The sequence below is a fragment of the Cynocephalus volans genome, chromosome 10 (assembly GCF_027409185.1).
Source record: "Cynocephalus volans isolate mCynVol1 chromosome 10, mCynVol1.pri, whole genome shotgun sequence".
Taxonomy (NCBI): Eukaryota; Metazoa; Chordata; class Mammalia; order Dermoptera; family Cynocephalidae; genus Cynocephalus; species Cynocephalus volans.
This window is the reverse complement of record NC_084469.1, coordinates 106,266,412-106,338,500: the sequence shown is the minus strand read 5'-3', so window position 1 is coordinate 106,338,500 and position 72,089 is coordinate 106,266,412. Positions and strand designations below refer to the sequence as shown.

Sequence of the window (72,089 nt, the reverse complement as noted above, 5' to 3'; positions counted from 1 at the left end):
TTTCTCCAGACATTCCCAAGTGTCCACTTGAGGCACAGTCACTCCTGGTTGAGAACCACAGACCTAGAGCGTGAGAACTCAAACATCTTGGTGAAACGCAAATTAAAATATCCCTTTCTAAGTTCCAATTCTGAGCACTATTTATGCAAATAAAGAATGAGTTTCTTAAAATTATGACCTGATGGACAGGAAATTGAAAATAATTTGGTGAGACAATCCATTCAAGATTCTAATGTCTGTCCATGGTGTATAAACAGATGTACACAGATATTTTGTAATTAAGTCATTACTCATGGTTTTACTGCAAATTGACAGTGTTCTTTTTCTTGTCAAAGAGGTAATCGCAATTTTCTTCATTTTTAATATTTATTTGTATATATTGGTGGGGTACAGTGTGCTCTTTCAGTATGTAATGTAAGTATTGTATATATATTGTATACAATACTTAAGTATATGTATTAGCTAGCCTTTCTATCCTAAAATGAATTAATGTCTTTTACATGCATATATTGTATAAATTCTCCCCAGGTATAGCCATTTTTTGAGGATATCAACAGCTATGTCCCCACCACAAGTCAATAATCTGAGGTCCAAGGATCTTAATATATTCAGGTCCCTCAATCTTGGATTCTGCAGAAAAATTTAACTATGTTTTGGGTGAAGGTGGTAAGGATATTAAATCTCTCAAAGGCAAGAGAGTTTACAGTGAAGGAATAATAAATACTGGTTTCATCGGGCTTCTAACCTGGTCTCTTGGGAGCAGAGAATCATCAGGAAATTTCTTTTCAGTTTAGACAATGTCCCACAGGGAAATCAGGCACCCAGGCAGGTGTTGGTGTAACAGTAGGGAAATGTGCCATATGAGCAGACTTAGGGAGCTGTCAGTATCTCCAGTGCTGCTGTCGCATAGAGTGTACAACATTGGGCTGCTGGGGATGTGTTTGTTCCTTTAGAGTCCTAAGGCTGGCTAGAGACTGATGCTTTACTCCTTACTGCTGTTTTGTTAGGGAACAGAGCTTCAGTTTTCATTATTCACCATTCAGGGAGGAATTCAGAGTCCCACATGGAGACCTTCCTCTTAGAGACCCCATACACGTGAGTCTGACAGCCCAGCAGTTATTCAAGAATCGCTTGACAGAAAAGGAAAGCTGAGAACATTTACCTGAGATTACGTGAGAGCAACAGTAGCACAACACAGAGCCGAGGGGGTGTTTTGTTTATTGATTTTTGCTGTGTTTACTAACTTATAATTAATTTATTTAATATGTTAAAAAAATAAATGTCTTTGAGGCTCCACAATGCATGGATCATTGTTGACAATTAAATGATGAAAATGGAAGCCCAGTTGGATGAGACTGAAGAAGGAATGGGAGGTATGAAGAGGTTGCAGTAAAATTAGAATATATAGGAGATGTTTTGCATTTAAGGGAGTAGAAAAGTTGAGGATTAGATGTGGAGGGATATGCAGTAAGTGAGGGCATTTTTTTAAAATGTTTAAGATGAGGTAATTTGAACATGCTTCTGTATTCATTAGAAACATCAGACCAGTGCATTGCTCGCAAATACTATCTTGCAAGAGGAGTTCATGAGACATACATTTCACTGTATCTCCTGTCATGTTGGGTACACACATGAAAAAATAATTTTGATTTGATGGGTGAAAAGGGGAACACTAACACTTTTTCTGTCCACCTGATTTATTTCAAAAAGTCTATCTTCAAGACCAGAAATTCTTCTGCTTTTTCTAACCTGCTGCTTAAGCTTTCCATTGTGTTGTTTATTTCATCAAGTGAATCTTTCAGTTCCATGAGTTCTGCTACATTCTTTTTTTAAGGTATTAATCTCTGAAAATTTCATTCTTCGTGTCCTGGATAGGTTTCCCCATTTCATCATGTTCTCTAATTGAGTCTTCTCTTATCTCTTTAACTTTTCTCCAGATAGCTGGTTCAAATTCCTTTTCAGACATTTAAAGTGTTTCCTGCTCTATGGGGTTTGGTACTTGAAAATTTCTGTATTCCTTTGGTGGTGACATATTTTCTTGTCTATATTTTTAGTATCTTTATGTGGATGTTTGGTCATCTGGTACAGCAGCTCTTTCTTCTATTACCTTGGAGTGGGCTTTGTGAAGAAAGACTTCCTCTTCTCTGTGTAGTCTCTGCTGGTGACTCTCTTTGTGTCAGTGCAGTTGAGTGTGCAGTGGGCATCTTGGAGGGTGGTCCTGGCTGCTAATTTGGTGGTGAGGCTTCCTTGCAGCAGCAGTAACCGTGGCAATGCCTGTGTTGGACCAGCTGTGCATTAACAGTGTTTGTGGTGCTTTCCAGGGCTTCTGGCTGGGCCCGCAGTCATGGGATGCTGACTTGGCTTCTGCTAGGGCAGTGGAATGGGCTGCTAAGGGCTTCGAGCCCTAGTTGTGCGGGAAACTCCTTGCCTGCTGCTTGGCCATGGCAAATTATAACTTTAGATATTGCTTCTTCCCTGCATTTTAGAAGACTTTCTGTTATTTTTAACAATTCAATTTCATATCAAATTAGTAAACCTTGGTTGATATCATTAAATTACTACCATTTCTAGAATTCTTTTAGATATTTGCTTTAGATTTTTTTTTTTTTTTTGGAAACTGGCAGTTACAGGGATCTGAACATTTGACCTTGGTGTTATCATACCCAGGATCTTACCAAGTGACTAAGTGAGCTAACCAGTCAGACTTTTTTTAGGGTGACAGCTGGCTGGTATAACAATCTGAACCCTTGACCTTGGTGTTATAACACTGCTCTCTAACCAACTGAGCTAACCAGCCATTCCTGTTTTAGACTTTTAATCAATTTTGTTTCATCACTGGTACTGAAAACACTCTACTTACACTAATTTCATTAACACTGTCATTTTGTATTCCGTAAGTTCTCAGGTTCTTTTAAAACTTCTCTTGCTATTTTGTGTACATGTACATATTCATACACCTTTTATACAAATATATGAATAGAATCCTTTCCCCATCATAAATATTCTTTATGTTTTAGTGCAGTCCTTTTTTGCTCCTTATCTTTCCCTTTCTTTATTATGCAGTAAGACCTTATGGACTTCCCCCCAATCAACTAGTATAATGCAGATTAATTATTTCAATGGCTGCATGATATCTCATGGTGTGGTCCAGTCATTTACATATTTGATGGCATTTATATTCTTTCTCATTAATTTGCTATTATATTGATGCTACAAAAATATGTTGTGATTGTTAAGTAAAAGCTAAGGTTCTTGACCAGGGGTTGTTTTGTTCCTCAGGAGCCATTGAGCATTATCTGGAACATTGTTGTCTGTCACACAGGGGAGGATACATTAGAGGCTGGGGATGCTGCTAAACATCCTACAGTTCACAAAACAGAACCACCACTAAGAATGATCTGACCCAGAATGTCAGTAGTGCCTAGATTGGGAAACCATGAGTTAAAGATTATTTGTATTTTTAAGCTATTTTTGTTTTTAAGCTTTATAGCTATTTTCATTTTGTTTCTTCAAGATGTGGTAACACTTTTCATTTCTGGCAGCAAAATTAAAGAGTATCCCTTTGCTACCCATTTAAAGTTCCAACCCAGTCTATGTGACATCTCTACTTTTGTCACAGACTGCTGAGTGTAAAAAAAAAAAAAGATTTTTTTTTTAACGTTTTAAAACTGGTACTGGATTTGAGCAAAGATTCTTATATTTGATCACCATTTTAATTTGCCTAATATGATGCTAGGTCCAGATATTATATGCTCATTTTCTGCAGTTATCAGCATTTCAAGTGATTATAAAGACTATTGTCCTGCAGTCCCTCCTTTTGGGGCTATTTCTATCCATGGACCTGGCTACATTTACTAGTGACCTGCTCATAATCATGACCATTGTCTCAGACTCCCACCTCCACAGAGAAAAGGGAGGTGGTTTTAAACAAGTCAGAGAGCATTTCTAGCTGCTGTTCACACTGACTCAGTGCAGGCCAGCTCCCAGTTTCTTTTTTATTTTCAGATCAATTTTTTAAAATAGTTGTCATCATCTGCTGATGTATGGAATATATTCTTTTGAATTCATATAAAGATTTACTATTTTATAGTATTTGTATTGAATCATTTTCTATACATATTTGTGGTGTGCAGAGTGATATTTCAATACATATGTATAATCTGTGTGAATCAAATCAAGGTAATTTGAATGTCCTATAATATTGCATTTTTTAACCCCCACTTTTGTTAGACTTTGTGTCTTTTTCTGAATCATGGGGCCAGTCTCTTTGCTTTTTTTTCTCCTGGAGTGTTCAACAGGTAAGATGTCTTGATGCTTTAAAGACATCACTTCTTGTTCTTTTGGATTTTTTTTTCTGATTTATTACTTATTATGGGCATCATGGGTATTTCACCAGGGTTGGAATGCGACCAGAACCTTGGAAGCTTCTTCATCAAAATCTCTCATGGTCCACCTGAGTATATCAGATCTTTTTTTCCTTATGCCCATTTTATTCATTTCTGTTTATTTTTGAGATTTATTTTTAATGTTTCTTTAAATATAGAACACCAATGGTCAAATCAAAGTGTGGCCACACGATTACATGCCTGTTGGAAGCTTCCCAACTGAAATTTGCTGCTCTGTCCACATTCTTGGAAGGCTACACTAACACAGGTCTAATAACATCATGAGAATGATGGTTTCTCAGTGTCTTCAAGTTGCAACAGCAGCGAGACCTCCTCATTTTTCAACATAACTAAACACCATCTCTCATCACTCTCTCTCTTGCTCCTTCTCCTCAGTGCACTGGCTTCCTTTTGAGCCTTGATTTTAGGAAACAAACAATGACCACAGGGTTTCTGCACTAGACATTTCCTCTGCAAGGTGAACACTTCCCCAGACATCCCCAAGGCTACCACCTTCTTTCTCTATGTCTCTGTTCAAATGTCACATTTTCTACCGGTCTTGCCTGGACTTCCATAAAATATAGCTCTCCGTATCCATGCTTTCCTCTTTACAGGCTTTCATTTTCTTCTAAGCAGTTATTACCACTTAAGGTGTATGTGATGATTTTTTTTATCAGCTCATATTCTTTCCTTATCATTGGATTGTAAGGACTGTAGTTTCTCAGCACCCTACAATCATTACCTAGACTGTACCTAAAACATGGTCAGCATTCAATTTATGTTACTGAAATGCAAGAAAAAAATTTGCTCATTAAAACTGCAGAATACATGACTTCTTGGGGAAAGGTTAAGAGTAGGATAGGAATTCCCAATCAGACATAGCATGGCAGGTAGGACAAATACACTCAAAGGGATGAGATCCATAAACGAAATATAATAATTAATTGATTGACTGCAAAATATATTGGAGCATTTCAAGTTTGTGAGTAATGTTCTTTAAATTGAAAATTGGTTATGGTATTTTTCTCTTCTCTGGTAGTCCACTCACCACATGGGACCTGGGAATGATACACGAATTTCAGAATTTCTTCTTCGGGGATTTTCAGAGACACCAGAACTGCAGTCCTTCATATTCTGGCTGTTCCTCTCCATGTACCTGATCACGGTGTTTGGAAACCTGCTCATCATCCTGGCCATCATCTCAGACTCCCACCTGCACACGCCCATGTACTTCTTCCTCTCCAACCTGTCCTTTGTGGACATCTGTTTCACCTCCACCACCGTCCCAAAGATGCTGCTGAATATACAGACACAGAGCAAAGCCATAACCTATGCGGGCTGCATCACCCAGATGTACTTTTTCTGTTTTTTTGCAGTGTTGGATGAGTTTCTCCTGGCAGTGATGGCATATGACCAGTTTGTGGCCATCTGTCACCCACTGCACTATATGGTCATCATGAACTTTCAGCTCTGTGTGTTGCTGGTACTGATTTGTGACATTATCACTGCCACGCAATCCTTGTTACATAGCTTAATGGTGTTGCGGCTGTCCTTCTGCACAGACTTGGAAATCCCCCACTTTTTCTGTGAAGTTAATCAGGTGGTCCACCAAGCCTGCTCTGACACTTTTCTTAATGATGTGGTGATATATTTTGCATCTGTGCTCCTGGGTGGTTTCCCCCTTGCTGGTATCCTTTACTCTTATTATAAGATAGTTTCCTCCATATGTGGAATCTCAGCAGCTCAGGGGAAGTACAAAGCTTTTTCCACCTGTGCATCTCACCTCTCGGTAGTCTCATTATTCTATGGTACAAGCCTAGGAGTGTATCTTAGTTCTGATGCTACACACAACTCATACTCAAGTGCTACAGCCTCAGTGATGTACACTGTGGTCACACCCATGCTCAACCCTTTCATCTACAGCCTGAGGAATAAAGAGATAAAGAGGGCTCTGAGGAGATTTCTTGGGAGTGAAACTAGAAAAAGGTCAATTGTCCGTGACTCAAAACCCCAGAATCAGAAATGACAAAAGGCTACTTAGATTGTGCAAATAGAATGTTTCTTTCTGCTATTTCCCAGAATTAGTGTGACTTTGATTTCAACTTCTGCAATTTAAGTAACTCAGTTTTGTAAGCTTACCGCTCTATCTGCCATCTTCTCAGTTTTCTCTATTGGTTCATTTTTGTATTTTCTCAAGTTGATTCTAACTCTGGAATCCCCATTTATTTCATGGAGCCACACAGATTATTTAAGAATAATTTCTTCTCAAATGGCATGTACAGTGCAATTTTTCTTTTCCTCTACTAAAGAAAATAGTCACTTATTGTACTCCTATGTAAAAAAAAAAAGAAAGAAAAAAGAAAACAAACTACGTTGACATCTAAGGTCATTTAGATAATTTTATAGTAGAGGAAAATCTGATACCAGATTTTCTGCTTGTGCCCTTTATTCCTTTGTAAATCACTACTTAAACTGCTCTTCCTGGTAATGTAAAGTTTAACACACCAGTTTGTTTCATAACTTTTTGGATTGTATTCTCTTCTTTAAGATTATGTTTCTTACTCAGTACAGTGATCACAGTGCCTACATAGTCACTGGCAAAAAAGAAAAGTCACAGATTACAACCCACATGTCTCTAAGTGGAGTCTACATGGAAAGACAAATTTGAATAAATGGTTTGTCTTAGATTGTCCTTAGAGTTAGAAATGAATGTAAATATGATAAAACAAATATTAAATTATACATTGTACTATTATGAAAAATATTACATTTTTATTCTGTGCACCCACTCAAAGTAAGAAAAGGGGTTTTTATGCATAAAGAGGATTATTCATTGCAGTGAAGAATGGGTTGGCTTGTTTTATATTTTATTATTGAATTATCTTCCAGTTTCCACTTGAAAACTTCCAGTGTTGCCTACACATATGAATCCTTTCATTGCCCTAAGTGCAACATCTCCTTTTCTAAACTTTGTCATAATTACTAAATGCATGATGTTAACAGTACCAATATCATATGCCATATATCATATTTATACTCAGGGTTCACTTTAATCCTCACAAGTGATCTTGAATTTCTGTTCAGTCAAGTGACTTGTGGTAGCTATTTTTCCTGTACAAACATCCATGTCTTTCCAATCTCCTGGTTGTCTGGAAAAGGAGTTCAATCTAGTCACTTTTTAATACAATTTTCTAAAATAAATTTGGGTAACAGAGTAATTATGACTGCTGTCTTCAGGTATCATAACGGAGACCAAACATACAACATAACAAGTTATTATAATTCCCTCATTCCTGCTCACTCTGGTTATTGTATCAGGTAGTTAATGTATATAATAAGCCATCCCGAAAGCAAATGGTTAAATATAATGTCCTTATTAATGAGTGTTATTGCATGGTGGAAAGTTTATCTAAGCTGTCCTAGTCTGCTCATAATTCTGTAGTCAGTTATGTGTTATCCTGGGAGGCTCTGTTGATCTTAGCTGGGCTTTCTCATCTATTGGGGTCTCATCTGGCTGTTGGCTGATCTTGTCTAGGACACCTGGCTTCTCTTCCATATTTCATTTACTTTTACAGCCAGATAGCCTGGATTTGTTCACTTGGCTGAGCAAGTGAAATGTCACATATTAACCCACAAAACAAGTCTTAAATTTAAGAAGATTGAAATTATATTAAGTAGCTTTTCTGATCACAGTGATGTAACTAGAAATCAATAGCAGGAGAAACCTCAAAAAATTTACAAATAGATGAAAATTAAACAATACACTGCTGAATAAATGATATGTCTATCAAAAAATTTTTAAATTTTTGAGACAGATGAAAATGAAAACATAATATACCAAAACCTTGGATACAGTAGAAGCAGTTGTAAAAGTAAAGTTTTCAGCAATTAACACCTACATCAAAAAAATAAAACAAAAGAAAGAAAGAGAAAGATCACAAATAAATAACCTAATTTGACGCCTCAAGAAACCAGAAAAACAAGAACAAACTAAGGCAAAAACTAGTATATGGAGGGAAACAATAAAGATAAGAGGAGAAATAAGTAAAATAGACACTAAAAAAACAGTAGAAGAGATCAAAAAATAAAGAGGTGGTATTTTGAAAAAATCAACAAAATGAACAAATGTGTATGCAGACTGACAAAGAAAAACAAAGACTCAAATAAAGAAAATCAGAGATTGAAAAAGCACACATTACAACACGTACCACAGACATACAAAGGATCATAAGAGCATGTTATGAACAATTGTACACCAATTGAATAAAATAGAATAAATTAATTGATTTCTGGACACACATACTAACTGGAATTTAATTACAAAGATATAGAGCATATGAACAGATCAACAACAAGTGAAGACATAGAATCAGGAATAAAATGTTTCTCATTAAGGAAAAGCTCAGGACCTGATGGTTTCACCACTGAATTGTATCAAACATATTTTTGAAAACTGAAAAATCCCCCTCAAACTCTCTCATAAAATTGAAAAATAGTGAATACTTCCAAATTCATTTTGCAAGGCCAGAACTATGCTGATACCAAAAATCAGACAAGAATCCCCCCCCCAAAAAAAAGAAAGAAAGTAAAAGAAAAAGAAAGAAAGAAAACTTCAGGCCAATATCCCCTATGAATAAAGATGCAAAAGTTGTCAACAAATTACTAGCAAACTGAGATACAATGAGGAGACCTCAAAGCTATGGATGTCGGTGAGGATGAACTAGAATGTTCCTCATGCCTCATGTCGCTCACTGTGGGCTTGACTGGTAAAGGCATTGTAGAGGCCAATACTTTTTGTCTTAAACCCATTCCAAAATGTCTGATATATAAAGTTGCATTTTTAAAATGCTTAATGATTCCTTGCAAATCGAGAATCGTGATTAATCTAGGGAAATCTGAAGAAATGAAGAGAGTGAAATAACATTTTTATCATCTTTGGATGTCAGAAACTGATAGTCACATTATCTCAGCCAATGAGATGAGATGATAAAATGGCATTATAACAGACACAGTCATGTAGTGGATTGTTGGGTAAGCAAAAGAAATAACCCACAAATAAATACAAATGCGCAGCAACAACAAGAAAACAAAACAAAACCAAAACCTCATTCACCATGATCACAGGGGATTCATTTATCCCAGAGATGCAAGGATGGTTCAACATATGTGAATTAATAAACACCCAAATAGCCACAGCAGTCCTGAGTAAAAAATGTAAAGACAGAATCCTAACACTACCTGACTCAAATTATACAACAAAGCTATAGTAAACAAAACACCATGGTACTGCTACAAAAACCGATATTTGGACAAATGGAGCAGAATCAAGAGCCCAGAAATCAACCCACAGACCTACAGCCAACTGATCTTTGATAAAGGCAACAAGAACATACACTGGGGAAAAAACTCTCTCTTCAATAAATAGTGCTGGGAATACTGCACAGCCATATGAATAACAATGAAACTAGACATGCACCTCTCACCATATACCAAATTCAACTCAGAATGGATTAAAGACTTTAAAATAAGACCTAAAACTACAAAACTCCAAAAGGAAAACATACGGGGAATACTTCAGGAAATATTACTGCACAAAGACTTTGTAAAAAGGACCTAAAAACCACAAAGAACAAAAGGAAAAATAAATAAATGTGATTATATCAAACTAAAAAGATTCTCACAGCAAAGGAAACAATCAATGGACTGAAAAGACAACCTACAGAGTGGGAGAAAATATTTGTAAACTATGCATCTGACCAGGGATATTCAGAATCTACAAGGAACTCAAACAACTGCATAGTAAAAAATAAATAGATAAATAAAATGAAACAACCTAATTAAAAAATGAGCAAAGGAGCTTAACACACATTTTTTGAAGGAAGGCATATAGATGGCCAACAAGTACTTGAAAACATGCTCAACATCACAGAAATACAAATCAAAACCACAGTGAAGTATCATCTCACCCAGTTACACTGGCCATCATCAAAAAAACTGAGAATAAACATGGGACTGTAGGTATCCCTTTGGCAAGGGAGCTAAAAACATCATGTACCTGATCACTGTGCTTGGAAACCTGCTTATTATCTTAGCCACAATCTCAGACTCCCACCTGCACATACCCATGTACTTCTTCCTCTCCGACCTGTCCTTTGCTGACATCTGTTTCACCTCCACCACTGTCCCAAAGATGCTGGTGAATATACAGACACACAACAAGAACATAACCTATGAAGGCTGCATAACACAGATGTACTTTTTCATACTCTTTATAGGGTTGGAAGGCTTTCTCCTTACTGTGATGGCCTATGACCAATTTGTGGCCATCTGTCACCCCCTGAACTACACGTTCATCATGAACCCTGGGTTTTGTGTGTTGCTGGTTCTGGTGTCCTGGATCATGAGCATCCTGCATTCCCTCTTACAGAGCTTAATGGTGCTGCAGCTTTCCTTCTGTACAGACTTGGAAATCCCCCACTTTTTCAGTGAGCTTAATCAGGTGGTCCATCATGCCTGTTCTGACACCTTTCTTAATGACCTGGTGATGTATTTTGCAGCAGGCCTTCTGGGCATTGGATCCCTCTGTGGGATCCTCTAGTCTTATTCTAAGATAGTCTCTGCCATACATGGAATCTCAACAGCTGAGGGGAAATATAAAGCATTTTCCACCAGTGCATCTCACCTCTCAGTTGTCTCCTTATTTTATGGAACAGGCCTAGGAGTGTACCTTAGTTCTGCTGCTTCACACAACTCTCACTCAGTTGCAACAGCCTCAGTGATGTACACTGTGGTCACACCCATGCTGAACCCCTTCATCTACAGTCTGAGAAATAAGGACATAAAGAGGGTGCTGATTCATAAGAGAAAAGCAATGAAAGAACTATATTTCTTTCATTTTTGAATTGTGGTAAAATATATATAACATAAGATTTGCCCTTTTAACCATTTTAGACTTATAAATCCCTGGAATTAGTTACATTCACAATGCTGTGTAACCATCACCTCTATTTTTAAACTTTTCCATCATCATCCTAAACATAAACTCTGAGCAAATCAAGCATTAACTTCTCATTGTTTGCACTTCCCCACACACCCCCAGCCTTGGCAGCCTCTAGTCTACTACTGTCTCTGTATTTATTTATTTATTTTTTCTTCAATGACCCGTGATAACCATATAAATTTTTGGAATGCAATGTGATATGTTGGTACATTTACACAGTGTGCAATGATCCTGTCAGAGTAACTATCATTTCCATCAAGTCAGTGATTTGTTATTTCTTTGTGTTGGCAACATTCAGATTCCTCTCCGATGCCTGTTTGAAATTATACAATAAATTGTTAACTGTATTCTCCCTACCTTGGTAGAGAACACTAGACCTCATTCTTCCTACCTGCAATTTTGTATCCATTGACCACCCTCTCTCTATTCCTCCTTCACCCCCCTTGCCAGTCTGTATAAACACTATTCTACTCTCTACTTGCATATGATTAAATTTTTTTACTCCCACATATGAGTGAGACATGGAATGTTTTTCTTTATCATCAAGTCTTATTTCACTTAACATAATCCTCTCCAAACTCATCCATGTTGCTGCAAGTGGCAGAATTTCATTCTTGTTTATGGCTGAGTAGTATTCCATTGTGTATATAGACCACATTTCTTTATCCAATCACCCATTGATGTATATTTAGAATATCTTGGCTATTGTGAATACAGCTGCAATAAACATGGGAGTGCAGGTATCCATTCAACATGATGATTTCCGTTCCTTCAGATTCATGCCCACGAGTGGGATTGTTGGATTACATGTTAGTTCTATCTGTAGTTATTTTGAAAAACCTCCATTTAATTTTCCATAATGTCTATACTAATTTGTATTCCCACCAAAACTGTATGAGTTCTTCTTTCTCAGCATCCTCACCACTGTTTGTTATATTCTGTCTTTTTGATAATAGTCATTCTAAACAGAGTGAGATGATATCTCCATGTGATTTTGATTTGTATTTCAATGATGATTAGAATTTTTTTCATATACCTGTAAGACATTTGTTTGTCTCCTTTTGAGAAATGTCTATTTAGCTCATCTTCCCATTGATTTTTATTGTAGTAAAATATATATAACATAAAGATTGTCATTTTAAGAATCTTTAGATTTACACTTGCATGGAATTAATTACATTCATCATATTGTGGAACAACTACCTCCAAATGTTTCCAATATTTTTTTTCACATTCTAAACATAAACCCTGTACCCATTAAACAATAACTTCACATTATTCCTCTCCCCAGTTTCTGGTGACCTCTTATCTACTTTGTCTCTGAATTTTTTTCTCTTTAATTTATTTTCATAACTGACTCATACTAATTGTATGTATTTATTGAGCATACTGTGATATTTGGATGCACTTACACAGTGTGCATTAATCTAATTCGGGGACAGTCCAGTAACCCCAATATTGGGTATATATCCAAAGGAATGGAAATCAACATGTTGAAGGGATATCTGCATCCTGAATGTCATCACAGCTCTACTCACAATAGCCAAGATTTGGACTAACCTAAATGTCCATCAACAGATGATTGAATAAAGAATGTGGGATATATATACACAATGGAATACCACTCAGTCATAAAAGAGAATGAAATTCTGTTACTTGCAGCAACATGGATGAGCTTGGAAAAGATTTTCTTAAGTTAAATAAGCCATGCTCAGAAAGAGAAATACCTCATGTTTTCACTCATATGTGGAAGCTAAAATAATTGATATCATAGAGAAGTAGAGAGTAGAACAGTGGTTATGAGAGACTATTGAGGGGATGTGGAGAAGGGGAATGGAGAGGTGGTGGTCAGAGCCAAAATTTTATGATTTTAAAATTTATTTATGTATTTATAAATATCATGAGATACAATGTTGATTGTCATAAATCATGGCATGATGTGAGGGCCAGATTCATACTGGCAGCATACCCTCCACCAGAAATTGCTTTTGTACCCTGTGTCCCCAAACTAATTATCCCCACCTCCCTCCCCGTGTCACCCCATCTGCCCCACTCCACTTTGTAGCCCGAGGAATGTTCTCTCCCTCTGCAAGACCAATGCCTACTGTGGTCCTTCTTCCCTTCTTTCTTTCTCTCTTAGCTCCCACATATAAGTGAGTACATATGGTATTTATCCCTTGTGCTTTGTTTATTTAACTCAACATAAGGTTCTCCAGGCTCATCCATGTTGTTGTAAATCGGAGTATTTTATTCTCTTTTTATGGAAGAGTAGTATTCCATGGTGTATATATACCACAGTTTCCTTATACAATCATCCATCGATGGACATTTAGGTTGGTTCCATGTCTTGGCTATTGTAAAGAGAGCTGTGATGAACATGGGAGTGCTGGTACCCCTTCAACATGATGATTTCCATTCTTCTCTGTATATCCCCAGAAGAGGGATTGCTGGATCATATGAAAGCTCTGTCTGCAGTTGTTTGAAAAACCTCCATACTGTTTTCCATGGTGGTTGTACTAATTTACAGTCCCACCAACAGTGCAGGAGTGTTCCCTTCTCTCCACACCCTTGCCAGCATTTGTTATTCAGTCTTTTTGATTATAGCCAATCTAACTGTGGTGAGGTGGTATCTCAATGTACTTTTAATTTGCATTTCCCTGATGACTAGTGGTGTTGAGCATTTTTTCATGTACCTGCTGGCCATTTCTATGTCTTCCTTTGAAAAATGTCTATTCAACTCCTTTGCCCAGTTTTTAATTGGGTTATTTGGGTTTGTTTGGTTTTGTTTTTTTTTTTTTTTTTTACTGTGTAATTGCCTGAGATTTATGTATATTCTGGATATTAATCCCTTGTCAGATGCATAGTTAGCAAAAATTTTCTCCCTCTCTGTAGGTTTTCATTTCTCTCTGTTGATTGTTTCCTTGGCTGTGCAGAGCTTTTTAGTTTGATATAGTCCATTTGTTCATATTTTCTTTTGCCGCTTGTGCTTTCAGGCTCATGTTGATAATGCCTTTGCCGAGACCTAGTTGCTGATGTGTTTCACCTATACTTTCCCTTACTAATTTTACAATTTCAAGTCTTATACAGAAGTCTTTAATCCATTTTGATTTGATTCTAGTGTATGCTGACAGATGCTTATCTAGTTTCATTCTCCTGCACATTGATATCCAGTTTTCCCAGCACCACTTATTGAAGAGGCAGTCTTCTCCCCAATGTAGATTTATGTTGCCTTTGTCCAATATCAGATGGTTGTAAGCCTGAGGAGTGATTTCAGGGTTCTCCATTCTACTCCACTGGTCCGAATTTTTATTTTTATGGCAGAACCATGCTGTTTTCTTTACAATAGCTTTGTAGTATATTTTGAATTTATATAGTGTCATCCCTCCTTCTTTATTTGTTTTGCTGAGTGCTGCTTTGGCGATTTAGGGTCTTTTGTCGTTACATATGAAAGGTAAAACTGATTTTTCCATTTCTGTGAAGAATGTCATTGGTATTTTGATGAGGATTGCATTGAATCTGTAGATAGCTTTGGGGAGTATAGACATTTTCACAATGCTAATTCTTCCAACCCAAGAGCATGGAATATCTTTCCGTCTTTTTTGTCTTCTTTAATTTCTTTCAGAAGTGGTTTGTGGTTCTCATTGTAGAGGTCTTTCACCTCCTTGCTTAAATCAATCCCTAGGTACTTTATTTTTTTCACAACAATTGTAAATGGTCTTACTTTCTTTATCTCTCTTTCTGTTACTTCGTTGTTTGTGTATATAAATGCAACTGATTTGGGGGCATTTATTTTGTATCCTGCAATGTTACTGAAGTTATTAACCAGCTCTAGGTGTTTTTTTTGATAGTCTTTAGGTTTTTCTTTATATAGTATCATGTCATCTGCAAATACGGAAAGTTTGACTTAGTATTTTCCCACCTGGATTCCCTTTATTTCTTTTTCTTGTCTGTTTGCTCTGGCTAGTACCCCCAGTACTATATTAAATAGAAGTATTGAGAGTGGGCATACTTGGCTGGTTCCTGTTCTTAAGGGAAAGGTCTTCAATTTTTCCCCATTCAGAATGATACTGGTGGTGGGCTTGTCATAAATGACCTTTATTGTGTTGGGATATTTTCCTTCTGTACCTAATTTGTTGAAAGTCTTTATCATGAAAGGATGTTGAATTTTTCAAATGGTTTTACAGTATCTATTAGATAATCAAGTGGACTTTGTCCTTGGATTGTTGATAGAATATATCACATTTATTTACTTTTGTATGTAGAACCATCCTTGCATCCCTGTGATGAATCCCACTTGATTATAGTGTATATATTTTTAATACATTGCTGTATTATGGTTGCTAATATTTTGTTGAAGATTTTAGCATCTAGGTTCATCAAGATATTGACATATATTTTCTTTTTTTGCTGTGTCTTTATCTGGTTTCGGTATCAGAATTATGTTGGCCTCATAGAATGAGCTGGGAGAATAGCTTCTGTTTCAATTGCTTGGAACAGTTTGAGGAGAATTGGTATTAATTCTTGTTTAAAAGTCTGATAGAATTTAGGTGTAAGCCATTGGGACCCAGACTTCTTTGTTAGAAGATTGCTAATTACCGCTTCAATCTGCTTGCTTGTTAATTGTCTGTTCAAGTTTTCTATCTCTTCTTGATTCAGTCTGGGTAGTATGTATGTGTCTAGAAACTTATCCATGTCTTCTAGACTTTCATATTTGTTGTCATAGAGTTGTTTATAATAGTCTTCAATGATTCTGTGTAATTCTGTGGGATTGGTTGTAATTCCTTTTTATTTCTGATTTTTGTTGTTTGGATCCTTATTTTTTTTTTTTTTTTTTTTTTTTTTTTGTTAACCTAGCTAATGGTTTGTCTGTTTTATTTATCTTCTCAAAAAACCAGCTTTTTGTTTTGTTGATTTTTTCATTTTTGGGGGGGGGGGGGTATCTCTATTTCATTTACTTCTGCTCAGATCTTAATTATTTCTTTCTGTCTGCTACCCTTGTTAGGATTGTTGTCATTTTTCAAGTTCTTTGACTCAGTATTAGGTTGTTTATTTAAAGCCCTTCCATTCCTTTTATGTAAGCATTTATTGCAATTAATTTGCCTCTTAGTAATGCTTTTACAGTATCCCACTGGTTTGGGTATGATTTATCTTTATTTTCATTAGTTTCTAGAAATTTTTTGATTTCCTTTTTAATTTCATCTTGGACCCAAAGGTCATTCAGGAGCCTATTATTTAGTTTCCATGTATTTGTATAGTTTCCCAAGTTTTGCTTATTATTTATTTCCAATTTTAGTCCATTGTGGTCTGAAAAGATACTTGGAAAGATTTCCATTGTTTAAAATTTCCTCAGACTATATTTGTGACCTATTATGTAATCTATCCTGGAGAATGTCCCATGAGCTGATGAGAAGAAAGTATATTTTTTGCTGTCTGGTGAAGTGTTCTGTATATATATGCCAAGTCCAGTTGGTCTATGGTGTAGATTAAATAATGTGTCTCTTTGTTTACTATTTGCCTGGAAGATCTGTCCCACACTGGGAGAATGGTGTTCAGATAACTCACTGTTAATGCATTAGGTCCTATTTCTTTCTTTGGGTGTAAGAGTATTTGCTTTATTTATCTGGGTGCCCCAGTATTGGGTGCAAACATGTGTATGATTGTTATGTCTTCTGGCTGGATAGATCCCTTTGTCATTATATAGTGTCCTTCTTGGTCTCTTTTTATGTTTTTTGGTTTAAAGTCTCTTTGGTCTAATATAAGAATAGCTACTTCTTTTTTTGTTTGTTTGTTTGTTTGTGTTGTGATTGATTGCATTTATTTTGGGGAAAACATCTGGACCCTAGATGATGATGCATTTTTGAGGAAGCACAGAACTAAATTGTAATGCTGGGATATGTCAGTAAAATGTTCCCCCTTCTTTTTTTCATGATCAAGACTCAAAGGTCTTGTGGTTAAAACATATGCTTCCTTTTGAAATTTCTTAATAGTAACACAAAATGCTATTTATAGATAACGGAATCTATCCTACTTCCTGACATTCTCAATAATGGCTCAGTGAAGCGAACAAGTTGTCCTAATAACATCAAGTTTGTTACAGCTATTAAGTTTGTTTTCCACTTGTCATATAGAGAGAAAAATCTTCCAGAGTTGTCTAACAGACAACTATATCTAATTTTGTATAACTTTTAAGTTTTTTTTTTTACATTTAATATATTGTTATAACGAAACCATCTAAACAAGAAGCAATGAAATGACAGGAATTAAGGAGTACACACTCTAAATGTGAATGGGATAAACTCCCCATTCAAAAGACACAGACTATCTAATTAGATGAAAATGGTAGATCCATGTATTTGCTGTCCTCAAGAGACACACCTTGCCTGTAAAGACACATAAACTAAAAGTGAAGGAATGGAAAAATATACACCATGCAAATGGAAACCAAAACCAGCAGAAGTAGCTATTCTTTTTAAACCCAAATGGGAGTTTATCCCATTCACATTTAGAGTATGTGTTCCTTAATTCCTGTCATTTAATTACTTCTTGTTTAGATGGTTTAAATATCTTTATTTATTCATTTATTTATTTTTGTTTTATTTTTTCTTTTTTAATTGAAACATAATTGATTATACATATTCATGCAGTACAGAGTTGACTACCAGTATTTGTGTACAATATATGATAATCAAATTAGTATTATTAGCATGTTCATCATTACAAATCATAATTATTCTTTCTGTTCATTACCCAATTTCTCCTTAACCCCGTTGACCACCTCTAGTAATCATAGTTCTGTTCTTTCCTTCTGAAAGTTCAATGTATTATTGTTGTGGTCTGTCCTTCCTTCCTTCCTTCCTTCCTTCCTTCCTTCCTTCCTTCCATCCTTCCTTTGCTCCCACTTATGAGTGAAGACATGTGATATTTCTTTTTCTGTGCTTGGATTATTTCACTTAACATAATTTTCTCCAAGCTCATCCATGTTGCTGTGAATGGCAGAATTTCATTAATGGGCTACAATAATCAACCATACTGTATATTGACCAAATAAAAAAAATTTTTTTTAAATCATTGAAAAAAAAACAGCCACAGTCTTAGAGACAGGTAACATTATGATTGTTCTTAGTTGTAGTACAATTTTTAACAGCAAAAAAATGGGAAAATTACCTAAGTTTCATCAACATTTATCTGATGATAAATTGTAGATTTTCCATTGGAATACTATTTAACTGTGAATATATCATATTAGTATAGAATAATTCCTAGATAAAATTTTTTATGGTTTAAATATCTTTTGATCATTATTTCCCCTTTTATTTCTCTTCTTCAATATTATTTGGAAATTTAAGGTGGGATGATTTAGCTTCTTTCTCTTTATTGCTGGCATTTTTTTTTTTTTTTAGTGGTGGGTGTTGCTCTTTCTTGTGTGTTTGTAATAGTGGTCATCTTTATTCAGATTCCAGTTGAATGACTCCCTTTAGAATTTCTTGCAGGGATGTTCATTTGGTGGTGAACTACCCAAACTTTTGCTTCTCTAGGAAATATGCTATTTCTCCCTCACTTCTGAAGGAGAGCCTTCCTGGATAAAGAATTCTTGACTGGCAATTTTTTTTCTTTTGCCATTTTGAATATATCATTCCACTTTCTTCTGGTCTGTAGTGTTTCAGTTGAGAAGTTTGCTGTTAATTTGATAGGGGTTCCCCTATAAGTGACTGCTCCCTTTTCTTTTGCAGCTTGTAGAATTCACTCTTTGTCTCTGAGCTTTGAAAATTTAAATATAACATGTCTAGGGGGATCTTTTTCTTTCTTTTTTTTTCCAATAAGCTTTTCAAAGAGATTTTTAGGTTGTTTGTTTGTTTGTTTTTAATTTTATTTTATTTTGTCAATACACAATGTAGTTGATCATTCTGGCCCATTACCGAAAACTCCCTCCCTCTTCCCACTCCCCCCTCACTCTGAACAATCTCCTTTCTGTTTGCTTGTTCTAAAACTTCAAGGAATTGTAATTGTTATGTCCTCTTCCATTTGCCGCCCCAGGTTGTTTGTGTATTTATTTATTTATTTTTAGCTCCCACGAGTAAGTGAGAATATGTGATATTTCCCTTTCTGTGCCTGACTTGTTTCACTTGATATAATTCTCTCTAGGTTCATCCATATTGCTGCAAATGGCAATATTTCATTCTTTTTTAGAGCAGAGTCATATTCCATTGTGTAGATACACCACATTTTCCATATGCACTCATCTGATGATGGACATTTGAGCTCGTTTGAACTCTTAGCTATTGTAAATAGTGCTGCAAGGAACATTGGAGAACAGGTATATGTTTGACTTGAGGGTTTCCATTCCTCAGGGTATTTTCCCAGCAGTGGGATAGCTGGGTCATATGGTAGATCTATCTGCAATTGTTTGAGGAACCTCCATAACATTTTCCATAGAGGCTGCACCATTTTGCAGTCCCACCAATAATGGATGAGATTTCCTTTTTCTCCACAACATGAGCAGCATTTATCATTCACAGTCTTTTGGATATTCACCAACTTAACTGGGGTGAGATGGTATCTCAGTGTGGTTTGGATTTGCATTTCACAAATGCTGAGTGATGTTGAGCATTTTTTTTCATGTGTCTGTTGGCCATTTGTATATCTTCCTTTGAGAAATGCCCATTTAGCTCTTTTGCCCAATTTTTTAATTGGGTTACTTGTTTTTTTCTTGTAAAGTTGTTTTGGTTCCTTGTATATTCTGGATCTTAATCCCTTGTCACATGAATATTTAGCAAATACTTTCTCCGACTCTGTTGGTTGACTTTTAGCACTGTAAATTGTTTCTTTGCCTGTGCAGAAGCTTTTTAGTGTGATAAAATCCCATTTGTTTATTTTTCCTTTGGTTGCCTGTACTTTGGGGGTAGCATTCATGAAGTCTGGGCCCAGCCCTACTTCCTGAAGTGTTTCTCCTATGTTTTCTTTGAGAAGATTTATTGCTTCAGGGTATATATTTAATTCTTTAATCCATTTTCAGTGGATTTTCATATATGGTGAGAGGTACAGGTCTAATTTCATACTCATGCAAATTCATATCCAGTTCTCCCAGCACCATTTGCTGAAGAGGCAGTCTCTTCCCCAGTGTATAGGCTTAGTGCCTTTGTCAAAGATCAGATGGCTGTAGGTGTGTGGCTTGATGTCTGGATTCTCTATTCTATTCCATTGGTCAGTGTGTCTGTTTTTATGCCAGTACAATGCTGTTTTTGTTATTATAACCCATAGTATAGCTTAAAGACAGGTTCTGTTATGCCTCTAGCTCTATTTTTTTTGCTCCGAATTTCTCTGGCTATGAATGGTCTTGTATTATTCCATATAAATGTCTAGATAGTTTTTTCCATTACTGAGAAAAATGTCATTGGAATTTCGATGGGGATTGCATTGAATTTGTATACCACTTTGGGTAGTGTGGACATTTTCACTATGTTGATTCTTCCAATCCGAGAGCATGGGATATCTTTCCATCCTCTTGTATCCTCTCTAATTTCTCTCAGCAGTGGTTTGTAGTTCTTATTATAGAGATATTTCACATCCTTGGGTAACTCAATTCCTAAGTATTTTATTATTTTGGTGGCTATTGTAAATGGGCAAGCTGTCTTGATTTCTCTTTCTGCATGTTCTCTGTTGGAGATTAGAAATGCTACTGATTTTTGTGTGTTGATTTTGTATCCTGCTACTGTGCTGAAATCATTTATCAATTCCAACAGTTTTTTTGTAGAGGCTTTAGGCTGTTCGATATACAGGATCATGTCATCTACAAACAGGGACAGTTTGACTTCATCTTTTCCAATCTGGATGCCCTTTATTTCCTTCTCTTCTCTGATTGCTCTGGCTAGTACTTCCAACACTATGTTGAATAGGAGTGGTGAGAGTAGGCATCCTTGTCTAGTTCCTGTTCTTAAAGGAAAAGCTTTCAGCTTTTCCCCACTCAGGATTATATTGGCAGTGGGTTTATCATATATGGCTTTAATTATGTTGAGATACTTTCCATCTATACCTAACTTATAGAGAATGTTTGTCATGAATGAATGTTGAATTTTATCAAATGCTTTTTCAGCATCTGTAGAGAAGACCATATGGTCATTGTGTTTGATTTTATTAATATGGTGTATCACATTTGTTGATTTGCATATGTTGAAGAAACATTGCATCCCTGGGATGAATCCCACTTGATCATGGTGAATAATTTTCCATATGTGTTGCTGTATTCTGTTAACTAGTACTTTATGGAGGATTTTTACATCTATATTCATCAAGGATATCGGCCTATAGTTTTCTTTTTCAGTTGTATCTTTACCTGGTTTTGGTATCAGGATGATGTTTGCGTCATAGAATGAGTTTGGGAGAATTACTTCTGTAATTCTATTCCAATCTTTTGGAATAGTTTGTAAAGAATTGGTGTCAATTCCCCTTTGAATGTTTGGTAAAATTCTGCTGTAAATCCATCTCATACTGTGCTTTTCTTTGTTGGGAGCCTTCTGAGCACAGCTTCAATGTCCTCTATTGTTATTGGTCTGTTCAGATTTTCTACATCTTCTTGGCTCAGTTTTGGTAGCCTGTGTGTATCCTGAAATTTATCCATTTCCTCCAGATTTTCAAATTTGTTGGTGTATAGTTGTTTGTAGTAGTCTCGAATGTTTCCTTGTATTTCAGATACATCAGTTGTAATATCAACTTTTCCATTTCTAATTTTTTTTATTTGGATCTTCTCTCTTCTTTTTTTTTAGTTAGCCATGCTAAAGGTTTGTCAATTGTATTTATCTTTTCAAAAAACCAACTTTTTGATTCGTTGATCCTTTTGTATGGTTTTTCGGTTTACAATTTCATGAACTTCTGCTCTGATCTTAATAATGTCTTTCCATCTGCTAACTTTGGGTTTGGATTGTTCTTGTTTTTTAGTTCTTTAAGGTGAAATGTTAGGTTGTTCATTTGACATCTTTCCGTTCTTCTGAAGTAAGCATTTAATGGGATAAATTTCCTGCTTAGTATTGCTTTTGCAGTATCCCACAGGATTTGGTATGATGTATCATGACTTTCATTAGTTTCAATAAATATTTGATTTCCTGTTTGATTTCTTCTTGGACCTATATGTAATTAAGTAGAATGCTGTTTAATTTCCATGTGTTTGTATAGTTTCTAGAATTTCTTTTGTTATTGATTTCTAATTTTAATCCATTGTGGTCTGAAAAAATACATGGGATAATTCTAATTTTTTTGAATATGTTGCGACTTGATTTGTGACCTAATATGTGATCTATCCTAGATAATTATGCATGGGCTGATGAGAAGAATGAATATTCTGAGGTTGTTGGATAGAATGTTTTGTAGATATCTGCCAAGTCCAATTGGTCTAGTATGTTGTTTAGATATTGTGTTTCTCTGCTGATTCTTTGCCTAGATGATCTGTCCAATATTGATAGTGGAATGTTCAGGTCCCCTGCTATTACGGTATTAGTGTCTATTTCTTCCTAATAGAGTTTGCTTTATAAATCTGACTGCTCCAACATTGGGTGCGTACATATTTATGATTGTTATGTCTTCTTGATGGATCAATCCTTTTATCATTATGTAGTGGCCCTCATTATCTCTTTTCATGGTTTTTCATTTAAAGTCTATTTTATAAGATATAAGAATAGCTACTGCAGCTCATTTTTCACTTCTGTTTGCATGGTAAATTTTTTTCCATCCTTTCACTCTTAGTCTATGTGAATCTTTATGGGTGAGGTCGGTCTCTTGAAAGAAGCATATAGTTGGGTCCTCCTTTTTAATCCAGTCAGCCAGTCTTTGTCTTTCAATTGGGGAATTTAAGCCTTTTACATTAAGACTAGTTATTGAAAAGTGTTGATTTAATCTTAGCATTTTATTGATTTTTGTTTGGATGTCTTAGGTGTCTTTTGTTCCTTTCTTTCTGATTTACTGTTTCTTTTCTGTATTTGTTGATTCCTTTGGTTGTAGATAGCCTTTGTGTTCATTTGTTTTCTCTTCATGGATGCCATTTTTATTATTCTAGTGGGTTTTGATTTTTCTTCGGTTTTTATGGCAGTGGTAGTTGTTTTTCAGGTACCAAACCCAGTACTCCCTTGAGAATTTCTTGAAGGGTGGTTGTGTGGTAGTGAACTCCTGCAGTTTTTGATTGTCTGAGAAATATACTATTTGCCCTTCATTTTGAAGGATAGCCTTGCAGCATAGAGTATTCTTGGCTGGTAATCTATGTCTTTTAGTATTTTGAATGTATCATCCCATTCCTTTCTGGCTTTTAAGGTTTGTGATGAAAAGTCTGATGTTAGTCTGATTGGGACTCCCTTATAGGTGATTTGACTCTTTTGTATTGCAGCTTTTAAGATTCTCTCTTTGTCTTTGAGTTTTGCCTATTTGCCTATAACATATCTTGGAGAAGACCTTTTTGGGTTGAATATGTTTGGGGATCTTTGAGCTTCCTGAATCTGAAGATCTGTGTCTTTTCTAATACCTGGGAAGTTTTCTGCCACTCTTTTGTTGAATGTGTTTTCAATGCAATCTCCTTTTCCCTCCCCTTCTGGAATACCCATGACTCAGATATTTGAGTGCTTAAGGTTGTCTGATATCTCGCTCAGATTCTCTTCAATGCTTTTAATTCTAGTGAAATAGTAGAAAATGACAGAAGGATGGGAATGGCAAGACAGATCACAGATCAGATTTGAAGAAAGCTCCTGCTGGTGAAATTGAAGACCTGGAAATTGAGACTTGGAAAGAGAAAGGGGAGCAGAGTGAGGATGAGGAAGAACGTGACTGAGAGAAAATCAAGGACCTTCTGGAGTTAAATTTTGCATAAGGTTCTACATAGAGACCTTGCTCATCACATGTCCATGACCACATGGATACATCTTGAGAGAACCCAACCAAGATTAGCAGAGCACCTCCAGATGACTTGTGTCTGACTACAGACTCATGAGGAGACCAGAGGAGACCAATAAACGTTCACAACATAGACTCCTATATGATACAAAAGAAAAAAAATCACTTTAAACTATTTATTTTGGGGTGGCTTGTTATGCAGCAATAGCTTCCTGATGCTATAATCATGCAAACAGAACTGAGGACATTCAGAATAATCTGCTACATGTATTTGAAGGAACATTCATGATTACCAGGTTATTTACATGTATTTTAGATAATTATATTAAAATGTGACAATCAATGAAATTCCATTCCAGGTAGTTGGGAAACATTGGAAGAACATGTATGTTTGTCCACCAAAAAGTCATTCCTGCAATTCAGAAGTCATCATCCCTACAGGCCTGACTTGGTAGGATTCAAACTCTTGAGTGAGTCACCCACTGCTCAGGAGCATTGAAGAGCATTTAGAACATAAAAGGCAAAATAAAATTTATGATCAAGTATATATATATATTGTTCACTTACCAGGATATTCATGTACATAACAAAAAATTTTAAAGGGGGAGATATTTTGTTTAGGGTAATAGAAGGAGTCATATATGTAGACTACATTGGGTATTTTTAAGGAAAAACCAAGATCACTGAATAGCATTATATTCACTTTTTTTAAAAAGTGGAAATCCTGTCATTTGTAACAATACAGATGACCCTAGAGGACATTATGCTAAGTAAAATAATGCAAGCACAGAAAGACAAATACCACATGGTCTCATTTGTGGAATCATAAAAGTTGAGCTCATAGAAGTAGAGAATAGAATGATGGTTTCCAAAGGCTGGAGTGGTTGGAGAGTGGGGTGAAGTTGGAGAGATGTTGGCAAAGGATACATAATTACAGTGAGATAGGAGGAATAACTTCAAGAAATCTAGGGTACAGTAGAGTGAACATAGTTTATAAAAATATATTATATTCTTTTAAAATGCAAAGAGAATCGATGTTGAGTTCTTGCCCCAAAATGATAACTAGGTGAGATAATGCATTTGTTAATTAGCTCGATTTAATCATATCACCATGTATATATACTTCAAAACATGATGTTGTACAAGATAAACTCACACAATATTATCTGTCAATTAAAAAATGACACAGAGAGACACCAGAGAACTGTTGAAGGTGACGGACGTTTATTACCTTGATTGTGCTGATGGTAACATCAATGTGTACACAGGTTTAAACACACCATGTTGTGTATATTAACTATACTCAGTTTTTCTATATCAGTTAAATGTTCATAAACCTGGAAAAAAAACAAACAAGAAAAAGGTAGATAAACATGATGCAGGGAATAATACGGAACATGGAACCAAATCCTCACTCCACTGAATAAACCCCTTCACACAAAGTTTCCACATTTCCATGAGTAGATGCATATCATCAAAAACAAATATTCCATAGAAAATGTATGATTTTAAATTCAACAAATGATTGGAAATTGTACATATATAAGGTCATCTCTGAGTTGAAGAACATACTGTCAATAGTTTTATGCTAATTTTTCTTTCTGTGTAGATTAAATCTTTAACATATGTTTGATAGGCAAAATTTCGTTACTATTCTGTGCCAGGGAATGTGGCTGTGAACCCTGTGAACACTGTGCTGTGTAAGAGAATAGAATCCTCCTTCCTCCTTTCCACACAAAAATCAACTACATTGTATATTGATAAATTATAATAAATAAATAGATAAATAAATAAATGAAAAGAATCATTGTTAACTACTCTTACTTGATTATGATACAACATACATATTTTTTAAAACACAAGATTGTATATAAGGTAAAAATGTGTAATTAAAATTTGTCAATTAAAATAAATTGTTTATAAAAGTAAAAATATTTAAAAAATAGTTGCTGAGGGGGGGAAATAGAGAACAGTATCATAATGACCAGAATAAAATCCCATTATCAGCTATAAAACTACTAGTATGTTAAGGTCTACATTATAAAGAAGAGCAGTTAAGGTTGTCATATAGAAAGAAATGATAGACACGAAACTGAAAACCTGTGGTCTATAATTTCTTTTATTAAAAAGTACATAAAAAGCCTCAGTTGCCAAGTGTAGTTTATTCTGTAAAACTTGTACAACTCATCACCATATGAAATGAACAGAAATCTCCAAACTGTTTGTGATACAAAGTGGGGAATAACTTTGTGAACGTAGAAAAAGAGAAAGGGAAAAAATATCAGATATCCGCGAGATCAGAAAGTTACTAAAGAGAGTTATGTAAAGTCTATAAAGCAGTTGAAAATAATGAAATTAAAATAAAAGGAAATAAATGGCAAGTTGTACTTCCATGAACTGATCAATGAATTTTAATGTCCGCTTCTGAAGCTTAGAGCCCTGTAATCACAGACAATTCTTGAAAAACAGCTCTTTTATGGCTTCCTTCTGAAGAGTCTTTTCAGGGCCCCATGTATGTCTTTATTTCTCAGGCTGTAGATGAAGGGGTTCAGCATGGGTGTGACCACAGTGTACATCACTGAGGCTGCTGCACTTGAGTGTGAGTCCTGTGTAGCAGCAGAACTAAGGTACACTCCTATGATCGTACAATAAAATAAGGAGACAACTGAGAGGTGAGAGGCACAGGTGGAAAAAGCTTTACACTTTCCTGGAGCTGATGAGATTGCACATATGGAAGAAACTATTTTGGAGTAAGAGTAAAGGATCCCAACAAGGGGTCCACAAAACCACAGTACTGCTGCAGAATAAATCCCCACGTTATTAGAAAAGGTGTCAGAACAGGCAAGGTGGACAACGTGATTAAGTTCACAGAAGAAGTGGGGGATTTCCAAGTCTGTACAGAAGGACAGCTGCAGAACCATTAAACTATGGAACAAGGAGTTCAGGGCACTCATGATCCAGGACACAAGAACCAGGAGTCCACAGAGGCGGACATTCATGATGACTGTGTATTGGAGGGGGTAACAGATGGCCACAAACCGGTCATAGGCCATCACAGTCAGGAGTAAGGTGTCCAAAATTCCAAAGAGTAAATAAAAGTATACCTGGGTGATGCAGCCTTCATATGTTATGACTTTGCTCTGCGTCTGTATATTCACTAGCATCTTTGGGACAGTGGTGGAGGTGAAACAGATGTCCACAAAGGAAAGTTTGGAGAGGAAGAAATACATGGGAGTGTGGAGGTGGGAGTCTGAGATGATGACCAGGATGATGAGCAGGTTCCCAAGCACTGTCACCAGGTACATAGACAGGAACAGCCCAGATAGAATGGGTTGCAGTCCGCGTTCCTCTGAAAGTCCCAGGAGAAGAAATTCTGATATTCGTGTTTCATTCCTCGGTTCCATATGGTTGATGTGTCTATGAAAAAAGAGCTAGACATCATGACCCAAACATGCTTTACCAACCTGTCAAAACACTAATTCCTGTATTTGGTGTATTAACATGATTTCTTTAGTGGATCCCCGGTGCTACCTCTGAATAGAAATCCCTGTCCCATTGTCACCCTTTTCCCAAAAGATCATGCAGTATAAAATTTTAATGAGAAATTCCTTCATAGAGTTGAGGATTATAAATTGACAATCACATCACATTCTCTATCTAGGCAGTGATTGATCAGTGCTAAGAAACAAAAGTCCATAAAATGTAATGATAGAGTGATAACTGATAACACAGCAAATAAAAACAATTATAAGTAGATAAAGTGATAATTGTGTAACAGTCAGATGGTGATGGGTACTATGAAGAAAAAGAAGAGATAGAGGAAGAAGTCGATAGGGACCGTTATCTTTTTACTTTTTGATAGGGTGTTCAGAAAAAAAATAGTGCCAACATATGTCAGTTTGAACATTCATATAAAGGAAAAAAGAGCAAAGGAATTAATAAAAAATCTAAAAAAGGAAGTACACAAAGAGCAACAAAATTTGAGCTCTAGTATGTGAAATATTAGGAGAAATGTTTTGGCTTTTATGTGGTCTGACAGGAGATGAGGCAAGACTTTTTCCCACTCTTCTCGTGTGACAACTTTTCTCTGTTATGCTTGGATACTCAGTTTTTATCTCTTTTCTGACAAATCCAAACAGCACATGATAGTCCTTGTCTGGTCTTTGCCCAACATGCACAGGCCTCCCAAGACCATGTTCTGTAACACCCTGAACACACCACGACATTTCTACCATTTTCCACTGAATTACATCCTGCAAGTGATGTATCCTTGAGGGTATTACATCATACACATTTAATCCATTGTACCCTGTCTTTACCACCATAATGCAAGATCCAAATAGCAGGCACTGTACGCATTTTATCTACCTTTGTATTAGTGTGCATTATGTTAAAAAAAAAATAAAAAGTTGTGAAATATAATGAGTAACAGTTAAATAACACATGGTTAAATAGAACAGTTTCAAAACAACTGGGCTAAATGGAGCATCAAACATCAATGAACAAGATATAAAATACCAGTAATTTAATGACATTAAGATGGATTAATAATTAAATTGTCAAGGACATAGTTATAAAACTACATACTAGAGAATATTCCTAGTGTGCTTTGGCACATTCTCAGCCAATGCTCATTTACTATTTGTTGAATGAATCAGGAATTAAGCCTCAGTATATATGGGCATTTAATACATGAAAAGGTTGTAGGTCAATTTAGTGGGAAATGCTTGAATAGTTAAATAAACTCTGGCATCAATGGCTTTCTGTCTGGAAGAAAATGAAATTGGTCCCCTGTCTCATAATTTAGAATAAATCAGAGGAATTAAAGACCTCAATATAAAAGTACCAATTTTAGACAAATATCTAGAAAACACTTGTAGAATTTACATGTGAGCAAACCATCCCAACTCAGACAAGACTCTGAAGTAGTAAGGTACACATTTAACTAAAATTTGTAACTTTTTATGACCATAAATGTTACTTCAAAAGTCAGTACAGAAACAACATTCTATAAAAATCAATTGAAAACTGATAACTGTAGAAAATGGGCGTATATTAGTAATCAAATCAAAATGATGATCAAATATATAAACATTTCCTCAAATCCAATAAGAATTTAAGAAAACAAGAGATCTCTTTCAAAGTTTCAGAGCCGTCACATTTATCGATATTAGAACTTTTAAATCGGCAGCCAGTGGGGTGCTCTCTAATCTTGCTGGCAGAAATGGGCACTGCTACAAGATCTTGGGGAAACAATCAGCTACAAATATAAAAAATGCAGGTGATCTGTCACTCAGACTTCCTCAGCCTTGGATCTGCTAAAATCCTGGGCCAGATCGTTCTTCGTGGTGGGGTCTGCCCTGTGCATTGTATGAAGTTAAGCAGCACTCTTGGCTTTCCAAGGACCCCTCTCCAGTGTGAAAGCCAAAAATGACTCTGGACATTGCTCAATGTCACCTGGAAGAAAAAGTCACCCCTGGTAGAGAGGACCGTTTTAACTAAACAATCCCAAAATTTCTAGTACTGATATAATAGCAGTTTACTGAGGACAAAATGTGACAAACCGTTAATAGTGTAAATGGCATGGAGACACCTGAGATGTTATGTAGCCACTGAAATAATGAATCAGCATTGCAGTAGTTGGTTTCAGAAACTTCCTTAAGGTACAACTCAGTGAGAAAAAAAGAGGAGAACAGTTAGAAAAGAAGACAGCACTAAAACATAAAGAGCATTTCCAGTGTGCACAGGATGTATAATACAGAAAGAGAAGTTTTAAAGTGAAACTAAGAACCTAGATAACAAGGAGTGGCAGGGAGATGCAGTGGGGTTAATTAGAGAGCTTCAAAACTACTGTATGAAACAGAATGGAGTAAAAATCTGAAACAAAATCATATAAATATATGAAATAGTAATTTGATGACATCAACAAGGGTCACTAATTCAAGATTAAATTGCAGAAGTTTAGAAATAAAAAAATAAATAGGAAGTTTTTTTTAATGACTCGAGTAAGGAGTATCTAAAGTTATAAATTATCTTAAATAGAGGTATGAGGATTCATCCTAATTTGAAAAAGAAAAAAAAATGATATGAGGGTTCAAATATGCTTATGAAAGATAAAGTTGATTTTTATCCAAATGATAAGAATGTTTTTTAAATGATGGCTGAAGGTGATGCAACTTTTAGAAATAGGTTGAACCACAAAAAGACAAAAGGCAACATAAGGAATAATAGAGGTGTAAAATAATGATGTAAATATGCATAAAAGGAAATTTATTTCCTTAAAGCATGCAGGAAAACTTTCCGCATTTTAAAAGCAATGAGGGGAGTACAATATGACTGACTGATAGATTTGGCTACTCAAAATTCATAAACATTCACACATTTCCCTCCAAAAATAATTATAGTTTTATAAAAGGACCAAATGACAAACACCAAAGGTGGTGAATAACCCCAGTTATCTTACTTTTTAAAAAATGTGGTTACAAACCGGAATAAAGACAGTTCAACCTATTAAAGAAGCAAAGAATCTGCACAATTTGCAATAGAGGAAAAATGTCTAAGAAACTCATAAATATATTGGGTATCACAGGACAGGAAATGTAAAGTGAAGCTTGTTTGTGTACCAGTTTAGCCCATGGATTTGTTTTTCCTGTGATACCTAGTGTGTGAGAAAATACTACAGTGAAAAATCCTTTGGTCTGGATTTCTCTTCAATATGGAAACATACTAAAATATGAGCCGTCTCATCAATAAAAAATAAATACCCTTACTTGACTACACATCCCTCCAGAGCTAATGCCATGTTTCTCCTCTGCATTTAGTTGCAAAGGTCCTTGGACTTATGCTCTACTTTTACTGAAACTGCTTTATGCCTCGCAGTCCCTCTTCTTATTGGGTTTCCATGACCACCACTATGCTGTCAACAGTGACCCTGCATTTCTCAGTTCAATATTCACTTCTCTTCTTAGCATCCTCAATAAATACATTACTTAATTAATCAAGTGATCAAAGAAACAACCACAGCAATCTCTGAACTCTGGGCTAGGTGAGGTTTGCTCTCAGGTGACCTCAGGTACATGTTCATGACTTCCATTCTCTCTGTACCTTTCCTGCAGTGCCTACCGAGCTCTGGGACTCACCTATGCGGGTTTTCTGAAAGGAAGGTCTCTGTGTGGAAGTCCGAAGTCTTCCCTGGATGGCTCTTGATGGAAACTGAAGCTGTGGTGCCAGACAAGACAGCAGGAAAGAGTGAAGCACTGATACCTGAGCCAGACTTAGGACTTCAGAAGAGATAACCACGTCCTGCCCAGAGTAAGTTTGCGCACTCTGAGGGACAACAGCAGAGCAGATACATGCAGATCTAGATAGCTGCTCATTAGGCACATTTCCCACTTGTTATTCCAGCACTGAGTACACCATTTTCCTGAGGGACACTGCTCTGTGCTGAAAAATATTTATTTCCTGCAGATTCTCTATTCACAAGACACCAGATTAAACATCAGGGGGATTCAGTCTTTATTACTCTTTCAACGTAAACTTGCCTGCATCCCAGAGATCTAATCTTCTAACATCTTATGCCTACCTTGAGTAAATGATTTTTCCAAAGTCTAAGACTGAGAAACCTGTCTTGACCATGTCCCTTGGATCTACAAAGCCTTAACTTGTGGTGGGGACACAGCTCTTGATATCTTTAGAAAACTGCTCTTCCCTTCTTCACCAAGGGTGTAGTAGATTGAATTATGTCCACCCAAAACTCCCTTGAAGTTTGAATTGTGTCCACCAAGTTTTTTGTATTAGAAACTTAGCCCCCACCATAACTATTAAGAGGTTGGGAAATCCTATTGTGGTAGTTGAAAGGTGGAGTCTTGAAGAGTCTCTATTTAACCATGTGTTATTTCACTGTTATTCATTATATTTCACAACTTTTTACTTTTTTTTAACATAATGCACACTAATACGAAGGTAGATAAAATGGGTAAAGTGCCTGCTATTTGGATCTTGCATTATGGTGGTGAAGACAGGGTACCATGGATTAAATGTGTATGATGTAATGCCCTCAGGGATACATCACTTGCAGGATGTAATTCAGTGGAAAATGGTAGAAATGTCGTGGTGTGTTCAGGGTGTTACAGAACACGGTCTTGGGAGGCCTGTGCATGTTGGACAAAGACCAGACACGGACTGTCATGTGCAGTTTGGATTTGTCAGAAAAGAGATAAAAACTGAGTATCCAAGCATAACAGAGAAAAGTTGTCACACGAGAAGAGTGGGAAAAAGTCTTGCCTCATCTCCTGTCAGACCATATAAAAGCCAAAACGTTTCTCCTAATATTTCATATACTAGAGGTCGAATTTTGTTGCTCTTTGTGTACTTCTTTTTTTAGATTTTTTATTAATTCCTTTGCTCTTTTTTTCTTTATATGAATGTTCAAAGAATTTGTGGTAATGGACATGCTGCCAGTATGGATCTGGTCATCACCTCTTAGGCAGGACTGTTGACAAATTGTGTTTGGAAAATGCTTTAGTATATGAAATAGTCATTTAAAAATACTACTATCAAAAATGAAATTGGAGACACTATAAATGATACCACAGAAATAAAAGAATCATTAGAGACTATTACAAACAACTATATGCCAACAAATTTGAAAACCTGGAGGAAATGGATAAATTTCTGGACACATACTAACTACAAAGACTGAACCAAGAAGACACAGAAAAACTGATCAATAACAGGCAATGAGATTGAAGCAGTAATCAGCAGTCTCCCAACAAAGAGAAGATCAGGACAAGATCGCTTTACAGCTGAATTCTACCAAATCTTTAGAGAGGAATTCATACCAATTCTACTCAAACTATTCAAAAAAATTGAAACAAAGGCCATTCTCCCAAACTCATTCTAAAAGACCAGCATCACCAAAACTAGACAAAGATACAACAAGAAAAGAAAAGTACAATTCAATATCTCTGATGAACACAGACATGAAAATCCTCAACAAATTACTTGCAATCAGAATACATCAGCACATCAAACACATTGCACACCATGATCAAGTGGGCTTCATCCTAGGTAGACAGGATGGTTCAACATTCGCCTGTCAATAAATGTGATATATTACATCAACAAAATCAAGGAAAAACACATATATGATTTTCTCAATAGATGCAGAAAAAGCATTTGACAAACTTCCACATCACTTCATGATGAAGGCTCTCAGCATGTTAGGTATAGAAGGAAATTATCTCAACACAATAATAGACATATATACAATAAGCCCACCATCAATATCATCCTGTTAAGAACAAGAACAAGACAAGGATGTGCACTCTCACCACTCCTATTTAACATCGTATTGGAAGTACTAGCCAGAGAAATGGGGCAAGAGAAAGAAATAAAGGGCATCCAGATTGGAAAAGATGAAGTCAAACTGTCCCTGTTTGCAGGTGACATGACCCTACATATAGAAAAGCCTAAAGACTCTACCAAAAAACTCTTAGAGCTGATTAACAATTTCAGTAATACTGCAAGATACATCAACACCCAAAAAGCAGTAGCATTTATATTCTCCAATAACAAACTAGCAGAAAATGAAATCAAGAAAGTAAGCCCATTTACAATAGTCACCAAGAAAATAAAATACCTAGGAATAGGTATTTTATAAATACAGTTTAACCAAGCAGATGAAATAATGCTACAATGAAAACTACAAATCAATACTGAAAGAAATTCAAGAGGACACAAAAAGGTAGAAAGACAATTCATGCTCTTGGATTGGAAGAATCAAAATGTGAAAATGTCCATACTACCCAAAGTGATCTACAGATTCCATGCAATCCCCATCAAAATACTGATGACATTCATCACAGAAATAGAAAAAGCAATCCTGAAGATGGCAGAATGGACAGTCCCCAGGATCACTCTCTCCCAAAAATTAACCAATTTACAACTATAGAAAAGCAATGACAGACAAGCTGGGGCCGCTAGAGCTCAGGAGAAGATGAGGAGAGACCTACGGAGTTCATGAAGGCAAGAGAAGCCACGATGAGAGAAAGAAAAAACTACTTGGACCATTTCAAGCCCTGGCCACGAACAGGCTGAAGCTGGTGAGCACATGTAGCAGGAGCTGGCAAAAGCCATAGCTGTGCCCATTGGATGAAATTGCTTGGAGTTGGCAGGGGAGAAGATGACCTTGGCAAGCCCCAGGCCAGCAAGACCACTAACAGGGTTCCCATGGTCTCACATAAGAATGAGGAGCCACAACAATGAAGAAAAGTAGCCACTCAGAGGCTGGTGAGTTTTCACAAGGGACTGGCAAACTGCCTGTCCCATGGGAAGTGTTTGCAGCATGGGCAGTGGGAGAGACAGGCCCATCAGGGAAACACTGGGCCACAGCAAGGACAGCTGATCTGCACCCCTATTAGCAAAGGACCACTCACAGGAGACTGCTCAGACATATAGACATGCATGGGGTGCAGTCTGATGAAAAGACTCAAGCCAGATCAGTTTTGGATCTCTTGAAAGCCAGAAGTACCTACAAAGTCAACCATTAAAACCTGAGCTGCACAAAAAGCCTCCCCTACGGAATCAGCAGCAAAGCAGCAGTCTAGCTCAACCACACAGCTCAAGTACTGGTCCCCACAGGAAGTTCCCTCAGTTTAGAAGTAAGCAAAGGACAACAAATTAGTTCCAACACAGAGTTTAAATGATGGTCAGATAGATCTACCATATGACTCAGCTATCCCATTACTGGGAATATACCCAGAGGAATGGAAATCATCAAGTCAAAGGTATACCTCTTCTCCAATGTTCATTGCAGCACTATTTACAATAGCTAAGAGTTGGAACCAGCCTGAAAGTCCATCATCAGATGAGTGGATAGGGAAACTGTGGTATATCTACACAATGGGATACTACTCTGCTATAAAAAATGATGAAATACTGCCATTTGCAACAACATGGATGGACCTAGAGATAATTATTTTAGGTGAAACAAGACAGGCACAGAAGGAACATATTTATCACATGTTCTCACTTATTTGTGGGAGCTAAAAATAAATAAATAAATACACAAATAAATGGGAGTGGGTAGGGAAGAAGACACAACAATTACAATTCCTTGAAGTTGATATGACAAATGAACAGATATGAGGTTGTTGGGAGGGAGGGGGGAGAAGACAGAGGGAGGGAGGTTTCTGTAATGGGCCACAATAATTAACTACATTGTATATTGACAAAATAAAATAAAATTTTTAAAAATGGTGGGAACAGCAAATAATCCAACACAGAACTGAAAGAAAAAACAAAGTACCTGTGATCAGAAACAAAGTTTCATATTAAATACTAAAGGTCTCATCTCATCAAAGAACACCTATAACACATAGAAAGACCAGAACTCCCCTGGGATAACAAGCCAGAAAGGTGGGGAGGGCTGGGCACCTCAGCAATGTCCCCTGACACCTGCAACCAATCTTGAGGGTGGGGGATGAGTTCCACAGCCATGCCTGCTGACAAGCACAGCCAGCCCAGCAGCGATCACTGAGCTGCTGCAGGAAGCACCCCAGTCTCTAGCAACCTGGGACAGGGCAGGGCCAAGGGACTTGGCCACAGACCCCTGATGCATGCAACCAGCCCAGAGACTACTCCCAAGCTGCCACAGGAAGCACCCTGGGCTCTCCCAAGCAGGCATGGTGGGAAGCCTCAGACTTCGGCCATGACCCCTAGACATGTGTGACCAGCCAGCCATGACCACCAAGTGGCGGCAAGAAGGGCCCCAGTTTTCTGAGCTGGAACAGTGGGGGGTGAGGGGTTTTCCACACCACCCTGACATCTGGGCCCAGCCCAGCAATGACCAAGCCACCACTGCAAGCCCCACAGTCTCTCCTATGGGAATGAGGGGGCTGCCACAGCCCTCAATCCTGTCCCTCCTCCTATCTAGAATGTAAAAAGTAATATTAATAAAATATCATTTTCTTTGAAAAGAAAAAGAAAAAAAAACAGTCCTAACATTTATATGGAAAAAAAAGACCCCGAATAACCAAAACAATCCTGAGGAAAAAAGAAAAAGAAAAAATGCAGAGGCACCACCCTACCTGACAAGAACAGAGTGAAAAGACAACCTTCAGAATGGGAGAAAATACTTATAAAGTGTACATCCAACAAGGGAATAATATCCAGAATATACAAAGAACCGAAAAAACTACATAGTAAAAAACCAAATAACTCAATTAAAAAACGAGCAAAGGAGCTAAACAGACATTTTTGAAGGAAGACATACAAATGGCAACAGGTACTTGAAAAAATGCTCAACACAACTAAGGGTCAGAGAAATGCAAATTAAAACCATATTGAGATATCATCTCATTCCAGTTAGACTGGTTATAATAAAAAAGATTGAGAATAACAAATGCTGACAAGGATGTGGAGAAAGGGAAACTCTTCTACACTGTTGTTGGGACTGTGAATTAGTACAGCCACTATGAAAAACAGTATGGAAGTCTCTCAAACTCCTAGGGGTAGATCCACCATACAATCCAGCAATCCTACTGATGGGTATATACCCAAAGGAATGGAAATTATCATGTTGAAGGGATACCTGCACTCCAATGTCTATTGAAGTTCTATTTACAATGGGCAAGATATCGGGCTGGCCAGTTAGCTCAGTTGGTTAGAGCATGGTGCTGGTACAATGGGCAAGATATGGAACCAACCTAAATTTCCATCAACAGATGACTGGATAAGGAAAGTGTGGTACATATATCACGATGAACCTTGATTCACAAGTACTAAGAGAACCCCAACTGATAGGAGTATCCTTATTATGTTAATGAGGTCACTCACTTGGCCCCTGGATAGTTTTAGGATGGGGGTTGGTCACCATAAAGGCCCTATAATCAGATGTTTGGGACTTTGAGCCATCCCAACATCCAAGGAGAGGAAGCAGATTAGAAATTGTGTTCAATCACATAGTTGATGATTTAATCAATCACGCCTTTCTTATTAAACCATAATAAGAACGCTGAATGCAAATCTCAGGGGAGCTTCCTGGCTTTTATACACATCAATGTGCTGGGAGGTGACATACCCTAATTCCGCAGGTTAAGGGCATAGGAGCTCTGCATCCAGGATTCTCCAAGACCTTTCCCTATACATCTCTTCATTTTGCTGGTCCTGGGTTGTAACCTTTGTAATAACACCGTGATCATAAATATAGCATTTTTCTGAGTTCCGTGAGTACTTCCCGTGAATTATCAAACCTGAGCAGGTCTAGGGAACCTCTGAATTTGTAGTCAGTTCATCAGAAGTGTGGGGACCCCCTGAACGTGTGGCTGGCATCTGACATGAGGGCAATCTTGTTCGGGACTGTGGCCTTAAACTGGTGGAGTCTGACACTTACTCAAGGTGGTTAGCATCAAAATTGAATTGCACTACCCCTAGTTGGGGTAGAAGCAGATAGACAGTGTTAAAAAAAAAAAACATGGAATTCACTAAAATGACTCTGACTTACTGAAACATGTCTTTTAGGAAGAGAAAGGATGAAATGGGGGATGGAACCTTTGATTTCCGATGAGTACATAGTAAGCCATTGCATGAAACTACAGCTGTGCTACAATTAGTTTCTAAAGGTAAAAGTTACCAATGGAATTTAGAGCTGATGGACTTACCCCCCAGAAATCTGGCTCACTAAACACACAAAAAAATGCAAAGTAAAAAGAAATATGCTAAACAGAAAATTCATTTCTATTTTTATCTGTAATAGCTACACTGAATGTTAAAAAGAATGTTGAAGTGGATCTTGATGCTGGACCAAGCTCATATTTTGGTCATTCTGAGCTATAGCCACTAGCCTCAGAGCAGCCCCAAAACGAATAATTATGCTGGGACAACAGAGAGTCCCTCTAAGACCTCTGATCACCCAGAAGGTGGTTCAGGTCAGGGTGGGTTAAAATCAGAAACTAATGAACTAGATTGATTGCCAATGACTGACCTTCTGGTCTAACAAATACCTCAGTAATTCTTATTGATTTGCTCTATAATTAAACTGAATTATACCATGACTATACTGTGATGTGGTGTAATACTAGCATAGCTAAGATATAACGAACATGTGCATAAGGCATGATGTTACTGATAGTGATGATTAAATGTATTGAAAGACTGAGTTAAAATGACTTCAATATAAAATACCTATGGAAAATGACCTGTCTGAGAAAGAACTGGATCTGGCTAATCATCAGCTGATTTCTAGGCTAAATAGTTTTGCACAAACTTAACATGGGGTACAAACAGTACATCAAGAAGGAAAAATGGGTAATCCAATTAGCACAAGAATATGAGCATGTACGTAGTGTCTTTATATGACAAATTAGTTGTTTCTCTAAATCTATTCCTATTGCACAAAACCTCCTCCAAATGTTAAGCATAATCATGTTGGTATTATTGCTGTATCTGTTATAAAAATGCTACACCAAGTGCAGATGCTTAGACAGGTATTTGCTATAAATGGAACTATGATCAAGACCAGGGGGTGAATTGTTGTATTACAAAAAAATTGTCTGCTCTGTTTTCCAGGTTTCTCGCACATAATTTCCCTTAGAATTTCTAGAGTGACAGGAGAATCCTTTTCATGCTAATGAGACAACTTGTAGATAGCAGCAGGTTGGGGTCTGGTGACCAGAAAGATCAACCATGTAATTAGAAGGCTTAGACTTTGACTCATCCCAACATTAAGGAAAGGGATAAGTGTTTGAGATTTATTTCAATTATGTGCCCAATTATGTAACCAATTATGCCTATGTAATGACACCCCAATAAAAACACTGGACCTCAAAGCTCAGGGGAGCTTCTTGGTTGGTGGTACATAAAAATGTTCTCGGAGAGTGACATGCCCTGATTCCGCAGGGAGAAGGTATGGAAGCTCTGTGTTCAGAACACTTCCAGACCTTGCCCTATGTGTCTGCTTATTTGGCTGTTCCTGGGTCATATCCTTTATAATAAAACTATAAGCATATGTATGGTGTGCTCGTGAGTTCTGTTGAAACTGAGGAGTTCTTGGGAATCCTCAGATGTGTGGTCTGTTGATTAGAGTGTGGGGAAGCTTTGGGACCCTGAAGCATAGACAGAAAACAATGGCTTCTGAAGTCATGGGCATGAGAATCACTGATTTAGATCAACTTTGTGATTCTGAATAATAAATATTGAGGTCCAGGGAGATAAAATGACCTGTTAAGGCCACTTTTGGCTGGTATGTGAAGTGGGGCAGACTTCTTAAACTTTTGGAGTCTGATGCTAACTCTGGGTGGTCAGTGTCAGACTTGAATTGCAGTATATCCAGCTGGGGATGAAAGAGAATAACTACATTGTCTTTTCTTTTTTTCTCTCTCATTTTCCTGAGAGAGAGCTTATTATCATTATTTTACATGTGTAAGCTATGCATGCAGAATTCCAAGATGCTTTCCATCACCTTCATCCACTAGTGTTACTACCATGATTAACTTAAGTAACTTGGCCTCAAGGATTTGACAGATGATTAAGGATCCTAATACTTTGACTTTAAGATAGAGAGGTGTGTTGGTGTGACTGACCTAATCTCATGAGTTCTTTAAGAGAAGGTAGTTTTCTGTGGCTGGTAGCAGAAGAAGAAGTCTGGCTCATCATAAGGATGCGAAGGATTGGACACACCATTTGTGGCTTGAAAGGGATGGAGGAAGTTGCAAAGAATGTGGGTATCCTCTAGGAACTTACAGCAGTCCTCAGCTAACAAGCAGTAATATATGGGAAACAAAGCCCTACAACTGCAGAGAACTGAATTCTTCCATCAACCTAAATGAGCTTGGAAGCAGACTCTTCTCCAGAGCCTCTAGATGAGAATGCAGCCCAGCCAACACCTTGATTTCAGCCTTGGGAGTCCATGAGCAGAGAACCAAGTCAATGTAACCTAGACTTTTAATATGCAGAAATGAGATAATAAATGGGAGTTGTTTTATGCTAACTGGCTATGCAGCAATAGAAAACTCATACACTACAACCTAGAGTCTTGAGGCATGTTCTCAAGACAAAGCAGCTATTGACTAATAGATCAGTGTACTAGAATATGTCAAAAGTTGTTCTCTACTTTTCTATTCTAGAAGGTAGAATATAAAAATATCCCCAGAAATCTATGGCCTTGGTTGTCCCCACTCTCTATCATGACATTCTTAAAGCCAAACAAAAGGAGGCACAGAGAGAAAACAATGGCTTCTGAAGCCATGGGCAGCTGCGGGTTCAAAAAATCCCGTTTCCATATTGTTCTGGGGAGATTGAATCGCAGTACTACTTGCAGGAAGAGCCAGAGCTGTACATAACAAATCGACTTGTCATTCATTGCTCAGAGGTACTTATGGCCGAGAAGTTACCTGTGATGTCCTCTGTGTGTTCCAAGGCCACCAGGAGCTTCAGAATCATCAAAAGTGTGGGTATGAGAGAGTTTGAAGGTCACTTAAAGCATTGGTTTTCACTCAGGGGTGGTCCTGTCCCCCAGGGGATGCTTGGAAATGTCTGGTGGCATTTTTGTTTTTTACAACTAGGAGGAGAAATCCAGAGATTCTGCTCAGCATCCTACAATGCACAGGTTAGTCCCCTGCAGTGAAGAATGATCCTCCCCGAAACATCAACAATGTCACCATGAGAAACCCTTATTTAGATCGACTTTGTGGTCTTGCATAATAAGTATTCAGATCCAGAGAGGTAAAATGACCTGTTAAAATCACATGACATGAGAAATGTATACTCTCTTCTTTTACCAAGTGGACTCTGATACCGTCCTGGCCCCATTTATTGGGGGAAGGGGCACCAATTGCAGGTCGGAGAAAAAGAAAGCCTGTAGGACAAATTCCATGTATTTGAGGGAGAGATGTCGTATCTGAAAATCCTCCAGGTATGTTGACTTTATAAAGCAGAAGAGTGATTTAAAAATCTAGGCTTGAGGATCTACCAAAGGCGCGTGCGCGCACACACACACACACACACACTCACACACACACACACGCACACACACACACACTCACACACACACACTCACACACACACACTCACACACACACTCACACACACACACATACACACACACACTCACACACAGACACACACACACGCACGCACGCACGCACACACACACACGCACACACGCGCGCACGCACACACGCACGCACGCACGCACACACGCACACACAGTGATCTCCCACCCCGCCAACACACACACACACACACGCACACGCACACACAGTGATCTCCCACCCCGCCAACACACACACACACACACACACGCACACGCACGCACGCACGCACACACGCACACACACACGCGCGCACACGCACACACACACGCACACACACACGCACACACACACTCACACACACGCACACGCACACGCACGCACACACACACACAGTGATCTCCCACCCCGCCAACACACACACACACACACACACACACAGTGATCTCCCACCCCGCCAACACACACACACACGCACACACACACACACTCGCACACACACACACACACACCACACACACACACACGCACGCACACACACTCTCACACACACACACACACACACAATACTCCTGTAGTTATTTAGCCAGGGTTCACGGATGTCCAACACCAACCCCAGAGAGTTGAGCTTAGGAGCCATATTAACATCCTTGGTTTTCAATTCTGGTTTCCCCACTTTTGAACAGGTATTCAGTAAATACTGGCTTCCTCTTTGTGCATTCTATCTCTCTGATATTTACATTCTTTTCCTGCTGTTCATGTCCCACCTCCATGCTTCTAATTATCTCTTTCTGCAGTCCAAAGGCACTAGTATACCTCCAGCACAGCAGTCATCTTACGGGTCCCAGAGGGATCTTTCCACTATGCAAACTAGCTCACATAGTTCACTTTCTTGAAACGTTGGACTGACTCTTATTAAATTCAAAAATAGCGAAAATTGTCTAGATGCAAATATAGGGCACTTGGTGATGTGTGCCCTACTGAACTAGTTTTATTTTTCATTATTCTTCAATCCACCACATTGTTCTCCAGCCATGAAGGACTACTTTGGATGTCCTAAGAATGCAATGCTCTTCCCTTTTTTGTTGTGGTAAAACTCACATGACATAAAATTCACCATTGTAATCATTTAAAAGTGTACAACTCAGTGGTACATTTACAGTGTTATGTGACCATCACAACTGTCTAATCGAGGAAACTTCTTGTCACCCCAAAAGGAAACCCTGTCCTGTGTCCATTAGCAGTCATTCACCATTTATCCCTCCCCTAACCCCTGGAAATTACTCATCTACCTTCTATCTCTACAGATTTGCCTATTCTGGACATTTTGTACAAGTGGAATTGTACACTATCTGATGTTTTATGTCTGGCTTCTTTCATTTATTATTATCTACATTTTTACACCCCAGTTCCTTCTGCCTGGAGGACTCTTACCTTGAAGACTACAAGTTTTCCTTCAAGATTCATTCCAACTCTTTTCTCCTTTCAAATACCCTCTTTGTCTTTTCTTTCCAACAATCCCCCCTATCAGAGCTGGACAATCGTTATTGTGCCCAATCTATATTATATTGCCTATTGTGAGGTATTGCATTTATTTCATTTTTTATCTTTATCCCCTCTTTGGTGGAAGGAGTAATGTCATATTGCTTCCTTTATTCCAAAATGGAGTTGGATGTTCAACATGTAGTAATTCCTGGAAAGTTTTTCCTAAATGAATGAATGAATGGATGGATGGATGGATGGATGGATGGATGGATGAATGAATGAATGAATGAGTTGGGCTGGCCAGTTAGCACATGTGAGAGAGCATGGTGCTGATAACACCAAGGTAAAGAATTCGAATCCCAGTACCAGCCAAAAAAAGAAAAAAAAGAACATACATTGTTAATAACGGAAAAGCAGGGAAACAAAGAATAATGCTAAAGTGAGTGTGAAAGATACAGAGGATGGAAATGTAGAATAAAAGTAGCAGCAACTACTGCTAAATTGAAAGCAAAAAGCAGCGTAATTATGTTGAGAAAGAAGGGACTGCAGTTGATGCGAAAGCTATTTCCAAGCCCAGGGTCTTAAAAGTTGGAAGGACTTGGTTTAGTTAAACTTTGACCTCTTTATCCCTGTTGGGGAGCATTGGAAAGTGATGCTGTTAAAAGCAAATCCTCTCTCCATATCTCATTTTCTGTGCCCTTACAAGGATGCTCTGGCTTCCCAAGATGATACCACGGAAGAATCGAATTTCACTGGCTCTGTTTCTCCTGTGAACAATTGTTGAAGATGGGAGCTCTGCCCCCAGGAAGGACAGGGTGGCAGAGTCACTAATGAGATTTCTGGGAGACACAGTCATGCTTCCTCTGCTATTGGTTAAAGCAAATTGGAGTAGATATACAATTAACAAAATCCTTACACTATCCGAGGCTTCTGGTACCGAATTCCCATTGTGCCTCATTTTCTAAAAAAGTTCTACATTACTGTATTCTCTGAGGCCTGCAATTCTCTAGACGTGCAGGAGCTAAAACAGTAGACTCGATTTTGGCAGCCCTGCGTCTTTGGTAGCTTTAGAGCCCAGTGTATGTCTCCTAACCAAAGTCAGGCTCCTTTCCTTAGATATGGTCTCTAGGGAGCAGGGAAATAATGAGCGTTCCCTCTATATTTGTATGTAGTTAATTCATTACAGACGTGAATCAAAGGGTTGGAGAAATGTCTTCCTATTTCCCAAGGCATTGACTCAGGAATGTCTAAAGCATCACAAAGTTTTGTTTTGTTTTCTCCATTGTGTCTTCGTGTCATTTCTACGTGTTAGGTTTCGGGACCACTGCTGCTCGTTCAGTTAAAAAAATAGTAACCCCTTTTATTGGTAACCATTGTTTATATTTCATTTATGTTCACCATGTTCTCTACATAAATTTAACAAAAATGAAATTTCTAAATATAAAGTCCCAAAGTATACTCTCCTCTTTTCACATAAAGCACCTTATGTACATTTTCCAACATTATTAAATTCTCATCATGTCAAAGTATTTCATCATATGGAGGTAGCCTCTTAAAAAAAATATTTATTTTTTAATTATGCTGATAATATTAAAAAGAAAAAAACAGTCAAATAAGAAAAATATTTATTTTTTAATTGACACGTATTGATTGTACATATTTATGCGGTGCAGTGTTGTTATTTCAATGCATGTACACAATGCATGATGGTGAAATCAGGGTAATACTTCCCCTTTTTTTAAACTTTCTTTTATATTTGCATTTTTATTTATTTTTTAATTTTATTTTTTATTGAGGTGTAATTGATTATACACACTCACGGGGTACAAAGTTGACTATCAATGGTCGTGTACAATATGCAAATTGTCAAATCAGAATAGTCAGCTTATTCGTCATGACATGTAATCACTCTTTGTGTCCACTAATGCATTTCTCTTTCACCCTCCTCTCGCTCCTCCTTCCGTCCCCCTTTCCACTTTTAGTAACCACACTTCTGCTCTCTCCTCTAAAAGTTTAATGCATTATTGTGACGGTTGTTTCTCTCACTCTCTATGTATTTCATTATGGTTTATTTATTTATTAATTCAGCTGCCACTTACAAGTGAGAGCAGTATTTCTTTTTGTGCACCTGGTTTGTTTCACTCAACGTAATTTTTTCCAGGCTCATCCTGTTCCCCATTTTCGAACACTGACTTTCTGAGTGTTTTCCTACGATTAATACTGTTTTATTTTTATTTTTCTCTTTTAGAATAATCTGTATTTGTTCTTTGTTCAGTTTCCAAAAATTAAGATGTTTTCTTGATCACATTTAAGTGAAAAAGCATAATTTTTATGCTGTTTCAGTGAGCAGGCGGTCAATTCCTTTATGCTACATTTTTAATTCTCTATCTTCAAAATATGTTTAAAAGTCGAGAAGAGGAAATCACCTAGTATTTTTCTGTCTCCCATAATTTTATTGCTGGTGCCAGTTTATTCTCTAAGATGAAATTTAGAATATCTATTCATATTACGAGAAAAATTCCATTGTAATTTTTTTGAAGATTCCGTTAAAGTTATAAATGAATTTTGAAAAAAATGATGTGTTCAGATTCCCATTCAAGAAACAGGAATTTTCTTCTAGGTATTACAGCCCCTCTTTGAGTAAACCTTCCTGTGGTGTTTTTTAAAAATATAGATTATGTTCATTTTTTATGAACAGTATTTTAGCATATTATAGGTTTAATGCCACTAAAAATATCACTCCTCCCATATTTTACCCTGATACAGCTAATATATTAAGAAAGCTTTTGATTTCTTCATATTTGTGAAGTGTCATGTTTGTTTTTAAGATATTTGAAACTAATTGTAACAGTTTTTATAAAAATCATCTACTTTCTCCAAATGGTTATCTACAACATTTATTTCACTTCTAGGTCTATTGCATTATTTGAAATTCAGGAATGCTCTTAAAATTAATTATAAGAGCTTCAATTCTTATTTTACATTTTGCCTTTCAAAAAAATAACCCTACAGTTTATGATTTAGTATCATGCCCTCCATAATTTAAGATATAATATTTTTTTATCATGTTATCTTGCATTTTTTTTTATTCTTAGATATGCTAGAGGGTATTAAAGGTATGAATAAGTGTTTCATGTTTAATTAACTATCTGGAAAAAGAATATTAAATCCTATCTCCATGTTCCCAAATATATTTCAACAAAGATAAATATGTAGATAGTGTAGATTATACATGAATACTTGTGACTTAGAAAGTCAAAGTTCTTTCAGACTGAAAAGACTTTGAGAGAAATAAAAGAAAGATCAATATTTGGACAATAAATTATAATATTCTGAATAAGAAAATGTGCCATCCAGAATACTGGATTGCAAAACATAATCTATTCAACTAATAAGAGTTAATATATTTAATCTATAAAGTCTTAACTATAAATAATTATTAAATCCATTACTGAGCAAAACGGCATAGGATATTAGACAGTCACAAAATTAGATGTAAAAATGTATGTTTGAGAAAATTTTCATTTTTATTAACCTATGAAAGTGTCATTGTAACAAGGTACTTTCCAATGAAGGAAATAAAAAATAATTTTTTAGGTAAGAAATAAAAATTCCAACATATAAACTATTGGATGGTGTTATAGTAGGTGAAGCCGCATGCCTGAGGATAGCTTATCTTTCTTGTATGCTGCTGGTGGGCCACAAAGAATATGACTGAAGCAAGAAAAGATCTTAAACATAGGAAAAGATACAAAAGTTCACAAGGAAGAATAAAGAAAAGCAAACGAAAATACAGTGAGATGTCATTTTTTAATCCATCAGACTGGCGAAATACTTAATAGTGTGACCACCCACTCTGTGGCCAGGCAGTGGGGGAGGAAGGACTTTCACATGTTGCTGGTGTAAGCATAAATAGCAACCATCCCATGGAGATCAATTTTGCAGTGTCTATCAAAATCATAAATGCACAAAATTTTGACCCTATTATTCTTGTAATAATTTATCCTTCAGTTATATTCATGCATGTGCAAAACAACATGGAAAAGGATATAAATGAATGCATTGGGTATAATACCAGATAGGAAACAATTTAAATACTTATCAATAAGTAATTCTTAAATTATGGTACACCCATATAATGGAATACCATGTAGATGGGGGGGAGAGAGAAAAAGAGAGAGAGAGAGACAGAAAGATCTTTAAGCATTGAAATTAAATTATTCAAGATTTTCCCAGAAAAATATATTTAAAATTCTACCTTTTCTGTTAAAAAAAAAAACAAAACAGAAGAAAGGAAAAAGAACACATGTCTTTGTTGGCTTGAATTCTATAGAAAGGTAATTAGTATTAGCAGTGGTGACCCATTTGGGGGTGGGAGGTAGAAGGTGAGATGGAGTAACAAGGGGATGGGGTGGGAGGAAAGTTTTTACTGAGCTACCTTTAAAGGTAGTTTGATTTGAAATCATGCAATGTATTAACTCTTAAAAATTAAAATAAAAGAGGATGAAGACATAAAAAAAAAATCCAGTATGTGGGAAGAGAAATAACACTTCAGATACTGCTGTGAAAAGACAGTTGGCTTTCGTTCATGGGCTGAAGAAAATAAATCAGCATACAGATCTTTGATAATTACACAAATATTTGCGAAAACTGAAGGAAAAGTTATCTACAATGAGATATACAAAAATGTAAACAGGGGTCATCTTTTGAGTGGCAACATGAATCCCGATGTTTTAGATATGTTTTCTTCTGGTCTGTATTTCAAGAACATCAAATAAACACATATGTAATCTATTCTGAAGAAATAAAAACGTTAATGTTTGAAGATTATTAATTTTTAATTGACAAAGAAGAATTGTATACATTTATGGGGCCCAATGTGATGTTTTGATAATGCGTATACTGTTAAATGATTATAAGTTAATTTGCGGATACATCATCTCACCTACTTATTTTTTTGTGTGTGTGGTGAGAACATTCAAAATCTACTCTCAGCAACCTTCAAGAATATAATACCATGCTGTACAATGTACATCTGCAGAAATCATTCCTCCGGTCGCACTGAAATTTTGTATCCTTTGATCATTGACTTCCCATCCTCTTCACCCCAAACCTCTGCTACTCACCAACATACTCTGTACTTCTATTAGCTTAACTTTTTTAGATTCCACTCTAAGTGAGGTCAGTATTTGTCTTTCTGTGCTTGACTTATTTCATTTAGCATAATGTCCTCAGGTTTTATCCATACTGTGGCGAATGACAGAATTTTCTTCTTTTTAAGCGTTGAATTGTATTACATTGTGTATATATACCACATTTTCTTTATCCATTCTTCTGCGGATAGGCACCAAGATTGATTTCATATCTTGGCTTTCGTGAATAATGCTGCAATGAACATGGGAATGCATATATTTCTTCAACATACTGATAGCATTTCCTTTGGACATATACCCAGCAGTGGAATTACTATATTGTATGGAAGTTTTTCTTTCTTTCTTTTCTTTCTTTCTTTTCTTTCTCTCTCTCTTTCTTTCTTTCTTCTTTTCTTTCTTTCTTTCTCTCTTTCTTTCTCTCTTTCTCTCTGTCTCTCTTTCTCTCTTTCTCTCTCCTTCTTTCTTTCTTTCTTTCTTTTCTTTTCTTTCTTTCTTTCTTGGAACATCTATGCAGTTTTCCATAATGGCTGTACTTATCAGTTTCTTCAGTACTGTGAATAACCCAGTCTGCCTTCCTTCTTCTGGCTGCTATAGAATATAGAGTCAAATCAGGGACTCTATGTTAGCATATCTGCAAGGGTTTATGGTTCCCATTTTATGAGTAAAAATGTTTGGGTGAAGAGAGGTAGGAGATGAATCAGAGAGGAGATTTGGACTCATCTCACGTAGGGTCTTCTAGTCCATTAGGAAGTCTGTGACTTTTACTCTTAGTGATATTGAAAGCTATCAGAGAGTTTTGAGTGGAGAAATCATTGATTAGACATATTTTTAAAAGATCATTCAGTTGTTAAATTGAGAATTAACAGTTCAAGGAGAGGTGGGGAGGAAGAAACATCAGACTAATCAGAAAGCTATTGCAGTATCCCAGTAGGGAATGGTGACCACACAACTTATCACCTGTTATGGAGTGAATGTTCATGTTTCCCTAAGATTCATATGTTGAAGCCCTAATCCTTAATGTGATTTATATGGAAACAGGCCCTGTGAGGTGATAAAGGTTAAATGAGGCTATAAAGTTGGGGTCTGATAGAGCTGTTGCACTTATAAGACACACTGGAATTCTCACTGTCCCTACAAACATGCCATGGAAAGGACATGAGAGCACTGGTGAGACTGTGGCCTCTGCCACCCAGAAAGAAAGCCCTGCCCAAAATGAGGCCTGCTGAATCCAGTCTCCAAAACTGTGAAAAAATAAATTCATGCTGTTTAACCTCCCCAATCTGTAGTATTTTGTAATGGCACATATTAAGTATTAATTAGTGACACGGTACCTAAAAGTTTTTCTAGCTTCAGGACTTTTTTTTTTTTTTTTTTTTTTTTTTTGTGACCGGTAAGGGGATCATAACCCTTGGCTTGGTGTCATCTGCACTGCGCTCAGCCAGTGAGTGCACCGGCCATCCCTACATAGGATCTGAATCTGCGGCCTTGGAGCGCCGCTGTGCTCTCAGTGCCGCACTCTCCCGAGTGAGCCACGGGTTCGGCTCAGGACTTTGTTAATTCTATTTGTTTATTCAGGATTGGCCTACACTAGTTTAGATTTATTTATTCATCAGGAATTTACCACACTTTTATTCTACATCAGAGAGTTTTCTAGGCAGAAGGGATTTGAGGATTAAAAAGAAAAGCAAGTTCCCAATTATCATGAAAATTTATATTTGGATTACTAGGAAAAGGATCAATTACTTGACTTAGCACCTCATATAGAGAAAAAACACCCTTCTAACTACAAACATTAATAGAAAGAATGGAGGCTTGCAAAGAATTTAACATTATCATTAGGGAATTTTGATGGTGTTCTGAACAAATTCTAAGTATAGAATTGAAGTGAGAGCAATAGTTTAATTCAGAGGTGTGCAACCTTTTAAAGTGTTATGCGTCAAGCTATATTTTTATTGCTCAGAATTGCTTTGGCTATCTGTGGTCTTTTTTAACCATTTATATGGTTATCCCATATAAATGTCTGGATAATTCTTTCCATTTCTGAGAAAAATTTCATTGGAATTTTGAAGGGGATTGCATTGAATTTGTAGATCATTTTGGGTAGTATAGACATTTTCACAAAGTTGATTCTTCCAATCCAAGAGCATGGGATATCTTTCCATCTTCTTGTATCCTCTCTAATTTCTCTCAGCAGTGGTTTGTAGTTCTCATTATAGAGATGTTTCACATCCTTGGTTAACTCAATTCCTAAGTATTTTATTATTTTGGTGGCTATTGTAAATGAGCAGGCTTTTTTGATTTCTCTTTATGCATGTTCACTATTGGAGAATAGAAATGCTACTGATTTTTGTGTGTTGATTTTGTATCCTGCTACTTTGCTGAAATCATTTATCAACTCCAAGAGGTTTTTTTTGTAGAAGCTTTAGGCTGTTCGATATATAGGATCATGTCATCTGCAAACAGGGGTAGTTTGACTTCATCTTTTCCAATCTGGATGCCCTTTATTTCCTTCTCTTCTCTGATTGCTCTGGCTAGTACTTCCAACACTATGTTGAATAGGAGTGATGAGAGTAGGCATCCTTGTCTAGTTCCTGTTCTTAAAGGAAAAGCTTTCAGCTCTTCCCCATTCAGGATGATATTGGCAGTGGGTTTATCATATATGACTTTAATTATGTTGAGACACTTTCCATCTATACTTAACTTATAGAGGGTCTTTGTCATGAATGAATGTTGAATTTTATCAAATGCTTTTTCAGCATCTATGGAGATGACCATATGGTCCTTGTGTTTGATTTTATTAATATGGTGTATCACATTTATTGATTTGCATATGTTGAACCAACTTTGCATCCTGGGATGAATCCCACTTGATCATGGTGAACAATTTTATGTATATGTTGCTGTATTTTGTTAGCTAGTATTTTTTTTTTAGGATTTTTGCATCTATATTCATCAAGGATATCGGCCTGTAGTTTTCTTTTTTAGTTGTGTCTTTACCTGGTTTTGGTATCAGGATGTTGTTTGCTTCACAGAATGAGTTTGAAAGATTTGCCTCTGTTTCAATCTTTTGGAATAGTTTGCAAAGAATTGGTGTCAATTCCTCTTTGAATGTTTGGTAAAATTCTTCTGTGAATCCATCTGGTCCTGGGCATAACACTACCTGACTTTAAACTATACTACAAAGCTATAATAACCAAAACAGCATGGTACTGGCATAAAAACAGACACACTGATCAATGGAGTAAAATAAAGAATCCAGAAATCAACCCACACACCTACAGCCATCTGATCTTTGACAAAGGCACCAAGCCTATACACTGGGGAAGAGACTGCCTCTTCTGCAAATGGTGCTGGGATAACTGGATATCAATATGCAGGAGAATGAAACTAGACCCATACCTTTCACCATATACTAAAGTCAACTCAAAATGGATTAAGGATTTAAATATACACCCTGAAACAATAAAACTTCTTAAGGAAAACATAGGAGAAACACTTCAGGAAGTAGGACTGGACACAAACTTTATGAATATGACCCCCAAGGCATGGGTAACCAAAGGAAAAATAAACAAATGGGATTATATCAAACTAAGAAGCTTCTGCACAGCAAAAGAAACAATTAACAGAGTTAAAAGACAACCAACAGAGTGGGAGAAAATGTTTGCAAAATATACATCTGACAATGGATTAATATCCAGAATATACAAGGAATTGAAACAACTTTACAAGAAAAAAACAAGCAACACATTTAAAAAATGGGGTAAATAGCTAAATAGGCTTTTCTCAAAGGAAGATATATGAATGGCCAACAGACATATGAAAAAATACTCTACATCACTCAGCATTCAGGAATGCAAATCAAAACCACACTAAGATACCATCTCACCCCAGTTCGATTGCTAATATCCAAAAGACTGTGAATGATAAATGCTGGCGAGGTTGCAGAGAAAAAGGAATTCTCATTCATTGTTGGCAGGACTGCAAAATGGTGCAGCCTCTATGGAAAATGGTATGGAGGTTCCTCAATCAATTCCTGATAGATTGACCATAGGACCCAACCATCTCACTGCTGGGAATATATCCAGAGGAATGGAAATCATCAAGTCGTAGATATACCTGTTCTCCAATGTTCATCGCAGCACTCTTTACAATAGATAAGAGTTGGAACCAGCCTAAAAGTCCATCATCAGATGAGTGGATACCAAAAATGTGGTATAACTACACAATGGAATACTACGCTGCTATAAAAAAGAATGACATACTGCCATTTGCAACGACATGGGTGGACCTAGAGAGAATTATATTAAGTGATACAAGTCAGGCAGAGAAAGAGAAATATCACATGTTCTAACTTATTTGTCGGAGCTAAAAATAAATAAATAAATAAATAAATACTCATAAAACGGGGGGGAGGGAAGAAGACATAACAATTACAATTTCTTGAAATTGATACAACAAGCAAACAGAAAGGACATTGTTGTGAGGGAGGGGAGAGAGGGTGGGAGGTTTCAGTAATGGGCCACAATAATGAACCACATTGTATATTAACAAAATAAAATAAAATAAAGTGAAGGGAGAGTTAGTAAAAAATTTCACACCTTTCGGACCATACACTCTCTGTGGTAATTATTCAAATCTGCTGGTGTAGAATGAAATTCACCATAGATAATATATACACACATGGCTCCATTTCAATAAAAATTTATTTGCAAAAGCAGAAAAAAAGACTTAATTTGGTGTGCTGGCTGTTCCTTCATTTGAAGCTAGTCTTGATGAAACTGTCTGATGGGTGGAATTTCTGTCCCTGTTCCCACCCTCCACACCCACTGAATTCAGATGTTTAAGGATTAACCTCCAATACCTCAAAACGTGTTCATAATTGGAAATAGGATTGTGGTGGATGTAATTAGTTAACCTGAGATAAGGCCCATAATGGAGTAGAGTTGGCTTCTAATCTGATAGGAATGGTGTACTTTTTAAAAGGGAAAATTTGGACACAGGCATATAGTATACACAGAAAATGCCATATGAAGATGAAGGCAGATGCGGGTGATATTTCTACATGCTAGTGAATGCCAAAGATTGCCAGCAACCATCTAGGGGTAAGAAATAAGCAGATTCTGCCTCACAGTCTCCAAGAGAAATCAATCCTGCCAACACCTTGATTTCAGACTTCTAGTCTTCGTAAACATGAGACAATGAATAGCAGTGACTTAAGAGACCGGGTTTGTGGCAATATGTTTCAGCTGACCTAGCAAATGAATACACTGTCTTCAAAAATTGTAAAAATCAAGACAAGATATTATATGGTAATTCCAGAACTAAAAGAGGATTAACTGGTGTTTGGGTACATCCAAGATCTACGAAAAATGCTTCCCAATGGTTTGAATCTTATAACCCATGAAAGTCCTGCAACAGCCTCATCACTGAGAGGTGCTGCCCTGCTGAGGAATCTCCCCAGGGCCCCCTTCATGTCCCTGTTCCTCAGACTGTAGATGAAGGGGTTCAACATGGGGGTGACCATGGTGTACATCACCGAGGACATCAGACTTCCACTAGAAGACAGTGTGGCTGCAGAACTGAGGTAAACCCCAAGACCTGTGCCATAGAACAAGAAGACCACAGAGAGGTGCGACCCACAGGTGGAGAAGGCTTTCCACTTACCACTAGCTGATGCAATTCTCAGGATGGATAAAACAATTTGATAGTAAGAGAAAAGTATTCCTATGAAAGGAATGACTGCCAGAAGTCCAGTTACCAAGTATACCACTATGTTATTGATAAGGGTGTCAGAACAGGCAAGCTTCAAGACTTCGGGAAGGTCACAAAAAAAGTGTGGGATTTCCATGCTTGTGCAGAAGGACAGCCTTAACACGGTCAAGGTCTCGAGAAGGGAACCAAGGACACTCATGATCCAAGACCCCAGAACTAGCAGTCCACAGAGGTGGGGGTTCATGATGACCATGTAGTGCAGAGGGTGACAGATGGCCACAAACCGGTCAAAGGCCATCACTGTTAGGAGTAAATTGTCGAGGCATGCAAACAAAATGAAAAAAAAAATCTGGGTGACGCAGCCTGCATAGGTGATAACTTTGTTCTGTATCTGTATGTTCAGCAGCATCTTTGGGATAGTGGTGGATATGAAACAGATGTCAGCAAAGGACAGGTTGGAGAGGAAGAAGTACATGGGTGTGTGGAGGTGGGAGTCAGAGCTGATGGCCAGGATGATGAGCAGGTTACCAGTGAAAGTGACCAGGAACATGGACAGGAACAGCCCAAAGAGAATGGACTGAATCACTAACTTTGCTGAAAATCCCAGGAGGAGAAATTCTAAAGCATGTGTTTGATTTCCAGTTTCCATAGAGATAAAATATCTGCCAAAAAAGAGAAAAACAGCAAGTCAATTATCAACATACCAGCAGCATGCAAATTTGGTTGCATTTAATTTCAAATGAAGAAATTAATAAAATACTGCCTGTGCCTTGCTGTCTTCAGTTGGAGAATGTGAAATGCTTTCTCCCTTGTTTTGTTGCCACTGCTATCTGGAAATGTAGTCTTAGTTCCATAGTAAGTGTACTTTCTAGACCCCGCCTATCTAAAGTGTGGTTCGTGGACCATCAGGATCAGCATTACCCAAGAGCTTTTCTGTCAAATAGAATATTCTGTAGACAGAATAGAAAGTCACAAAATAATCATTTTGTAAAGTAATATGTGCTCACATAAGCTATGTAAATCATTGTAAAAATATCAGATGTTTGCATTGAAAATTAATCACTGAGTTTATAAACATTTATTGGAACACTGAGACCAATGCACGAAAACTATAAGCTCCACAGAGAAGGCAGAAAAAAAATTATCGAGCACCTAGACCTCTTGAATCAGAATCTACATTGTGACAAGGTCACCAGGAGTCTCACATGCACAGCAACGTTTAAGTACCAATGGTCTTGAGTACCCATGGCTTCTAGTTCAGCTTTTGTCTCATTCTTCTTTTCCTGTACATCTTTCTTTACCACTTCTTATTTAATAAATAGGGGAAAACAGGTGCTCAATAATTATGTTTTATTTTTCCCTGCCATCTATGTGGAGTTTATATAGGCTGTAGTTAATAATAATGTATCAATATTGGTTTATTAATTGTAACAAATGTATCACACTCATGTAAAATGTTAACAATAGAGGAAACTATGTGTGGGGTATATGGGAACTCTATACTATCTGCTCAATTTTTCAGTAAATCTAAAACAGCTCTAAAAATAAAGTTTAAAAAATTAGAAAAAGAAAATAGTGGAGTAGGAAATGCCATAGCTCCTTTAGTTTTATGGGCATATTTAATATAGCTGACTTAAGTCTTTTTTTAATAAGTCCAATGACAGGGCTTCCTCAGGGCCAGGTTCTGCTAATTTATTTTTTCCTGTGCTGTATTTTCTTGTTTCTTTGACTACCTCATAATATTTTGTTGAAAACTGGACACTTTCGACATGGTAATGTGGTAGTTGTGTAAACCTGAATCTTCCTCTTCCATGGGGCTTATTGTTGTTGCTTATTATGGATTATAGATGTTTGCTTAATGGCTCTTTAACTAATTTTGTAAAGACAGCAACCCCACTACTGTGCATGTCTCCAAAGGAATCGAAATCATCATGTTGAAGGGATACCTGCACTCCCATGTTCACTGCAGCTCTATTTACAATAGCCAAGATATGAAATCAATCTAAATGTCCATTGACAGATATCTGGATAAAGAAAATGTGGTATATATACACAATGAAATACTACTCAGTCATAAAAAAAGAATGAAATTCTGCCGTTTTCAACAACATGGATGAGTATGGAGAGAATTATGTTAAGTGAAATAAGCCAGATGAGGAAAGAGAAATACCTCATGTTTTCACTTATACTAACTCTAACTGGGTGCTGAGAAAGAAAGACAGACAGACAGAAAGAAAGAAAGACAGAAAGAAAGAAAGAAAAAGAAAGAAAGAAAAGAAAGGAAGGAAGGAAGGAAGGAAAGAAAGAAAGAAAGAAAGAAAGAAAGAAAGAAAGAAAGAAAGAAAGAAAGAAAGAAAGAAAGAAAGAAAGAAAAAGAAAGAAAGAAAGAAAGAAAGAAAGAAAAGGAAGAAAGAAAAGGAACGAAGGAAGGAAAGAGAGAGAGAAAGAAAGAAAGAAAGAAAGAAAAGGAAGGAAGGAAGGAAAGAGAGAGAAAGAAAGAAAGAAAGAAAGAAAAGGAAGGAAGGAAGGAAAGAAGAAAGAAAGAAAGAAAAGGAACGAAGGAAGGAAAGAGAGAGAGAAAGAAAGAAAGAAAGAAAGAAAGAAAGAAAGAAAGAAAGAAAGAAAGAAAGAAAGAAAGAAAGAAAGAAAGAAAGAAAGAAAAGGAAGGAAGGAAAGAAAGAGAGAGAAAGAAAGAAAGAAAGAAAAGGAAGGAAGGAAGGAAAGAGAGAGAGAGAGAAAGAAAGAAAGAAAAGGAAGGAAGGAAGGAAAGAGAGAGAGAGAAAGAAAGAAAGAAAGAAAAGAAAGAAAAGAAAGAAAGACCACATGATACACTGAACTTTCAGAAGGAGAGAACAAACCTAAGGACACTAGAGATGGGAGGTGGGGAGAGGATTTGGGGAATGATATGTTGGGTAAAGGGCATAAAGACAAACAGCTATTTGTAAGAATGAATATGTTAATAATATATACTAAAATTTTAAAAATAAATTGGCTGTAAGTCCCATTTCTTGAGTAAAAGAGCTATGAACAAACATTAATTAAAACAGTCACAGAGTATTAAGACAAGTGAACAGATATGATGTGGGGGGGAGGGAGAAAGGGAGGGGGGAAGAGGATTGGGTAAAAGGTCATGAAAATCGACTACAATGTATATTGAGAAGTTAAAATGAAAAAATAAAATAAAATACTTATAGAGTAAATGTCACATGCACTAAAAAAATGACTTCATTTACACAATAAACTAAAACAAACAAACAAACAACAGCAGACAAAACTCTTTCCAACCTGGTTTCAGTCAACCTGTTCTTGATTAAAGGTTCACATCACTGCTATGCACCTTGGATGATTTTCCATATTCTTGACAAAGGTGATTATGACAACTTCGTCCAGTATTTTCAGTGTTTCTGTGACGTGTTGGCATGCCCCAACACACACAGAGAGAAAAACTGCAAAGATCAGGAGGCTTTGTTTCTTGCCTCCAGTGTTTAAGGCAATCTCTCTGAAATAACTAACATTAAGCTAAAAAAGTAGACTTCAGAAACCACACTTGACAAAAATATAGTCTTTCCAAAATTAGTTTAAAGATGCATTCAGCAAATAAGCATCTACAACCTATGATAAGCAGCAACAATAAGCCCCAAGAAAGAGGTTTACAGAGTTAACATATGGTAATATTGAAAATATCTAGTTTTCAACAAAGTGTTATGAGGTATACAATTCAACAAGAAAATAAGGAACAAAGAAAAAATCAAGTAATAGAACCTGACCCTGACGAAGCCCAGTCATTGGATTTATTAAAGCAAGACTTCAATCAGCTATGTTAAATATGCTAAAAAAGTTAAGGAAACCATGGACAAAGAGTAATGGAATCCAGGAGAATGTTGTCTTTCCAAGTATAGAATATCAATAAAAAGCTTAAAATAATAAAAGGTCCAAATAGAAATTCTGGAATTCAGGCCTACAGTAATAGGAATGACAAATTCACTAAATGTTTCATCAGCATATTTGAGTAGATAGAAGAATCAGTAAGTAAGTTAAAGATAAGCAAACTGAGATTATCTAATCCAAGGAATAGAAAGAAAAAGAAAGAGGGAAAATGGACAGAGACTAAGAAACCTCTGGGACACTATCAAGTGTCCAGAAGGACAGGAGAGAAAGAAAGGAGCAGAAAGAATATTTGAAAAAATAATGGGTAAAAACTTCCCCCAAACTAGTAAAATAAATGAATCTACACATTCAAGGATCTCAATGTATTCCAAGTAGGACAAACTCAAGAAATCCAAACCAAGGCACATTATAAATCAAAGTGTTGATAGGAGCTAAAAATTAATATATAAATTCACACACACACACACACACACACACACACACACACACACACACACACAAAAGCGGGGGGGGGAAGAAGATATAACAACCACAATTACTTGAAGTTGATACGACAAGCAAACAGAAAGGACATTGTTGGGGGGGAAGGGGGGAGGGAGAAGGGAGGGAGGTTTTGGTGATGGGGAGCAATAATCAGCCACAATGTATATCGAGAAAATAAAATTTTTTAAAAAATTAAAAAATTAAATAAAATAAAATAAAATAAATCAAAGTGTTGAAAAGCCAATGACAAAGAGAGAATCTTGAAAGGAGCAAAAGAGAAGCACTTCCTTATTTACAAGGGATTCTCAATAAGACACAGCAAATTTCTTATACGAAACATGGAGGCCAGAAGGGATGACATATTTAAAGTGCTGGAAAACAAAACAAAACAAAAGAAAACAAAACAGCAAAGGAAACAAAAAAATCCTGTCGGCTGAGAATTATATATCCAGCAAAACTGTCCTTCAAAATAAAGGATACGTTATCCTGATTTGATCACCACATAATGTATACAGATATTGATATTCTAATGTGTGCCCCCAATATATATATAATCAACTATGCTTTAATAAAAAAACTGTCAAAAATAAATAAACATACTCAACTAAAGTCAGAGTTCTGCAAAAATGCTAAAACAAAACAAAACAAAATAAAGTATATAAGCCATAAAAAGGAATAAAGCTGTAGAAAGTATTATGCTACAATGTGGATAAAAATCCAAAACATTATGGTAAGGGAAAGAAATCTGGCACAAAAATTCATGGATTGTATATTTCCACTTACATGAAATATTCGTAATAGATAAATGCACAGAGACAGATGTAGAATGGTGGTTTCCAGAGAATGGGGTAGGGAAGTGGAAAGAAACTGCTATTATAATGTGTAAGTGGTTTTGTTTTGGAGTGATGGAAGTGTTTGGAACTAGACAGAGGTGATGCACAACACAGAGAATGTACTGAATGCCACGGTATTGTTTGCTTGAAATTGGTTAATTTATGTTATATAATGCAGAATGCCCAAAGAACAATCCCAGGGCCCCTGGACTAGAGTTTCCACACTCAAAAGGAATGAGACACACATGGGCTCTAGGTTCACTGAGACTCTGGTGCCTTCACTAAGAGATATAGAGATGCCACCTGAGGACACCCAAACTGACCCAATACCAATGCCGGAGCATCCTCATGTCTCCCATGCTGGTCCACTGAGGCAGGACTCAAGAAATAGGAAACTCATTTCTGATGTGACAGATAAAGAGAAAAGCCAAATGGCCAACTTCATGGGAGGACTTTTGTGGCCATCTCCACCTTTGAAATGGGACCACGCATCAAGGATCTGGTAATAATGCTTCTAGGTTACAAATTTTGGGGTGGGTTGTCTGACATTTTTCTTATCCAGTTTATGTAAAATTGGTATATAAAAATTACAACATCTCTGGGAAATATACAGAGATGGGTCATTACAAAAATGTAATTCGGATAACAAAGTAGGATCAGATGGTGACTGGTTAATTGGAACCACCAAGTTAATGTTAGTAATACCAGAAATTGTTGTCTATGGTGGCACAATGAGTCTTTACTACTCAGGATCTGAAGTAATAAATTCCACATTAAGTGAAATGTGCTTTTAACTCAGATCAAGGTTTACTGCTAAGGTTTTCAGGACACCTGAATTCCTGGGCCATGATATAGTGTCTCTACCTTCTCTCTTCCACTGTGTGGCCCTAACTTTATGTGAGGCCTTTTTCCTACATTAAGAAACATTTCAATAACCTTGAAGTGCTTTTTTTGGATTCCTTCAAAGGAATTGGCTAGAGACATTGCTCCTTTCATCCCACAATGTGTTCAGAGATGCAGGGAGATCAATGTATTTTATGCTTTAATATCAGGAAGGGCCGTGCTTCTATTAAGCAAGTGTTTGTGAATCTTGTAATTAATCATTGTGCTAGAGATTGCCTAATCAACATACCCCTTCTCCCCCTCCTTATTAACAGAACCCAACTATGTTTGGAAGTGGTCATGTGTCCAGATGAGATCCCGTATTTTCCTCCTCCTCTTACTATCATGGAGAGTTGGTGGGCAGTATGGGTAGTTATTGGCTGGAGATACTGGAATGCTCTTCAGAAGCCTTTCTCTAGTTCATCTCCTTCTTACTTGGAATTTCACATGATACTAGAACTCCCTCAGATGACATATTTTGGAAAACAACATACTAAAAATGGGGAAGCAGACAGATGGAATGACCCTGGTCCTTCAGATTAGCATGAGATTCTTTTATGAGATTCAAATCAACTCCTTATTGAATTAATACTTTTTTTTTTAATTTTATTTTGTCGATATACATTGTGGCTGATTATTGCTCCCCATCAACAAAACCTCCCTCCCTTCTCCCTCCCCCCCTCCCCCCCAACAATGTCCTTTCTGTTTGCTTGTCGTATCAACTTCAAATAATTGTGGTTGTTATATCTTCTCCCCCCCCCCGGTTTGTGTGTGTGTGTGTGTGTGTGTGTGTGTGTGTGTGTGTGTGTGTGTGTGAATTTATATATTAATTTTTAGCTCCCACCAATAAGTGAGAACATGTGGTATTTCTCTTTCTGTGCCTGACTTGTTTCACTTAATATAATTCTCTCAAGGTCCATCCATGTTGTTGCAAATGGCAGTATTTCATTCGTTTTTATAGCTGAGTAGTATTTTTTTGAAGGTGATTGTTATTCAGGTTAAGGTTTACTGACAAATTCAGAAAGAGCTGTAACACTGAATTAAAACAATTTTAAAAGTGAACTTGACCATTGTATCTGTAGTTCCACAAGCACTTTCTGAGAGCTCCTTATACTCATTGTTGTACTGATGAGAAATAGATTCACAGAATCTAAAGAAAGTTTCCAGGCTCCATCAGGTACTGGATGGAAAAGGCTGATGTAGAACTCACCACCTGCCTGACCTTCCTCACACTACGGTGCCACCTCACTCGGTCAGTGCTTCACAAATAAGAGGAAATGGTAACGTGGAAATACATCTGAATCCTGAGACTTGAGCAGACATTAGGGAGGAACAGTTCCTGCTGCAGGAGGACAATGACCCTGGAATTGTGTTTTGGGATTAAAAGCAAAAAAGAAATTGATAGGGAACATGCTGCAAGAATCCTCTTCAGAGCAGGGATGGGAACTGTGTAGAATTTTTAATCAACCCCTTTTCACTGTCTCATCACCTCTGACTGTTCCCCAAAAGACACAGTTAATAAGATCTTGCCTTCTCTCTGTACCACTCTCCCACAGTACTTACGAGACTGCACTGGCTTCTCTCAGTAGCACCACTGGATGAACATGGCTCTACCGGCTCTTCCCTCCTCGTACAATGGATGCAGGAAGGGCAGAGAGTGGGTGTTAGGCACTGGTTCCTTGGACCACATGGACATTTTGAAGGGGCACAGAGAGGGTGCTATAGCTCTTGGGGCTGGTGAACTGCAGGTGAGCTCTGCAGAGTGAGAAAGTTCCAGACGCTAAATTCTCAGAGCACCTCATTAAAAAAATATATTTTATTGCTGCTTAATTCTCTACACAATTCAGCTCCTTGGAGGTCAAGGAACCATAAACAAAAGAAAGGTTTTCTGCCATTTTGGTCCCCATGGGTTCACCTTTGGGGCCAGATGTATATTCCCTTCTTAGCTATGGTGCCCATTCCCCTTGGAATTAACATCCCCTCCCCCATAGATATGACCTCAAGGACCACCTCACTCCAAGCTACAGTGAGATATTGAGTCCCCAGTGTCTAACTTAGAGATAGGGCCACTTCCAACCCAAAATAGGATCCTCCCTGAAAGTGCATCCTGAGTTCTATTTTGATCACTGGAAACAGATTCTTGAGAAAGAAATGGGTCATTGCATTTGATACAGGGTAAAAATGGGTTCATTTTTGGCTGAAAAGGTAGAATTGTCTTGATACTAGTCTACCAGGTCCACTTAGTTAGTTTTTTCATCCATGGTAAAACACATTCACATATTTAAACTCACATGACATACTTTTTCTGTCTATATTTCCAGGTAGGCTACTTAGAACATTCCTTCTCAATGGGAAAGTCTACTATGGGTATAAAATCAGTACCCAACAGTGACTTAGAGCAGACATTCACAAATATTTCTGTAAAGGGATGGATAGTAAATACTTTAGGCTTCACGGGTTATACATATATATTCTCTGTTGTGATACTTAACTCAGCAATTGCAGTGTGAATGCAGCGGTAGGCAATACCTACAAATGGGTGTAGCTATGTGTATTAGTTTCCCATGTCTGCTTCAACACATAACCAAAAGCTGGGTGGTTTAAAACAACAGGAATTCATTCTCTCACAGTACTGGATTCCAGTGGCCAAAATCAAGATTTCAGAAGGGCAACACGCCCTCCAGATGCTCTAAGGGAGATTATGTTTCTTGACTCTTGCAGGTTATCATGTCTCCAGGTGTTCCTGGGCTGCTGGCTGCATCACTCCCATCTCTGTCTCCGGGGTCACTAGGTATTTTCTTCATCTCTGCATGTCTCTCCTTTATGTGTCTCTTATAAGGACACTTGTCATTGGATTTAGGGTCTACCTGGATAATCGAGATAATGTCATCTTGACATCCTTAATTACATTTGCAAGTTTCCTGTTTTTCCAAAAAGGTCACATTCACTGGTGCTGGGGCTTAGGAAATGGACATATCTTTTAGGGGGCTGCCATTCACCCCCTACAATGTGTTTCAAGAAATTCTTTTAACAAAATCAGGCTGTGGGTGGGATTTGTTCTGTGGGTGGTAGTTTGCTGACCCCTGATTTAGAGAGTAGATTTAGACACAGGATACTGATAACCACAGAAAACATTGTAAAATTTGGAGAAAAATTATATACACCCACACACACACACACACACACTATATATATATATATATATATACACACACATATATATGTTTGCTACTGTGATTCACCTGCTGGAAAGACTGTCAGATTCACCCACCATTCTGACACTCCTCCCAGTATAGCTTCTTCCTGTGCCAATGTACCTCACTAAAGTCAATTTAAAGTACATCAAATCTTCACTCTAGAAGAGGGCTGAGTGAAGATGAGTTGTGAATTGTCTTTTTTGTTCTTGTGCTGATGGTTTAATAGCCAAACAAGCAATTCTCCTAATAAGGTACCTTTTTGGGTGTAGTTCTTTGGGACCATTACAACTTAGTGTAAGGACTGCAGACTACCTGGATGTAATTATGGAAGTCCTGACACCAGTGTGTCCTCAGAGCAGGCTTGTGATTGCTGACACTCAGTTTCCTTATCCATTAATAAAAATAATATCTACCTTTTAATGTAAATGTGATGATTCAGTAACTTCTGTTAGTAAAAGAATTTGAATGGTGCCTGGCCATAATCAGTATTCACTAAGTTATATTTTATTGTCAAACCATTGAGGGTAGGTGCACTTTCTCCAGCTCACTAGTGTGTGTTGCTCAGATCTAGCTGTAGTGGTTGGGGCAGCTCTCCTCATGTTGTGGGTGGGCTGTGGTGACTCTGCTCTATGTGCCTTGTCAGTGGACTAGCCAGGGTATGAATTTCTCATTGGAATAAGGAAACTCTGCAGCTCAATGGAAATATGAAAGGACTCTTAAGGGCTAGATTCCAGACTGCGATGATCTTTCCAATCTCTTCCATTAAATAGGAGCAGAGCAAACACTTCTTAACTCATTCTATGAGGCAAGAATTACCCTAATACCAAAACCAGATGAAGGCATTTACAACAAATGAAACAGAGACACCAATATCTTATGAATACACATTCAAAGCTCCTCAAACAAATATCAACAAACCAAATTCAGCAATGTATAAAAATAATTATATACTAAGACTAAGGGGAAATTATTCCAGGGAAGTCTCATCAAAAAATGGTGTTGGCACAGGACTTCTGGGGCAGATGCCAGACTAGAGGTGACCAGGGTGCATTCTTCCCACAAAAGAAGATTGAAAGAGGCCCACAATCACCAACAACGCAGTTGCTAGAGCTATTGTCTAGTCCCAGAACCATCGCCCATTGAAGAGCATCTCCCCACAGAGCAGCAGTCCTGCAGGGGGACCATTGCTGCAGCTGCAAACTCCAAAGACATGAGGGAGGTGGCTCCAACATCTGTCACCATTGCTGCCACCATGTGTTAACCCTGCTGCTGCCAAAGACATTGCAGATGTGAAGGAGACAGCTGCAGCCACTACTGCCACTGCTGACATCACAAGGTAACCCTGTTGCCACAAAGGACACAGCCAAACACATTGCAGACATGAGAGAGGCAGCTGCTGGTGCCACTTTTGCCCACAGAAAGTAATTCTGTTGCTGCTGCGGACACCACTGCCACGAGGGAGGCAGTATCAGCCACCAGTGCTGCTGCCACACATGTGAGGTAACCAGCTGCCTCCAAGGACACTACAGACACCAAGGAGGCAGTTGCAGCCACTAATGCTGCTGCTGCCACCATGAAGTAACCCTGATGCTGCTGTGGACACCACAGCCAAGCAGGCAGCTGCTGCAGTCATCATGGCTGCAATCACTGCCACCACTCTCACTGCCAGGCAGTCACCATTGTTGTGCAAGCAGCCTGCTGCTGCAGGATCCACTGCTGCCATGTGGACAGCCTGCCAAAACCACTTCCACAACCACCAACATCTCAAGGGCAGCCTGATTTCACAGCAGCTGCTACAGCAGCCATTCCCACTGTGCAGGTGGACCAATGACCACATGAGTACACTGACACAAGGAGAGTCACCAGTGGAGTCCAGGTAAGGAGAGTAACAGAAGAAGCAACTTCTCTGCCAGCTGACCAGACACCGATGTACAGATACTAGATAATGAAAAAGGAAAGAAAGAAAGAAAATATGAATCCACCAAAAGAATACAATAACTCTCAAGTACCAGCACCCATAGAGCTGGAAACCCTTGAAAATGAGTGAAAAAGAATTCTTAGTAAAACTCTAAAGGAAACTCAATGAGACACAAGAGGACACAGTTAGATGACATAATGAACTGAGCAAAACTGTCCAGGATATGAAGGAGGAAATTTACAAAGAGATTAATACTTTAAGAAAGAATGTAGCAGAACTCATGGACCTGAAGGTGTCATTCAACCACCACCACCACCACAACAACAACAACAACAACAACGACAAAAACATGACTGAGCTTAAGCAGCAGGCTAGAAAAAGCAGAAGAATTTCTGATCTTGAAGATAGACTTTTTGAAATATCTCAGGTGGACAGAAAAAGTGTTAGTGTTCCCCTTTTCACTCATCAAATCAAAATTATTTTTTCATGTGCATACCCAACATGACAGGAGATACAGTGAAATGTATGTCTCATGAACTACTCTTTCAAGATAGTATTTGCAAGCAATGCACTGGTCTGATGTTTCTAATGAATACAGAAACATGTTCAAATTACCTCATCTTAAACATTTTAAAAAATGCCCTCACTTACTGCATATCCCTCCACATCTAATACTTAACTTTTCTCCTCCCTTTAATGCAAAACATCTCCTATATATTCTAATTTTACTGCAACCTCTTCATACCTCCCATTCCTTCTTCAGTCTCATCCAACTGGGCTTCCATTTTCATCATTTAATTGTCAACAATGATCCATGCATTGTGGAGCCTCAAAGACATTTATTTTTTTAACATATTAAATAAATTACTAATTAGTTAGTAAACACAGCAAAAAACAATAAACAAAACACCCCCTCGGCTCTGTGTTGTGCTACTGTTGCTCTCTCATAATCTCAGATAAATGTTCTCAGCTTTCCTTTTCTGTCAAACATTTCTTGAATAACTGCTGGGCAGTCAAACTCACGTGTATGGGGTCTCTAAGAGGAAGGTCTCCATGTGGGACTCTGAATTCCTCCCTGAATGGTGGATAATGAAAACTGAAGCTCTGTTCCCTAACAAAACAGCAGTAAGATGTAAAGCATCAGTCTCTAGCCAGACTTAGGACTCTAAAGGAACAACGACATCCCCAGCAGCCCAATGTTGTACACTCTATGGGACAGCAGCACAGGAGATATTGACAGCTCCCTATGTCTGCTCATATGGCACATTTCCAACTGTTATTCCAAAACCTGGTGCCTGATTTCTTTGTGGGGTATTGTCTAAACTGAAAAGAAATTTCCTGCTAATTCTCTGCTCCCAAGAGACCAGGTTAGAAGCCCGGTGAAACCAGTATTTATTAATCCTTCACTATGAACTCTCTTGCCTTCGAGAGATTTAATATCCTTAACACCTTCACCCAAGCCATAGTTAAATTTTTCTGCAAAATCCAAAATTGAGGAACCTGAATTTACTAAGATCCTTGGACCTCAAATTATTGACTTGTGGTGGGGACACAGCTGTTGATATCTTCAGAAAATTGCTATTTATCTTCAGAAAATTGCTATTCCTGGGGAAAATATATACAATATATGCATATAAAATACATTGATTCATTTCAGGGTAGAAAGGCTAGCTAATACATATACTTAAGTATTGTATACAATATATATACAATACATATAATACATAGTGAAACAGCACACTGTACCCCACAAATATATACAAATAAATATTAAAAACAAAGAAAATTGCTATTACCACTTTGACAAGAAAAAGAACACTGTCCATTTGCAGTGAAACCATGAGTAATGACTCAATTACAAAATATCTATGTACATCTGTTTTGTACACCACGGACAGAGATTAGAATCTTGAATGAGGGCCGAGCCCGTGGCGCACTCGGGAGAGTGTGGCGCTGGGAGCGCAGCAGTGCTCCCGCCGCGGGTTCTGATCCTATATACGGATGGCCGGTGCGCTCACTGGCTGAGCATGGTATGGCCGGTCACACAAAAAAAAAAGAATCTTGAATGGATTGTCTCACTGAATTATTTTCAATTTCCAGTCCATCAGGTCATAATTTTAAGAAACTCATTCTTTATTTGCATAAATAGTGCTCAGAATTGGAACTTAGAAAGGGATATTTTAATTTGCGTTTCACCAAGATGTTTGAGTTCTCACGCTCTAGGTCTGTGGTTCTCAACCAGGAGTGATTGTGCCTCAAGTGACACTTGGGAATGTCTGGAGAAAATTTTGGTTGTCATCAGAGGAGAGGTGCGACTGTCACCTACGGGACTGAAGCCAGGGATGCTGCTCCACATCCCACAATGCACAGGACAGTCCCCACCACAAAGACCTTTCCACCACCAATGTTAACACCTGGGAGGTTGAGAGACTACTCTAGATCAAATGCAATGTGTATATAAATCATTTGGGAATCCTGTTTAAATAAAGATTCTGATTTTACAGTCTAGGGTACGCCAAGAGATTCTGCATTTGGAACTAGCTACTAGTTGATGTGGTCGCTGCTAGTCCTGGTTTGTGAACCACTTTGTCCGAACAATACTTTGTTCCAATGTTGATTAGGTGTAGGTGTCTTGATGCCTTCTCCACTGTGAATCCCCTCACCCCTAACTCAAGTGTCACTTTACTTGGTCAAATGTTGGACTCAGTAGCTCGGCTTCTGCATACACAAGTTAACATGTGCCTCTTGATTACTTAAATCTTGGTAGGTAATGAAACGTTTAGACATTTGGTTTCTTATGTATAAACTAGGGAAATTCCTTCAACTTCATGGACTTGATGTAAAATGTAAGTAGTATTTCAAAGCTCACAATAAAATCCTGGAACAGAGCAGATGTTCAGTCAATAGCAGCTCTTGGGACTATGTTCCTGTTTCACACACTACACTCATTGTGACACTGGAAATGTCTCTTGGGACAGGAAGGGAGTCTAGCACTGCCCTGATTCTGGAAGGCAGTGGTGGTCTTCAAGTGGGACCCCTCCCAGGGGCCCACTCAGGGAGCAGAGTTTCACCAGGGCCACCACTCTGCTCTGTACTTTATTTATAGAAACGGCTTCAGACCCCCTCCAAATGACAGAACAATGTCATTGAACGCTTTACCTGTGTTTTCTTTTAGTGATTTTAGAGCTTCAGGTCTTATATTAAAGTCTTTCAACCATTTTGAGTTGATTTTTGTGCATGATATGAAATGAGGGTCTAATTTCATTCTTCTGCAGGTGATTATCTAGTTTCTCCAGCACTATTTATTGAAGAGACTGTCCTTTACCCATTGTGTGTTCTTAGCACCTTTGTCTAAAATCAGTTCACTGTGTAAATGTGTACATTTAATTCTGGGCCCTCTATTCTACTCAATTTCTTTTTGTGTCTGTTTTATTCCAGTCTCACGCTGTTTTGATTACAACAGTGTTTTAGTATGTATATATTTTTCAGGCTTTTAATATTTATTGCTAAATTGCTATTGACGTTACATTCAGCCCAGAATAAATAAACTTATTTTGACTATTTTAATTTTTTTATTATACCCACAGGTGGGGTACAATGTTGATTTTCAATAATTGTCTAGCACGTATGGTGGTTAGATCAGTATAGTTAGCTTATTCATCATTACAATTTGCAATCATTCTTTGTGTCCACTGACCAATACCTCATTAGACCCCCTCCCTCTCCCAATCTCCTCCCTTTTTCCATCTCTAGTTTTCTAAAAGTTCAATGTATTATTGTGATTGCTCTTTTTCTCTTTCTTTCTCTTTGTCTCTCTTTATTGTTCATTTACTTATGGATTCAGCTCCCAGTTATGAGTGAGAGTATGTGGTATTTCTCTTTGTGTACCTTGGTTGTTTCACTTTGAATAATTTTCTCCAGACTCATCCACATTGCTGCAAATGGTAGAATTTCATTCTTTTTTATGGCTGAATAGTATTCCATTGTGCATATATACTGCAATTTCCTTATCCAGTCACTCATCAATGGATTTAGGTTGGTTCCATCACCCAGCTATTGTAAATAGAGCTGCATTAAACATGAGAGTGCAGATATCCCTTCAACCTGATGTTTTCCAAACCTCTCGATATATCCCCAGTAATGGGATTGCTGGATCTTATGGAAGTTTGTCTGTAGTTGTTTAATGAACCTCCATATTTTTCTCCATAATGGCTATACTAATTTACAGTCCCCCCCACCCAGCAGTGCAGGAGGATTCCTCTCTCTGTCCACATCCTCACCAGCATTTGTTATTCTCTTTATTATAAAGGCCAGTCTGATTGGGGTGAGATGATATCTCAAAGTGTTTTTGATTTGCATTTCCCTGATGATTACTGGTATTGAGCATTTTGTCATATACCTGTTGGCCATTTGTATGTCTTCCTTTGGGAAATGTCTATTCACCTCCTTTGCTCATTTTTTAATTGGGTTAACTGGTTTTTTGCTGTAAAGTTGAGCTCTTTGTATATTCTGGGCATTAATCACTTGTCAACTGCATATTTTGTACATATTTTCTCCCATTTTGTAGGTTGTCTTTTCACTGTACTGATTGTTTCCTTTGCTGTGCAGAAGCTTTTTAGTTTCATATAATCACATTTGTTTATTTTTTCCTTTGTTGCCTTTTCTTTGGGGGTATTGTTCATAAAGTCATTGCCCAGTCTTAAATCCCAGAGCATTTCCCCTATGTTTCCTTCTGGGAGTTTTAAAGTATCAGGCCTTATGTTAGGTCTCTAATCCATTTCGAATTGATTTTGGTATATGGTGAAAGGTGCAGATCAAGTTTCATTCTTGCACAAATGGAACTCCAGTTTTCCCAGCACCATTTATTGAAGGGGCTGTCTTTTCCCCAATGTATGTTCTTGGTGCCTTCATCAAGGATCAGTTAGTTGTCAATACGTGGGTTGATTGATCACTTTGGGTCATATGGACATTTTAACAACATTAATTCTTCCAACTCATAAACATGAGAGTCTGAGTGGGTTCTGCATTCATGAGTCCCACTGGACTACAAGGAACAAAGAAGTGGTTTCAAACAGCCATGCAAGCACATTTGAGAGCTATTTTTCCATGCTCAGTGCGGAGTAAGCAGATAAAAACACCCAGATTACAGTTTATCCCAGAAAGGTGTTTGACTACACACTTAATGTCTCAACCTTTCTAGCTGCTGCCTGAGGTTCAGGCTTCTAATTAGCTGCATCTTGGTATTGATGGGGCAGGCAGGTAGTCATCCTCCATTAATCTGAATGGATGTGTGGGCATTCCCCATGCATTTTCCCTCCAGGTCACTCAAGTGATAAAACCAAGTCTCCAATTTCTCCCTGGAAGAAGTTTGTCTACACAGTGTGCTCCAAACTTGTATGGCTATCACTGAAGGGACAGACTTCTAAGCCACCTAGCTCTGGGATCTGATGTGGTTCCACATTAATGAGTCCTCTGGGACCACAGAGAAGAGACAGGTGGTTTTAAACAGGTGAGTGAGCATTTCTAGCAGCTCTTCACCCTGACTCAGCCCAGACCATCTCCAAGTTTCTCCCTGAAAGGGGTTAGTCTAAACATCGAGTGTCCCAACATTCTCAGGTACTGCCCAGTATTCTGGTTTCCAACTCACATTCATCTGGGAGCTGAAGGACAGGCAGTCAGTAGCACCTAAGAGCCTGAATGGGTGTGTGGACTCTTCCCATGGCCCTCCGCTCCTCACTTACTCCAGTGAAAAAGACCAAGCCTTGATCGTCTACATTAAGGGATTTGGTGTACACATCTTGTGCCCTGCCTTTATGGCTGCTGCCCAAAGACCTGGCTTTCAAGTCACATGTTTCTGCCAGCTGACGGTGCCACCATTCAATAGTCTCCCATGGTCTGTAGATGTTTATGCAGCAGTTTCGAATGGCTGGGTAGGATTCCCCCTGACTCCTCCTGCTCATTCTTTCATAAATGGAGCCCAATTACCAGATTTGCCCATGAAAAGGTTGCACTGCACATCTGGTGTTCTCACTATTCCAGCTGCCGCCTGAGTGTCTGGCTTCTGTCTTGCCTATTTGTGGGAGCTGAAAGGTCAGGCAATTACTATTCTTCTGGAAATTTGAATGGCAGACGGGCACGTCCCATAGCTCATAGTCGAAGGTATATCTGTTCTCCATTTACAATAGCTAAGAGTTGGAACCAGCACAAATGCCCATCATCAGATGAGTGGATTCGGAAAATGTGGTACATCTACACAATGGAATACTACTCAGCTATAAAAAAGAATGAAATACTGCCATTTGCAACAACATGGATGGACCTAGAGAAAATTATATTAAGTGAAACGAGTCAGGCACAGAAAGAGAAATAACACATGTTCTCACTTATTTGTGGGAGCTAAAAATAAATAAATAAGTACACAAACTGGGGGGAGGGAAGAAGACACAACTATTACAATTCCTTGAAGTTGATACAACAAGCGAAAACAAAGGAGGTTGTTGGGAGGGAGGGGGTGGGGGTGGGGAGAGGGAAGAAGGAGGGAGGTTTTGGTAACGGGCCACAATAATCAACCACATTGTATAGTGATAAAATAAAATTAAATTAAAAAATTAAAAATTAAAAATAGATGTATATCATCTGAACAATTAACAGAAAGGAAGATATAGATAAATGTATGCCTCATTAACTGCCGCTGCAAGGTAGCTTTGGAAGCAAATCACTGTTCTGTATGTTTCTCAACAATATGAAAACATACTCACATATTCCTCATCTTACAAATAAGAATGAAATGCCCTCACTTGACTGCACATTCCTCCAGAACTAACACCGCCTAATTGCAAAGATCATTGGAAACATGTTTTACTTTTACTGAAACCACATTTACCCCTCCCATTCCTCATTCTAATAGTGACTCCATCACATTTATTTCATTGTAAACACTGATCTTGTGGTGCTGAGTTCAATAGACAAGTCTCTGTTAGCATTAGAAATTAATGCATTAATTAATTAATTAATCATGCAAGCAAATAACCTTGGGAACTGCAATCTGTCACTGTGCTAGCCTGCTGTGGTTCTCAGGTGACCTCAGGTAAAGGTCCTCGTCTTCCGTTCTCTAAATGTTTTCCACAGAACCTGTTGGCCTCTCAGACTGACTTCGATGTGATCTCTGAGAGGAAGTTGTGTGTGTAGAAGAGTGAATTCCTGATTGAATGGATCATGATGGAGACAAATGCTGTCCCTAAACAGAACAGCAAGAA

At 37.6% G+C, this 72,089-nt stretch overlaps 3 protein-coding genes and 1 pseudogene across 3 annotated transcripts; 2 read left to right on the top strand and 2 right to left on the bottom strand.

The window, feature by feature from the left end:
- Positions 1-5,436: 5,436 nt before the first annotated feature.
- LOC134387613 (olfactory receptor 7A10-like) lies at positions 5,437-6,411 on the top strand. Its single transcript, XM_063110032.1, has one exon. It carries the CDS (start codon positions 5,437-5,439, stop codon positions 6,409-6,411), a length of 975 nt encoding a protein of 324 aa, XP_062966102.1.
- Positions 6,412-10,434: 4,023 nt separating this feature from the next.
- On the top strand, positions 10,435-11,286 carry LOC134387611 (olfactory receptor 7A10-like; annotated as a pseudogene).
- A 15,440-nt stretch (positions 11,287-26,726) lies between these two features.
- On the bottom strand, positions 26,727-27,656 carry LOC134389443 (olfactory receptor 7A17-like). The gene has a single exon (XM_063113011.1). It carries the CDS (start codon positions 27,654-27,656, stop codon positions 26,727-26,729), a length of 930 nt encoding a protein of 309 aa, XP_062969081.1.
- A 25,596-nt stretch (positions 27,657-53,252) lies between these two features.
- On the bottom strand, positions 53,253-54,281 carry LOC134387610 (olfactory receptor 7C1-like). Its single transcript, XM_063110031.1, has one exon. It carries the CDS (start codon positions 54,279-54,281, stop codon positions 53,253-53,255), a length of 1,029 nt encoding a protein of 342 aa, XP_062966101.1.
- Between the last annotated feature and the right edge of the window lie 17,808 nt (positions 54,282-72,089).

What these genes read in the sequence shown, in the direction of transcription:
- LOC134389443 (XM_063113011.1), bottom strand. Translation starts at nt 27,656, where the DNA reads ATGGAACCGAGGAATGAAACACGAATATCAGAATTTCTTCTCCTGGGA.
- LOC134387613 (XM_063110032.1), top strand. Translation starts at nt 5,437, where the DNA reads ATGGGACCTGGGAATGATACACGAATTTCAGAATTTCTTCTTCGGGGA.
- LOC134387610 (XM_063110031.1), bottom strand. Translation starts at nt 54,281, where the DNA reads ATGGAAACTGGAAATCAAACACATGCTTTAGAATTTCTCCTCCTGGGA.